Genomic DNA, 72089 nt, shown 5'->3' on the forward strand with positions numbered 1-72089 from the left:
ACACCAACATTAATATGCAAGGAAATGACATTTCCTATATACCAATTCCTTAAAAAGTATTGAGTTAGTCTTGAGACTTTCTAAATTCACAATGAATAATATAGGACATCATTAAGATATTACAATACATGTTATATTTCAATTATCATATTTCCTCAAATATATCTACATTAGTTGACTTATAGTAAACAACACCATGCTGAACAAACTTCATAAGTTGGCTCAAACAAAATATCTAATTTTTCTATCTAGAACATAGCATCTTTGATATGTCTATGACCATCCTCTAAGATTTCTTAACCAAATTCTAACTCAGTTAAATGATATACCTAACTTACTAGTACCTTCTTTCTAGAAACTGTCTTTGAAAGCTATCTACAGAAAACATCGCATTACTCTTTCATATCTCCATATTTCCTGCTATACTCTCAGATGAAGCCTCTATATACATCTTTGAATATATTCCCAAGTGCGCATAACCCAACTTGTTGACCATTGACAGCATCAAATGTACATCTTCCTTAGCAACTTTGGCAATTTTCACTAAATAATGTATATGTTGACATCAATGATAAACTATGTCATGGGTGCAACACATAAGCACTCAATCATGTCTCCAACAATGCTAACATACTCCCTTATAGGAATACCATCAATATTCATGCTAATAATCTTTTTATTCTAAAGGAACTCCAAGCCAAGCAACGTGGAAAAAAAAATCATTTACCAAACATCTAAGCCCCTTACATGTGGAAGTGAGAAAAATGTCTGGTATCATGCCCAAACATGGCTTGCATTCCTCCATTATCATCCTTCTTAAGTTATTTGGACTATCAATCTCCACATACATAACCCATAGAGCCAAACCTAAAAAACTTTAACAAGAACACTCTAGCCAAAAACATGTTTTAAACAATCAAAAGACTTAAAAAAACCTTAAACCAGATATAAAATATAGAATTATGACTAGGTACATCTCAAAAACTATGCATACATAAAGGAAAAGATAATTGAATTTGAAGAAGAAATAAGAAATATTGTTAATACATATCCATTTTACTTTATATCTCTAAGTATAATAAATTATTTCCATACTAGCATATAATGAATGTCACATTCACTAATCATTTATTTCGTATAAGTTACTACCAAGGCCAATTTTAAGGCAACATACATGTCTTTATTTTGAACAATTCTCCAAGTTTTGTGTTTCCTTCAAGAAATTCGGTCCTCTAAAAAAATTTAGTTGATAATATATGATTAATCAAAGGGCATATGCACTGAGTTGTGGTGCCAAAAAGGTGACAAGGAAATTTTTTTTTCCTATTTTAAAAAGTGTGTACGCGCTATAGCACGTACACACTATAGCGCGTACACGCTTTTTAAAAATAAAAAGTATATATGATGGGCTGCAAACCCGCATCCCATCATTTTCATCAATATTTTCTTCTACTCCTACAACGAGCAGCGCGTACACGAGTTGAAGACTCAACATTTGCACCACCACTTGCCAAAATGCCTCCTCGTCGACAAAATCCAAGACCACAAGCACACCCACGACGACGCCGTAAGTGATATAAACCTAACTTTGCATTGTTTGATATATTTTTCATATTGTTTTGTAAGTTTTTTATATTCTTTTGTAGGGTTTTTACAAATTTCATTTAGATTTTATTTATTTATTTGAATTTCAATTGATTTTTTATCAGGAAATGTTCATAATCAACCATAAAATCCACAAGAACATCAAAACCCTCAAGAACCCCAAAACCAAAACCCTCCTCAAGAAGAAGAACAAATTCCACAACCTGAACCAATTGCAAGACCTCCACTAGGCACACAAGAAAATATAAGAAATGAAATAGAGAGAGGCAAAACTGAATTAGAAGGAATCATTTCTCGGTTGAAAGAATCCAGACAAACCAATCCAATGAGGGCTCAATTGGCATCATCCTTCGAATCCATTAACACTCAGATAGCCTCAGTTAGTGGTCAGTTAGATATTTGGCGGGCTAAGAGGGATGAACAAAAAAATTTTATGCAAATAAATTGTCATATGAAGATGTTAGAAAAAAGGAAATACCAAAAGGTAGTATATGTGCATTATTTAGAAAAACCGGTGAGCAAAATACTATTAGAGAGGGTACTAAATGATTCCCCATCCATTGGTGCATACATGATGCTATTAGAAATAATTTTTGGGATAGATGGTGGATGGTTTTTGATGCCCCTCCTTGCAACAATCACGAGGTCCCCATGTATTTTTTGAAGAAATTATATTGTGAGTTTGTCCTTGGGGAGATCCCCAATTATTTTTATATGTTAGACTCCCAAGGTAGAGGTGGGGGGTCATCATTTGAGAGGCCAGGAGTACGTCGTGACCCTAATGTAGTTAGGGCAGCCGTGGTCCATCCACAATGCGAGCATGTGATTATTCCTTCAGTTGTGAAGGAACATGTAGAGTCCAGCACTCTAGGGACCATTACTGCTTTGACGCAAACCCTCATCCATTCTACGAGCCCATTAGTTGAGGGGGAGCCTTCTATATGTCGTGGTCACATGTGCACTTCATGCGGATCCCTATGCACATTTGGCACTCATGTCGGAGATGGTGCAGATGATGGGCTTGTCACCGATCAGTTCCAGAATGAGACATTTGGCATTGACACACAGGTAAATTACTAATTTGATCACATTTCATATGTATAGTGAATGATTAGTTAATTAGGATTTATTGACATTGTTCAAAATTTAGGGTCAAAGTGTTCCTCGGCCTAGCAGCGATCCTCTAGGCCCATTTTTTGTCCCTTCGACGAGTCCTAAGGTATGTATCAATTTAATCATTTTAATTAATACATATATTTATTACATAATCATATTAAGGATTGACCAAAAAAAATATGCATGTGCATCAGTTCTCTACAGGATCCTCAACCTTTACCACAGACGCAGAGTAAAGACATCATATGAGCTTCACACAGGTACAGTTGTTTCATGTTAATTTAATTCATTTGATTATATTTATTCCATGTTTCATGTTAGATATAACGTGTATTGTATGACATGCAACTCATGATGTCGGACACACCTCCTCATCTGCGACAGTCTGTTGATAGTGGAGTGGCCGCAGCTGTGGCTAGCTCACAGCCACTGACGGAGGTATGAAAGAATTTTCTTCATTTTAGTTGTTGTTTATAATAGTTAATCTCAAAATTTCTAATGTTATTTATAAGTGATTATATTTATTGAATTGTTGTAGGGTCTTGTCATGCCTGATCGTCCACGAGCATTTGAGGTGGACTTATAGAGTGACTATTTGTTGGCGGTAAGAAAATAATTAATTTTGTGAGTACATATATTTGATTTCAACGTATAATAAATATTGATTCATATCTAATTTCTTTGTATTAGTTGGACCTGGAGAAGAGCCTCAACAAGAGGTCAAGTGAGCGTGTCAGGAGGGCCCCATCATCTCCACTGTCTCCCTCCACACGACGATAGAGGACGTCGAGAGACTTGTTTCCTTCCCCTCGTGGGAAGGAAAAGATGTAGTTGAGATATTTGATACATATATATAGAGACTTGTTTCCTTCCCCATGTATATATATAGGCATTTGAGAGACATATTTGATACACATTTGATGTACATATGACATTCTATATTTGATGTATGACATGTTTGATGTATGAAATTATTGGTTAATATATGATATGTTTGTTCATATATGACATTATTGGTTATCATAATATATTATGTGTTTGTTAATGTATATGACATTATTGGTTATCATTTTATATTATATGTTTGTTCATGTATGACGTTAAATTAGATATGTTCGTGTATGACATTAAATTAGATATGTGCATGTATGAAATTAAATTCAATTGCTAGAGAGTTGCCATTATTTCTACCAACTAGTAGATGTTCTTTTTTGCTTTATTAGTATTTCTCAAAAACTGCAAAGAAGCTGTTTCTGGTGAATAGTTGTAAACAATTTTGATCATTGACTTCATGTACTCATGGCTTTGGCTGTGAACACTTGTAACTTTGGCTATAAGCATCCATGGCTTTGGCTATGTGCACTAGTGGCTTTGGCTGTGAGCATTTATGGCTTTGGTTGTAGGCACAATATAGCCTTGGCTGTAGGTTGTCTTTCTTGTTGCATGTCGAAGTTACCTGCAAGAATATCATTAGTCTAAGATCATTACAATTCAAATACTATGACATAATACCTTGGAAATAATAGTCTTTAACCCATTACTTTATTTGTTAAAACATCATGTAGTATCTTCTGTAGTCCTTCTACTCAAATATGTTTTCAAAAATACTTAGTATGGCAAAGAAATATCTATGGAAAGCTTGTCAAATAGGATATTTAAGAACTAAATGTGGATAGTCATTAGTACCCATCAATAAGAACACAAACATCTTTCTCAAGCAAGCCATATGACATTAGCAAGTAATTTATAAATTTCCTTTGCAAATAACTAGAAGATGCTATGAATCTTAATACAGAGTTAATCATGAACTCATTATTCCATCCAAGAAGCATATATCACCCTAAGCCAATTAACCAATAGGATAAAAATTAATTCAATTTCAACAAAATTTTGAGTATAACAAGCATCTTAGGGATTCTTACAAGAATTAACACGATGTTCACATATTGTAATTATATTCAGTTTTGAATGGCCATTTGTGTTACAAGCATAAATGTTCTTTAAGGTCTTTTAATTCTAGACATGAACTTTATTATGAAGCTTTTTTATGACAACCCACTCAATGTATATATTGTTGTTCCACATTATGCTAATTTGACTTTCATTGGTTGATTTGGGTCTAGACATGACGTTATTCACTACCTTTTTTATATATTATTTTTTTGTAGTGAGGTTCTGGCCTGAATGAATGTATTAATCATCGAAGTTGTGAACCTTGGTCGAGATCCTTACAAATATATTTTCAAATTGGACCTCAAATAGTTTTCTCAGTCACCCCCTGTACACAGATACTAAAATTGTAGTTAATTACAAAATTAATACTGAATTAACACAAGTTTAATTGAGAAGTATTATGTTCCTCAATAGGCTAGATTATTATTGACCAGGAAGCTTTATCTTAGAGTAGTTGGTTTCCTAAATCTTTAGCGCAATGACAGTCTTATGGAATGTGGAATTAGGTCATCTAGCTAAGGAACATTATTTAAAACGTAGAGGAAACTCAAGACTCACGTGTTTCCAATCAATATAAATGTTTAAATGACTTCTCTAATTTTTTCTAATTATGATCTTCTTAAAACTTAACTTTCTAAATGCATTGATGGAGAAATAAAGATCTTCTAGGAACTAAAGGCTAATCATGTTTAATACTTACAATTCTCTATTTTTATCTAATAATTTAAAAAAGATTGTATAAGTGTTTTCAAAGAGCAACACTTGTCACTAACATCATAAGAAGGAATATCCAAGGAGACTTACCACTGATCCCCCACCACCAAATTCAAGAGAAAACAAAATACCACTACTAAAGAGATAGTAACAATGATCATCCCTAGTCTCTCCCTTATCACAAAATGATTACCATCAAAATTTGTATTTCCAATTGCGTCATGTGCGTTGAAGCGATAGTAACATTTTCACTCTCTTACCTAATGTCTCCCATTTCTAAAACTCTTAGGGAAGGGCAAGGCCATCTTCTCAGTACTTCAAAATACAACGAGTTCCATTTTTTCACGTATTGATAATCGTTGACTTAAAGTATAGTTGAAGTATTGACAGCTCATAGATATGCCCCATCAAAGATTGCAGCCCTGTGGCATTTAATGAACCTTAGGGACATTCTAGTTCAGCATGCCTGAGAACGCTCGAGCACTGAAGGGGACAGGAAGAGGTTGCAGATCGGGTTTACCCGGCCACCCAGAGCTAATGGAGTAGACAGTTTGATCCCACGACGAAAGATGAGAGAGATTTGGTAGTTGGCAACTTTGTACTGGCCAACACTACAAGTTTTAGTATCACCCAAGATGGCATTATAGAATGAAAATAGAATGTAATCTCCAAAAAGAGAGAGAGGTTATTGTAGGTCTCTGCAACACAGTCCTGTAGGAATTGGAATCTCATCCATATCTTGCACGAGCTTCGAGATATGCCCCGTCAAAGATTGCAACCCTGTGGCATTTAGTGACCCTTAGGGACATTCTGGTTCGGCGTGTCTGAGAAAATTCAAGCACTGAAGGGGACAAGACAAGGTTGGGATAGGGTTTACTCAGCCACCCAGAGCTAATGGAGTAGGCAATTTGATCCCACGACGAAAGATGAAAGAGATTTGGCAGTTGGCAACTTTGTACTGGCCAACACTACAAGTTTCAGCATCACCCGAGATGGCATTGTAAAATGAAAAAAGAATGTGATCTCCAAAAAGTGAGAGAGGTTATTGTAGGTCTCTGCAACACAGTCCTGTAGGAAATAGAATTGCATCCATACCTCGCATGAGCTCCGAGATATGCCCCATCAAAGATCACAGCCCTATGGCATTTAGTGACCCTTAGGGACATTCTAGTTCAGCGTGCCTGAGAATGTTTGAGCACTGAAGGGGATAGGAAGAGGTTGGGGATAGGGTTTACCCAACCACCCGGAGCTAATGGAGCAGACAGTTTGATCCCACGATGAAAGATGAGAGAGATTTGGCAGTTGGCAACTTTGTACTGGCCAACACTACAAGTTTCAGCATCACCCGAGATGGCATTGTAGAATGAAAATGGAATGTGACCTCCAAAAAGTGAGATAGGTTATTGTAGGTCTCTACGACATAGTCCTATAGGAATTGGAATCTCATCCATATCTCACACGAGCTCCGAGATATGCCCCATCAAAGATTGCAGCCCTGTGGCATTTAGTGACCCTTAGGGACATTCAAGTTCGGCGTGCCTGAGAACGTTTGAGCACTGAAGGGGATAGGAAGAGGTTGGGGATAGGGTTTACCCAGCCACTTGGAGCTAATGGAGTAGACAGTTTGATCCCACGACGAAAGATGAGAGAGATTTGGCAGTTGGCAACTTTGTACTGGCCAACACTACAAGTTTCAGCATCACCCGAGATGGCATTGTAGAATGAAAAAGGAATGTGATCTCCAAAAAGTGAGAGAGGTTATTGTAGGTCTCTACAACACAGTCCTGTAGGAATTGGAATCTCATCCATATCTCGCACGAGCTCCGAGATATGCCCCATCAAAGATCACAACCCTGTTGCATTTAGTGACCCTTAGGGACATTCGGGTTCGGCGTGCCTGAGAACGTTTGAGCATTGGAGGGGATAGGAAGAGGTTGGGGATAGGGTTTAACCAGCCACCTGGAGCTAATGGAGTAGACAGTTTGATCCCATGACGAGAGAGATTTGGCAGTTGGCAACTTTGTACTAGCCAACACTACAAGTTTCAGCATCACCCGAGATGGCATTATAGAATGAAAACATAATGTGACCTCCAAAAAGCGAGAGAGGTTATTGTAGGTCTCTACAACATGGTCCTGTAGGAATTGGAATCTCATCCATATCTCGCACGAGATCCAAGATATGCCCCATCAAAGATCACAGCCCTGTGGCATTTAGTGACCCTTAGGGACATTCGGGTTCAGCGTGCCTGAGAATGTTCAAGCATTGAAAGGGACAAGACAAGGTTGGGGATAGGGTTTACCTGGCCACCGAGAGCTAATGGAGCAGACAGTTTGATCCCACGATGGAAGATGAGAGAGATTTGGTAGTTGGCAACTTTGTACTGGCCAACACTACAAGTTTCAACATCACCCGAGATGGCATTGTAAAATGAAAACATAACGTGATCTCCAAAAAGTGAGAGAGGTTATTGTAGGTCTCCGCAACACGGTCTTGTAGGAACTAGAATTGCATCCATACCTCACACAAGCTCCAAGATATGCCCCATCAAAGATCGCAGCCCTATGGCATTTAGTGACCCTTGGGGACATTCCGGATTGGCGTGCCTGAGAATGTTCGAGCACTGAAGGGGATAGGATGAGGTTGGGGATAGGGTTTACCCATCCACCCAAAGCTAACGGAGCAGACAGTTCGATCCCACAACGAAAGGTGAGAGAGATTTGGCAGTTGGCAACTTTGTACTGGCCCACACTGCAAGTTTCAACATCACCCGAGATGGCATTGTAAAACAAAAATGGAGTGTGATCTCCAAAAAGTGAGAGAGGTTATTGTAGGTCTCCGCAAAATGGTCCTGTAGGAACTAAAATCACATCCATACCTTGAACGAGCTCTGAGATATACCCTGTCAAAGATCACAACCCTATGGCATTTAGTGACCGTTGGGGACATTCTGGATTGGCGTGCCTGAGAACGTTCGAGCACTGAAGGGGATAGGATGAGGTTGGGGATAGGGTTTACCCAGCCACGTGGAGCTAACAGAGTAGACAATTTGATCCCACGAGGAAAGGTGAGAGAGATTTGGCAGTTGGCAACTTTGTACTAGCCGACATTGCAAGTTTCAGCATCACCCGAGATGGCGTCGTAAAATGAAAAGGGAGTTTGATCTCCAAAAAGTGAGAGAGGTTATTGTAGGTCTCCAAAAAGAGTGTTTAAAAATGCAAAAATAGCGGGGCGTCCTTTGTATGGTTTGGGAGTTTGACCGTTAAAACTAGAAATTGTCCTAGTAGTAAGTGCTGGTAACAGTTTTGAAATTTGATTGTTGAGAAACCACAAGTTTGGGATTTTTCTTGTTAGTTTGAGTCTATAATAACCATTTCCATCTAAAAAGTCAAGTGTTGAAACCATTTAAGAAGCATTTGCATAGTTTTCCCTAAAATTTGAGTGCATAAAAAGGGGTATGTGATTGCTCTCAAGGTGGATTTAGTGTTTTCTCCAAACAAGAGTTGCATTTTATGTTTGAAGTCATCTAATATAACCAAAGTGAAGGTTTTTGAACCATTTTGGGGTTCTAGAGACGTTGCAAAGTAAGAGTTCTAGAAAGCCCTAGGGTAAAGGGGCTAGAAAGGAGGGTTTTGTAAAAACCATTGTAAAGTTGATCATGAGACCAAAAAAATAGAAGAATCCTTGCATTTGAGTCATGTCTTAAGACTTTTTTGGGTCATGGGAGTTCCAAAAGATAAGGGATTGTGAGTTGCTTTGTAAATGGCCTTAAACTAGGCCTAGTTGGCAGACTGAAATAGCCAGTTTTGAGTGATATTTTACAAAACAAGTGTAGTTGGTTTTCGAGTATATTTTAGAGTGAGGAAAAGGGTATTTTAATCACCCAATAGTTTAGGAAGTTCTATGGAAAATTTTGGAGAAAACAACAAATTAGTGACTGGCAAGGGCTAGTTGGAACAAGCCTAGAAGAGGCAAAATTGAGAAAGTGTAAGAGATGAGTTGCTGAGAGTGTGCAAGGAGTTGGAACATGTTACATGAGATGTTTTGAGATGATCCAAGGTGTTGAGGCCATGATATGATGCCAAGGACGAGTTTTGGTACTTGCATAGGGTGTTCCAACCAAGCTACAAATGCATAGGATAGGACCTTGTAAGGTACTTGCAAATTATGGTTGTAATGCTAAAAAAATAGAACTCCCACCAAACTTGGAAATTTACCTTATCTTTAATGTCAAGGACTAAGTTCAATATAAAGGGCCTACATTCATAGAAGGACAAACAAAATCAAAGGTTGAAGAAGTCACTATCCCATTATAATCTCAGCCAAAAGCTGAAAAGGTTATGGATTCAAAAATCAAGAAGAAGACTTGTCATGGCACATGTATGGAGCATCTTATCAAATGGAAGGATCAACCAAAATCTGAAGTAACATGGATAGATGAGAGTGAATTTGGAAAGAAAGGTATTCCTACGAAATTCCTTCAGGTTTATCCACCATGAGTTCTTTGTCACATGGGGAGAATGGTGCAAGAGCACCCAGTGAGTTTGAAAATTTTGGCCTAATTGGGGCTTTAGACCTAGTAGGTCAAGTAAGAAAGAAAAGGACATCTATGATTTGGGTTGGTGAGTGGAGTCTTGTGATGATTAGGAGAGTTTGGAAATATCAAGTTGAGGACCATATAATAACCCTAGATATTGCATTGGGGTTTGTGCCTAAATTTTCCTAGTAGAGAGAAAATGCCTTCATTTGAATATTGTGGTGATTGAAGTTGACATAGTCAATTGGTGTGCATAGATCCTAGGGAAGGGGATAGTTGAGAGATATCCTCTTGGGAATAGGGTCAGGAAGAAACCCTATAGGATCAGAAGAAGTCATTGGTTAGTTTGGGCATAGTGGCCTAAACTAGTAGGGTGGGTCTCCTTACATTACTGTTGGTTAGAGAATTCCAATTTTTATTTGTTCAAGGCTAAGAGACATATAAAAGACTACATTTTCAATTATGATCTCAAGGCATGCATGGTAGTCTAAGTACATGGATGGATGATGAAATAATTATTCTTGAATTGGCTAGACCACTTTGTAAGAACAATTCCATGTGGGGTGTTTCTCTCAAAAAGGTGTCTTCTAGTATTTGATGATCATGGAATCCATATGACATGGAAAATAATTGATAAAACAAAGAAGTTGGGCATATATTGTGTGTCACTTGTAGCGTATACCATCTATAGGTGTCAATCATTGGATGTTAGTTTTTTCTCACCATTAAAATCTTACTTAAAACATATTTGGAATGTGTGGTTGGCTAGGAACCCTCAAATCAATATTGGTCGTGAGGAGTTAGGAATGTTATCCAGCAAAGCCTCCAATTTGGCACTTACACCCGATAATATAATGAGTGGTTTCCATAGGATAGGGATATGGTCTTTGAATAGGGAGGTTTTAGTGAATGGTATAGGCCCAAGAAAGTGCTTCATTGTTGATGAGGATGGAAAATAAGGATCTAAACCACAACCCACAAGTAGTGGATCGGAAGAAACAACTATTATAGATGATGCAAATATTGATGAGTTGTAAAGTGAGGGGGAGGAAATCACTATTGAATCCTTCCTAAAAATAAATGGCTTATTAGATGAACCAATTAACACTTTGTTGAGGAGTTATGGAAAAAATATGAAGGGACTAGGTACAATTGCACCTAAAATACCCAACCAGAAAACCTAAACCAGCCAGTGGACTATTATAGGAGATAAAACCTTGAGCATACAACAAACATTGATATTAGATTAAGCTTGCTAATGCAAGATTCACAACTAGATTGGTTGTAGGAGGTTGTCATAAACCTTGGGTAACCAAATATTTGTGGGGATGAAAATGTTTCCCTTTTAATTCCATCCCCACCACATGTTGACCCCAAGGACGTCATCTAATGCTTTGCAAATGGTGGCAACCATGATGAAATAAATAGTTAACAATTTTTTGATACCCAGGCCCAAAATGACTATGATGGAGATGTTGATTTTATACGTTACATGCCACTAAACAGAAAACAACATAGTGGTTTACCCAGTAGATTCCTATAGCTACCAAAGAAAAGGATACAAAATTCTAAGGAACAAGAGAGACTAAGAAGTTATTTGAGGCTAATGCACTTTACATGAAGGAAATATTCTGATATACCTCTTCTCCCATAGCATAAATCACAACATGATATGTTCAATGCTCTAATCCCTAGATTAGGAAATATTCTTACTTAATAAGTGTAACCCCAAGCATTGTCACCATAGTTGGCAACAAATGGTGAGGGTCCCAATCAACTAGTGAAAAAAATGACTAAGTTGATGGAGCTGAATCCTACATTACACACATCTCCTAGTAGTGGATAGGAGGATCTTGGGATTGGGAGCATAACACCTATTCCCTTTCCCATTTTTATGGACAATTGATGGGAACTCAAGTAGATGGGAGAAATTCCAAATTTTTTGAAGCGATAAAGTTTTGTGATGTATTTAGAATATCTAAGATAGACTTATTTTTTATGTGAACTAAACCATTCTTACATTACTATTTAAATGTATTTGTATTGTTATAATAGTTTGATTGTTGGTCATGGTGTACTACTAGCATACCTAAAATTTTAATTAATTTTTTTGGTAAATTAAGTCGAGAGATATCTAATTTAAAATATGTAAAGTTTAGAAATATAAATAGTTCATCATAGAGATATTATAGAATTAATCTATTTTTAAAAATAGAAATAATCATAACAAATAGATAGAAATAAAAAATAATAATTTTATACAAAAAGTTTTAATTTAGTGTAAATAATTAAATAATAGAAACATCATAGAATTAATAATTCAGTATAATCATAACAAATAGACACTAAACAATCCCAAATTCAAACATACGAAGGTCCAACTAGAATAATGACCTTAAATAACCAAATACCAAAGCCAAACAAAGGAAATGAGACTTTTACCTTAAATGAATAAATTACATGAAGAAGGGTGGCTGGCTGTTTGGAAATCTACTTATTTTTCTTCTCTCCCTCCTGTCATCTAAGAGAACATGCAATGAAAGAAAAATATCGTCACAATAAGAAAATATGAAAAATATTGTTCTAGCTTTAAAAAAATTGGAGACATCAAAACATAAAATCTAGATTCTAAACAAATCAAAACATAAAATCTATGATTTAAACTAAATGTCATCACTTACGCATCATAACAATACGGTCCACCTTAGTCATGTGGACAGTCTTGGGGAAGAGGTTGCAATAATGTATTTGGATCCAGTTGATCACTCTTTCTCTCTCTCCCTCTCTCTGTATTCAATCTAATGAGCCAACTGGATCTGCTCAACATTTTAATGTCTCAAGTATTGCCTCGTGGTCTGACTCGCGAACTTTCCAAAGATTCTTATTATGTGGTTTTCCACCATATTTTATCAAGTGGACATTTTATGCAACAAAAAGATTTGAATAATGAAGAATCTTCCTCTCTGTTTGCCAATCCTCGAATAACCACAAGTTAGGGTTCTTCATAGAATATCATCTAAGCCATGTGCCGGTTACAACCACCGCACTGACATGGTACTCTAAACCTTCACCATCTATAACCGAGTCATCCAATTTTTGTTTGGCTTGAACACAATGACACAAATAATAATCTGTCCCTTCTTCATTGTCTTTAGGTGCAATAACAGCAAAAACATTGCCTGCAGTGACAAATGTACAAAATGCGGTCATTAATTTAGAAAATACTTGCGTAAAAGTTATAAAGTTACATATTGAAATTACAAAGATATATAAATATATATATTACCAGGTTGCACTAGATCAGAGAAGCGATCAAAGTCAATAGACAATTCCATCTGTACCATTTCCAGTGCTTGTGGGGGACGATAGGTGTCAATTGGGTCCAAAACCCGTATATCCCATTTGTCCACCCATTTAGTCGACTCACAGTCATCCCAATTTTTCTCTGCACATGATGGACAATAGCATGCCATTTTTCGTGTGTGGATACTCCATGAACCTGCATCAGAGCTTCTAAAAGAGTGCAACTCACTAGATCCTGTTAGTGTGCAACAATCCTGATATGGTGCAATGTTAGTATTATCTATCAACCAAAAAAATCTATGAACCATAGACTCACCTTCCTTACCTGGACCCATTGTAGCGTTACACCACTGGATGATGGATTTTGCATCTGTCAATATTGCTCTACCTTTGTACTTTAGTTCTTCATGAGCTAAGGCTCTTTTGATGCATGCACCTGCACTATCGTGCTCTCCCTTTCCATGACCAACCTTTGTGAAATTCCACATGTATTGAATTCTACACAACTTGTGCATCCTGCTCAACCAATAGAACATCCGTGCATTCTTGAATTGAGATGAACAATTGTCTGACCAAATAATGTGCTGACGATATGTGATGCCCCTGTTAGCCAAATCTCCATAAAATAGTTGAAAACAACCATATATGAACTCTGTAGAATGTGATCAATCATCGCTGATATAAAAATGGCACTCCCTCAAAATCTTCCTATCATCCTCTGTACTTGTAGGTGAATACATGAATGTTATGTGAACAAATATGGAAACCTGTTGAGAATTATAATACTTTTTTTGCACCTCATTTTGTGGTTGTAGTGTGTAGTTCTCTGTGAAATCTACAACCGAAACAATGGTATCCAGTGGAAACTTATCCTTGCACAACTTGAATTGCAAATCCAACCATCGAGCTCTATGGGTATGCCTTGCATACTCGTAAATAATGTTTTCATGAAAAATCTTCATGAACTCATACGCTGGAATCTTTTCAATGACTAAATCACATCTTTTACCATGTTTCCCATCTTTTAGAGCATATGTCACTGTCTTAAATTTTTTGTAATCTACTATTTCATTTCCAATTGCATGTGTACTATCCATATGTTGACAAGTTGATAAAAGTTGCAAAGAACCACAAAATAAGCACATACCATCCAAGCATGATGTCTTGTAAAATTGTTGGCCATCCCTATTTCACATAAAATGTTGGATATGAATTCCCTTGAAGATCTTGGTGGCTCATATATGTCACAATCCTGCAAAACAAACTGAGAATGCAAAATTACGCATATATGCCTAAAAACATCAAAATGGTTAGAAAATTCAATATGTATCCTACAACAACAAGTTGTGTGTGTGTGTGTGATTTATCTTCACATAAAAAGGTTTACCCATCTCAAAAAATCTTTGACTTATTCGAATTTGAGGATACATACCAATAAATTTTGCAAAAAATTGTGTCTGAGTTGTGTCCAAAAAATGTTTCGCATGTGGCTCGCGATTTTGGCTACCAATCCTCCTTCTTACAACATCTCTTTGATTAGGGGAAACACGTGTGTTATTTTTCCAAAAATCTTCGATCAATGATTTCAAGGCTTCACTAATTTCTTTATCCTTTCGCGGTAGTCTACTGCTAAATGTCCATAACTCATTTTTTGTTGGATCTTCCAATCTCTCACGCCTTAGCATGGCTCTCCTTAGAGTACCTCTACCAATTTTTAATGTTTTGCTTGTCTTTCTCATGAGTTGAGCTTTCTTCATTTGGCTACTTACTATTGTCAATGTAAGTACTCGTCTTGCGATATTACTATCTTTGGTGTGTGATTTAGAACCCACTTTGTCATAAGCATTCATTAGATTCTTTACAATGGTTTTTTCATTTGAATCATCCATCGTTCTTAGCCCAAGAATCTTCATGATAGGCATAAATTTTAAATTCCTCATCATTTCAAAAAATAATTGGCATTGATGTGTAATATTTAATTCATCAAAAAATAATCTCCACATACGATTAACTTTTCTTTGATAAGTACGCTTGCTAATCTTGTCAGGCATTGATTTCAAAATGTTACTATCAATATCAATCAAATATTTTGGTCTTCTAAAACGAATTCTAGAAGGTGTTATAATCTCTTCAATTCTCTCAACATTTTGAACATCAACATAAGGTTGAGTGTATTGCGTACCTTGAACCGAAGATGATGTGCCTTGGCAATAAGATGCAAAAGATGGAATATCACCTACTTGATGTGTTGATGTTGTGCCTTCAACATGACATGATGGAGTGTGTATATCGTCGGATCTACAAATTAGTGTCTCTTCAACATGAGAGGATGATATGACTTCAACATTGGAAGATGGTGTAGTGGACGATATGACTACAACATTAGAAGATGGTGTAGCTTCACAATTCAATTGTCTTCTTGAGCGTAACAATCTCATTTGTTCTGTTTGTCTTTCCAATTCTTCCTCTTTGTTTCTTGGTACCGGTGGTTCTTGATCCTCTTCAAAAGTCAATTCTTCATTATTGCTTTGCAATTTTCTTTGCTCACGTAGTAATTTCATTTTATCTCTTTTAATTGCCAAATCTCTCTCCCTATCTTCATTTGTTTGATTTTTTGGTTTCTTCCTTGGCATGATGATGATTTATACATGTCAAATTATTCAAACATTTGAATTACTTAAAATGTGTAAATTACAAATTATTCAAATACATATAAAAATTATAATTATTTGAATGAATACACAATATATATATAACAACTTGTCAAATTTCTAACCATTTCGAAATAACATTTCATTGAAACATACAAATTTCAATGAATTCACTATATATTAAACAACATGTCAAATTATAATCAAATTTGTATCTATATATCAACAAACAATATTTAAAATAGATTGCACTAACATTTTCTATACAAGAAATATTCAAAAAGTCTTCAAATCGTGTTTGTTAGCTTGAAATAGTGTTTTCCACCTTGAAAGAGTGTTTTTTGTGTTGAAACCCGCAATTTCTGTCGGGATAATAGAGTGCAGAACAGAAAATAAGCAGAGAATGAATGAAACGGGCCCCAAAGTTGTTTTTTGACCATTTTTAGGTGATATCACATAGCGCGTACGCACTATGTGAAAACACATCACTCTCCACCCTCCCTACTCTCTCTCTCTCTCTTCCTACTCTCTCTCCCCTCTCCCATCTCCTACACACTCTCTCTCTCTCCCCTCTCCCATCCTTTACTCTCTCTCGCTCTCCCTCTCCCATCGCCTACTCTCTCTATCTCTCTCACCCTCTCTCCTCTCCCATCCCCTACTCTTTAGATCTCTCACACAAACTCCCATCCTCCCTCTCCCACTTCTTACTCTCTCTCTCTCTCTCTCTCTCTCTCTCTCTCTCCCCCATCTCCCTACTCTCTCTCACACTCTCACATATGCTACTCTCTCTCTCCCATCCCCTAAACTCTCTCTTTTATAGATACACACTCCCATCCCCCTCTCTCTCTCCTCTCCCATCCCCTACTATCTACTCTCTCTCTCCCATCCCCTACTCTCTCTCACACACTCTCTCCCATCCCCTACTCTCTCTCTCTCTCTCTCTCTCTCTCTCTCTCTCTCTCTCTCTCTCTCTCTCTCCTCTCTCTCTCTCCCATCCCATTCCCTCTCTCTTCCACCTCCTACTCTCTCTCACACTCTCTCCCATCCCCTACTCTCTCTTACACACACTCCCATCTGCCCCTCTCTCCTATCCTCTACTCTCTCTCTCTCTCTTGAGCTGCTCTCTCTCTCTCTCTCTCTCTCTCTCTCTCCCCTCTCCCACCACCTACTATCTCTCTCTCTCTCCCTCTCTACTCTCTCTCTCCCATCCCCTACTCTTACTCTCTCTCTCTCCAATCCCCAACTCTCTCTCACACTCTCTCCCATCCCCAATTCTCTCTCACACTCTCTCTCATCCTTTCACTCTGTCTCTCTCATCTTGTACTCTCTCTCTCTCTCTGTGCCACCTCCTACTCTCTCTCACACTCTTTCCCATCCTTTCACTCTGTCTCTCCCATCTCATACTCTCTCTTTGCCACCCCCTACTCTCTCTCACACTCTCTCACTCTCTCCCATCTCCCACTCTCTCTCTTTCATAGACACACACACACACACACACACACACACACACACACACACTCCCATCCCCCCTCTCTCTTCTCTCCCATCCCCTACTCTCTATATTTGTCACATGCACTCCTATCCCCCTCTCTCTATCTCCCTCTCCCTACTCTCTCACACTCTCTCCCATCCCCTACTCTCTCTCTCACACTCTCTCCCATCCCCTACTCTCACTCTCTCTCTCCCCCATCCCATTCTCTCTTCTCTCTCTCTGCCACCTCCTACTCTCTCTCACACTCTCTCCCATCCCCTACTCTCTCTTACACACACTCCCATCCACCCCTCTCTCCCATCCGCTACTCTCTCTCTCTCTCTCTTAGGCTACTGTCTCTCTCCCCTCTCCCATCCCCTAAACTCTCTCTTTTACAGATACATACTCCCATCCCCCTCTCTCTCTCCCCTCTCCCATCCCTTACTCTCTAGATCGCTCACACACACTCCCATCCCTCTCTCTCCTCCTCTCCCACTCCCTCTCCCACCACCTACTATCTCTCTCTCTCTCTCTCTCTCTCAAGTTCTCTCTCTCCCTCTCTACTCTCTCTCTCACCCATACCCTACTCTTACTCTCTCTCTCTCTCTCTCTCTCCAATCCCCAACTCTCTCTCACACTCTCTCCCATCCCCTACTCTCTCTAACACTCTCTCTCATCCTTTCAATCTGTCTCTCTCATCTCGTACTCTCTCTCTCTCTCTGCCACCTCCTACTCTCTCTCACACTCTTTCCCATCCTTTCACTCTGTCTCTCCCATCTCGTACTCTCTCTTTGCCACCCCCTACTCTCTCTCACACTCTCACACTCTCTCCTATCCCCTACTCTCTCTCTTTCACACACACACACACACACACACACACTCCCATCCCCCCTCTCTCTTCTCTCCCATCCCCTACTCTCTAGATTTGTCACACACACTCCCATCCCTCTCTCTCCTCCTCTCCCACTCCCTCTCCCAGGTCATCTACTATCTCTCTCTCTCAAGTTCTCTCTCTCCCTCTCTACTCTCTCTCTCTCCCATCCCCTACTCTTACTCTCTCTCTCTCTCCCATTCCCAACTCTCTCTCACACTCTCTCCCATCCCCTACTCTCCCTCACACTCTCCCCCATCCTTTCACTCTGTCTCTCCCATCTTGTAATATCTCTCTCTTCTGTCCCCTACTCTCTCTCTCACTCTCTCCCATCCTTTCACTCTATCTCTCCCATCCTTTCACTCTGTCTCTCCCATCTTGTGTCCTCTCTTTGCCACCCCTTACTCTCTCTCACACTCTCACACTCTCTCCCATCCCCTACTCTCTCTCTTTCACACACACACACACACACTCTTATCCCCCCACTCTCTTCTCTCCCATCCCCTACTCTCTACATCTCTCACGCACACTCCCATCCCCCCTATCTCTCTCCCTCTCCCTCTCCTACCGCATACTAGATCTCTCTCTCTCAAGTTCTCTCTCTCCCTCTCTACTCTCTCTCTCTCCCATCCCATCCCTTAATCTTACTCTCTCTCTCTCTCCCATCCCCTACTCTCTCTCACACTCCCATCCCCTAATCTCACTCTCTCTCTCTCCCATCCTGTATGAGCTCTCTCCGCCACCACCTACTCTCTCTCACACTCTCACACTCTCTCCCATCCCCTACTCTGTCTCTCTTACACACATTCCCATTCCCCCCCTCTCTCTCTCCCTCTCCCACTCCCTCTCCCACTGCCTACTTTCTCTCCCCCATCCCCTACTCTCTCTCTCCCCTCTCCCATCCCCTACTCTCTCTCTTTCATAGACACACAGTCCCATCCCCCCCCTCTCTCTCCTCTCCCATCCCCTACTCTCTAGATTTGTCACACACACTCCCATCCCCCCCTCTCTCTCCTCTCCCATCCCCTACTCTCTAGATTTGTCACACACACTCCCATCCCCCCTCTCTCTCCCTCTCCCACTCCCTCTTGCACCACCTACTATCTCTCTCTCTCTCTCAAGTACTCTCTTTCCCTCTTTACTTTCTCTCTCCCATCCCCTACTCTCACTCTCTCTCTTCCATCCCCTACTCTCTCTCACACTCTCTCCCATCCCCTACTCTCTCTCTCTCTCTCTCTCTCTCTCTCTCTCTCACCCCCATCCTGTACAAGCTCTCTCTACCACCCCCTACTCTCTCTCAAACTCTCACACTCTCTCCCATCCCCTACTCTATCTCTCTTATACACATTCCCATTCCCCCCTCTCTCTCTCTCACACTCCCTCTCCCATTGCCTACTCCTTCCCATCCTCAACTCTATCTCTCTTACACACTTCCATTCCCCCCCTCTCTCTCTCTCCCTCCCACTCCCTCTCCCATCACCTACTATCTCTCTCTCTCTCTCTCTCACTCTCTCCCTCTCTCTCCCATCCCCTACTCTCACTCTCTCTCTTTGCCACCCCTACTCTCTCTCACACTCTCACACTCTCTCCCATCCCCTACTTTTTCTCTTACACACACTTCCATCCCCCCTCTCTCTCCCTCTCCCACTCCCTTTGCCATTGCCTAATCTCTTTCTCTTCCATCCACCCTCTCTCTCCCTCTCCCACTCCCTCTGCCATTGCCTACTCTCTTTCTATCCCATCCCCTACTCTCTCTATCTCTCTCTCCCCTCTCTCATTCCCTACTCTCTCTCTTTCACACACACCCATCCCCCCTCTCTCCTCTCCCATCCTCTACTTTTTATCTCACTCGCTCTCCCTCTCCCACTGCCTACTCTCTCTCTCTCTCTCTCTCACACTCACTCACTCTCTCCCTCTCTACTCTCTCTCTGCTACCCCCTACCCTCTCTCACATTTTCACACTCTCTCTCTTTCTCTCTTACAAACATTTCCATTCCCCCTCTCTCTCTCCCTCTCCCACTCCCTCTCCCATCACCTACTCTCTCTTCCATCCCCTACTCTCTCTCAACCTACTCTATCTTCTCCCTCTCCCATTCCCTACTCTCTCTCTTTCACACACATGCACTCCCATCCTCCTCTCTCTCGCTCTTCCTCTCCCACTCTGTCTCCCACCACCTACTCTCTCTCTCCCCCATCCCCTACTCTCAATCTCTCTCTCCCAACTTGTACTCTCTCTCACACTTCCTCTCTCTTCAATCCCCTACTTTCAATCTCTCTCCCCCATCCCGTACTCTCTATTTTCGACCTCTACTCTCTCTCACACTTCCTCTCTCTTGCATCTTGTACTCTCTTTGCCACCCCTACTCTCTCACGTTTCCTCTATCTCCCATCCTATACTCTCTGTGCCACCCCTACTCTTTCTCACTTCCTCTCTCCCCTCTCCCATCCCCTACTTTCTCTCTATCTCTCTCACACACACAAATATCCATTCCCTCGCCCCACCCCCCTAGCTCTCTTTTGGTTTTGGTTTGCAATTTAGGTCTCAATAGTGCGTGCACACTATAGCACGTGCACACTATAGCGCGTGCGCACTATAGCGCATGCGCACTACCTCGAATTCAATAGCATTTTAATAGCGCGTGCGCGCTATAGGGCGTACGCCCTATTCAAAGATTTGCATTAAAACCAAGCCTAAGGCTTGGTTTTTCTATGGAGATCCAACCCAAAGGTTTGGAGTTTATAAATAGGTCTGAGACATGTTTTCCAGCAAACATACAAAAAATGATTGATTTTTCTTGTGTGCTCCCCTTCAAGATTCCTCGTGGTTGGGTATCGATAAGATCAGGTTACATAACATTATAGGTCTCTGTGTTAGCTATCTAACCATATAATTTATTTTTAATTTGAACTATTTTAAGTCTTTCATCTATAATTTCTTTTGAATGTATGTTCATTTTTTGTCAAAAACCACCATGTACTAATTGGGCTGTAGATTTTAGCTCATTCATTAAATTTTGTAACAACTTAGTTTTTTAGAAACTAGACTCCATTCTACACACTTTGAAAAAAAGAAGTTTTGATTTTAGATTAGTTTTCAATCATTTCTAGGGGGAGCACACAGATATTTCACGTTTTTGGGATGGGTCTAAGTAAAAAATTCATTAAAAAAAAAATACACATTATAAAATTACCCGAAAAATTTGGGATAAACTACAGTGTTAGGTAACTTTTGACCAGAGCGATTAAAGAATTTCAAAAAAAAAAGTTAAAATTTTAGGGGGGGCACACTTTGTACTATGTTATGTTTTTTTTGGAATAAACAGTACCACTTTCTATGGCCCCCTTTTTTGAGGACCTAAAACTAAACCATTTTGAAAAAAATTAGTAGTTTAGAAACTAGATTCAAAGGACTACGACTTTTGTTTTTGTCATATCTTAAAATTTTGAGCGTAACTATCTTCAAATTCTTGTTGAAGTCTAGAATTTGCTGATTTTAGGAAAAATGTGTCCACTTATACCCCCCTTTTGGCAACACAACTTTGTGCACTTACCCCAAAGAATCTTGACTAATCCATTTATGGTACATGCCTTCATGGTTGCACTTATCAATATGATCATGCAGTGATATAAGAGAACTTGCAGCTAAAAATGTGATATAAATGAGACAAGATATTTTCCTAATTGTATATTGGGTGGATTTCCATTTAACATTGACTTAACAAAATGTGATATTTTACATTATAATTAATATTTAAAAAAAAAATTTAGCCTCAAACATTTGCTAGTAAAACTAAATCTCCCCCCTTGTGACACTAAACATTTTCTAGAGAATTAATTGCTTCCTCCCTTGTAAAGAAAAGATTCACCACTCATATTTAATATATAAATTTCCTCCAAACCTAAACCATTGGCCACATTAAATATACATTTTGGCCCTACATAAATGTATATTTGGTACATTTTGAAACAAAAAAAATTGTTGACGATTAGAGAAAATTTCCCCCAAGATAAATGTTGGATTAGTCAAAATTTTATATTATTTCTATGGGAGGGGTTCCTTAAATTTATCATTGGTATCCATCATGAACAAGTAAGGTTAATGAACAATATAGGCAAGGTTTATAGAGTGTTTGATAATAGAGTTAGCACAAACTTTATACAATAAGTGGTTGTTAATGTTATTTTACTAGTATGCATAGGATCATGGTGTGCCAAAAAAAGGCAATATGAAAAATATTTAGTTTTGAAATGCCTCAAAGCATTTCAAAATCTATTCAAAGGTTTTTCCCACCCATCCTAATACTAAATGAAAAAATTAATACCTTTATATGGCATACTATATCTTTTGATACTAACCTATATGGTCAACTTTAAAGACATCCCAAAAATGTGTTTTTTACATGTTCTTGTGTGATTTTTACTTCAAACATGTATCTAACTGTAACTTGTTTTTCACTAAAATTTGATGAAATGAAAAGGGTTTCTTAAGAATGTTCTTAGCTTTCCAATAATGTAACATTTGTGAAATTATGACTTCAGTAAGTAACTATTAGTTCTTTTCTAATAAAGTTATGTGTAAAGTGTTGATTGACACAGTACTTGAAAAATAACTATAACTTTCAAATGGTACACAATTTTTGAAATCCAAAAGATGCATCACATTCTATGCTTCTTCTAATATAAGGAAAAAATATATATTAAATATAGCAGAGTTTTGAATTAGTTAAGGTGGTCAGACACGGGAGTTTTTTTATTCCAGAAATACTAAAGTAGAAAATTAATAAATAATCATTTATTTAGAATAAAAATACCCAAAAATATATATCACATCCAGGCATTAGTCTACTTCTTTTATCTAGAGTATTATTTAAATATTTCATCATTTGATTTTAACCAATCAATTTTTTTTTAAGATAAGATGTAGTAGTTTTGAAACTAAACTCAATTTCCTAGAGATTCTTCTCTCAACTTTTTAATATAAAGTTTAAAATAAGTAGAAAATTGCATGTCAAGTTGACATAACCTTGATTCGTTGATTTTTTATTGTCACTTAAGATCATAGTTTGGTTGACCTTGATCTTGCACATACCCTTATAACAAATTACAATTTAAGGGAGTGAACATTTAAATTGAAATACATCTTTCAATTAATTTTTTATGAGTGGGAGGGTTGTAATTAAAGGATAACTTGTATCTTGTTGAATGAAATGCACACCATCCTCATCAATTTTAAAAACACTTTTTATTACTTCATGAATTATAATAAATATGGAAATGAATAAAGATAACAAAAAAAAATTAACTTTATTCTCCTTGGAAGAAAATGTTCACATTTAAGGATGGTCAATTAGTTTTAAATTTTCGTAGGATTACTTTAGTTTAATCATGCTATAGGTGCTACAGTTTTCCAAAATCCACAATGCTAATGTTTTTTACTAGAGGTCAGTGTTTTTTGCTGAAGGTCTTTACTTGGGATATTCACCAATTTACACATTTCAAAATTTAAATCTTAGATTCCTATAATATTCATATCAAAAATTGAAAATTCATTCCTATTTCTAAGTAACGACATATCTCATTACTTGCAAGAAATCTTGAAGAAAAATATTATTATTGCTTAATTTGTTTCAATTTGTGTTAATTGTCACATGTTAGTTTAGCTTAATATTTAATTAGCATATTGAAGAATTCTTATATCAATTATAGAATCACTTCAAAAAAGTAGATTTACCAAATTTGCAAGTTCATATTTTCTCCATTTTGTATATTATCTCATAGATATAGCTAGGATACACAAATATTTTCATCTATATTCATAGGTAGTCAACTACAAAATTTTGAATAAATGTCTACCCATATAACATGTGTCATTGATTAAACATATTTAGATGTCATTAAATATATAATTGCATTGGAAAAATATATTTAAATAAGATATTCATGTGTGGTCTCTTCTCATGAGGTGGATCATGCTTGATTTTCCACAAGTGATGAGTAATGGTACCTAGGGCCAAGGAAAAGAGTTTGATATTTTTTTACTAACGGTTTTGTTAAGAATGTGGTTAAGCATGTTGGTGGATTAACAATGACATTTCTTCTTCTTCCCTCATTTTCTCTCTTGTTATGTATGGAAATATGGATTTATCTATGGTAGCTTTGATGAAGAATGAGTTTCCTTAGAATTATTACTCAAGGATGCATTTATATGTTTCATCTCTAGCATTGTGACATTATTTTGGTTGTGTGAATTATGACTACAAATCTTCTCCCGTATTGTAGGCTTCGATATCATACATGGGTATAAGAACTATGTACAATTGATAGCTTTGGAATTTTTTATTGTGCAGGTGTACATGTTCATTCTAGTCTTTCAAAGGAGATGAATGTTTTGGTTGTGTGGATGATTTATATGTGTTCACTTCTAAGCACATCGAGGTTTAGAGTCAAATAAATTTTTTACTGTAACTCTGATATTAGTAAAACAAGGAATTGGGTTATGTATTGATGAAGAGATTCAATGATGGATGTAGCTATCCTCCCTACAAATTGTACAATTGACCAATTTTCAAAAAATAGAAAATAGCTTTCATGAATCTAGGGAAAAAGAAAATTGACTTTGTTTTGTCTTTGGATTAGTGTGCCCCTTCAATGATAGTCATTCTATACAAAGATAGTTTCTGACTATACATGAATGTCCTTTATTTATAGGACAAGATGATAATTGTCATAAAAACAACTCATTAATTTTTTATCTATTCAATTACTTGATTTAAAAATGCTCACTACCTCTAGATTATGTGTGCTTATGGAGAAGGAGATCTCTAAGATTATTAATTTATGTTTCAAACCTATTAATTGGGAACACTGTATTTATTTTGAAGACTCTTTAGTAGTTTGTCTTCATTAATGCAAAGCTAACTATTTTGTTGCTAGATTCTCAACTAGTAAGAATTGTGGTTTGTCTAGTGGATGAAATGTCTCTTGTTTTTAGTGATTCCATAATTGATGAAGCATAAAATGAAAAATTTGAAATGAAGCTCTTGTTGAAAGTATGATAATAAATAACCTTTTCAAAAAACCCTAAAACCCTAATTTTCCCTAAAAACATCAAAAAACCTAATTTTATGACCCTTATATGCAAAAAAAGGGCACACCTCGTGCACCTATCTCTACCATCAAAAAGTGTGGGGTGCGCAACAACGCACCTCATGGGGTACACTGATGCACACCCTCTGAATGTTAGGCATAAAGTGTTGAGAACTTATTAGGGTGCATAGTAGCGCACCTAATTAGGTGCACTACTACACACCTTAATAAGAGGTTTTGCTTTGTTTTTAAGGTTTTGCATAGAAAAAGGGTGCCCAGTTATGTACCTAGATAGGTGCACAACTACACAGCTTTTGGTGTTTAAAATGCCTCCCACTTTACTATTTTTAGCGCACTAGCGCACCTAAGGAGGTGTACTACATGCGCATTTTTCTGTGCAAAAGATGAATTAGCCTCCCAGATGATGATTTCTAGAATCTGGGTTTTCAAACTGGGACTTGGATTTGACCAAAAACACTAGACAAAATCCTAAAAAAGTCTCAGACCCTGGACTAGGAATTCAGAATGCCAAAAAATAAAGTAGGGGGCCCCCGTTTCTAGCTGAAATGGGGCATGCGTTGTGAAACCACAACACTTAATTGTCATGTCCAAAACCTTCTCAAACATCTATTTAATCATTTTGTGATTGTTGTTATGACCTACATGCATATAAATGAATGAAATTAGAAAATGTTATTTAGAAAAATGATAATTGAAAATATACACATGAATTTTGGTGTACATACCTTCTCCCTTTTGGGAATAATTTTAAATTATTTTTTCAAGATTTCTATATTTCACACTATGCGATCTCTTTCTTGCATATTTACTTTGTGGGTAAGTGCAAGAAGTTGGGTCTCACTTTTGGACAAAAAGTGGAAGTGTTTTTCCTATTTTTAAAATTTCTTGTCAATAGATGTCAAAATTTGACGCATTTAGAGATCAAATATAAAAAATTCAAAAGTAAAAAATTGTAGTGTTCGGAATCTACTTTTTGAATATGTAATTTATTTGTATACCCATATGATAGATTATTTTTTGGTATGGATCTTTAAAAACCACTTTTTCAAAATTTATGTTTTAGGACCGTACCACACTTGTGTACAAACACCATAATTTGATAGAAATAAATGAATTTTTGTAAATCCTTTTAAACAAAGTTACCTAACACACCAAAGATTGATTATAATATTTTTCCTTTATTTTTTATTGAATAATATTTTTATAATTATTTTTTAATTGTTTATAAAGGTAATTTTAAAAATCTCCCATGTACGGATACCATAATCTAATAAAAAAATCACCTTTTTTTTCAAAAAATTGTTTTTTTAAAACTTTAAAAGAATTGAACATAGGTTGATGACATATAAATTAATTTAAGACAAATTATGAAATAAAAATTTATTAAAGTTTTAGTGAATATCTCTATTTTACATTTAGGTACCACCATTGATTAAAAAAATATAAAATCATACCAGTATAAAATTTATATTTCTAAAATTAGGACAGTGTGAGCTCTAACGAGTTTTTGTTTCATAAAAAAAATTGAATTGGGAAGACCCTCCAAAAATTATGGCAAGGCATGAATTTGTCAATTGAATACCTTAGCCAAATCTTTAGAGGTCAAGGCATATGCTTGGTCTCACCAAGCCTATCCCAAACCAAAATCTGAGGTAGGAAAAAAAAATCCTACCCCATGTTGTAAGAAATAGGCACCTATTATTTGAAATTCAAAAAATGGTACCAATTTTGAAATATTAAAAGCAACATTTAAAACCACCCCCCAAAAAAAAAAATTGAAATTTTTAGAAATGGGTACCTATTTTTTAAAACTAAATAATGGGTACCCATTTTTACTTTTAAAAAATAGGTACCAGTTTTTAAAAGTTCAATTGTTTTATTTTTTATAAAATGTGTACTCAATTGCTAAAAAAATGGGTGCCCATTATTTAAATTTAGGATCAGGTACCTAAGCCAAATATGGGTGCCCATTTTTAAAAATTGGATACTCATTTCTAAAGAGGTCTCATTCCACAGTATTGAGTTCCATGGAATTGCAACCCAACATTGTGCATTCACCCTTGTCTTGAATTCTTTCATCCCATTTCCAGTCTTCCGAAAACTATCAAAACATGTCAAAATATGTTTGAAACAAAAACAAAAAGTTCTATTACTTATAGGTCTTCTTTCTAAATCTTCAAAGACAATGAACTTATTGTCATGTTTTTTTGAATTCATTTAAAAATAGAATAAAATGGATATTTATATTAATCAAATAAATTTAATAAAATTTGTTGGCTGATACGCTTCAAACAAGAAATCATCATGAGGTGGCCTAGGGGTTTCAAACAAACCCCCCTACATTGGCCAAATGTGGGCCCAGGGGTTTCATGTGAAGCATCTTCATGTAAAGCCTACAAAAATAGATTTTTCAACAAAGTGTCTTGATTTTCTATCAATTTTTTTTTCCTTTTGAGTCCTCGGTCAAGAGCTAAATAGGTCCATATTATGAAGCTAAATAAAGAAGATGGTTGTACTCAGAATAAGCTTTCCAATGACTATATTTCTATCATATATTGTATTTTTCGTGATGTTTCATTTTTAGTTTTATTTTAAAATCTATTTGAAGCTTTAGAAAAAATAGAAAAGGAGAGAATAAAATTTGTCAAAATTATGTGTATAGAGGTATGTGTGTTAGCATTCTAGAAAATCAAGAAAAAAATCATTTCTATTTAATCAAATTGTATTGGTAAATAATAAACTGTATCTAAATTATCATTACCATAACTTTTCCACTGAATAGAATCTTATATTTTAATGAAATTGAATGGAACCAACTATAGTTGCTAGGTATCAATGTTACTATTCTATCCTTCAAAGGATTTTTCCATTATAATATTTTAAAAAAAAACTATGTTGATCAAATAATCCATCACTTTTTGAAAGTAACGATTTTCATATAAACCACTTTGAAAACGAGAAGGGGAAAAAGGCTTTAAATGATTTTTCAAAATTAAAACTATTAGAAACTAGAAAGAAAATGCTAAAAGTCACTAGTATACATTATCTTCAAATTCTTTATGATATTTTAGTAATATGCATCTAAAAGTCAAGTTTACAAAAACAAAATTTATTTCATTGTTAAAACTAGCCAAAAAGTTCTCTAGTATTTATTAACTTATATGGTTATCTTGGTTTAATGTATAAAGTTTTTGATTAAGTAAAACAAGTTTTTAAATGGGTGCATGAAACCCACCAATTCACAACAAAATACTACTTAAAGTCCAGTTTTAGTTTAATCTATAAAGTTTATGGTAGGGTATGTGCCTTATTTATGCGATAAATTTGGTGAAAATAGTTTTTGGTCCGAATTTGGCATAAAATATACCTTAGGTCATTGATCTATGCTCATCCAATGACCAATAACATCTATTGTGAGCTTCCTTAGGCCAAGTCATCTAATAAATCATCATCTAGTCAGCAGTGGTTCCAAAATAAGAGCTTAAGTTTGTCTATAGTTAATTCATTTAAAGTTATAAAAATATTGGACATGTACCTTATTTTCTAAGCTCATTAATTACCAAAGTTGTTTATTACTTCAATGGGAGATCCATTCTTTTCTACAAATTTGTTAAGTCTAATTAATAGAATATATTTCCAATGCCTAGTCACCTAACAATCCACTATCCAATCATCTCATTTAATGCTTTAAAATTAATCTTATAGGTTTATACGGGTTACTTAAGTGTGGTTAAAATCACAATGGACTTGTGTCTTATTTAGAGAGCAATTTTACAAAAAGTGGATTTCACTTCCCAGTTGACATGAAATCCACCTCATGTGACACCTCATTAACTAAGTCTATAACTACAAAACCACTTAATTTGATGAAAATAATACATGTCATTTTTTTGAAGGATGTAGGAGAAAAAAAATTGTCATTCCCAACTTTTTTTGTGAGTACTACTTGAGCCATTGATCTTTTATTATTCAACAGACAAAGGTATCTTTGGTGTTATATCATTTATTATAATCTTTGATGTTTTTATGATATTTAATTTTCAAAATTAATTATACATAATTTTATTAGATGTTCAGTAAACTTACCTATAATGTATCTAACTAAATTTACATAATTTTTTTTATATACAATGCAAATTAATCATATATTACACTACACTTAATTACAATCATTGTATGATTCATTACATAATTCCAATTACACTAATTTTATTAAATGATAGATCTAAATGTCTATCTCATGATTATTTCTAAGATTACAATTATGATAGTTATTTTTTGTTTCATTCATTTTTTGATTGAAAATTTGATCTACAACTATTTGATTCATTTTTTGTTGACACATTTCTAGCTTGTATGATGTATAATTCAAGAAAATTAATTGTTGAAAATGGGAAGAAATGAAATGAATTTAAAATATATATATATTTATAAGGAAAATGAAACATTTTGACTAGCCTAAAGTAACAAAATTTTGATTAATAATTTTAAATATTTGCAGATACATGTATAGATTATAGATATCATTAGACCCCTCTAACATATTTAAGCTAAAATGAGTGGTACAATAGGAAGTAGCCTAAAAAACAAAATTTATCTCCATTAGGTCACTAGTCATATAAAAAATTTAAAACAAAAACATGACATGCATGCCATAGGAAACTGTCGAGTTCAAAAATAAGTTGAAGACTTGAAATGAACATGGTAATGAGTGATGAGGAGTCTGGACCACTAAGGCTCTCCTAATTCATCGAAGATGAATTTTCTTGAGCAGATGACTACAAAGAATTCATTTAGCCATATGTAGTATGCGTCTACAAAATCTTCCAAGAGGAAACATTTTCACAGGAAATCCCTCCACATAGTTGTCCACCTAAAATAACATGTCATCTACTCTATATTCATATTGAGCACAATGGTTTCTTTTTCCATGTTTATGTTTTTCTAGAGAAGATTGTATATTTCACTAGCCTAAGGAATCCACACCTAACTCTATGAAAATAGTGACATGCGTGTCATCCACTAGTTATTCTTCATTGGAAACCCTCCTAAGAAACATGAGCATGTCCACCTTGTCCCCTTCAATGTCAATAAGGGATGCCATGAATTGAGACATTATGTTTGTCATCAAATGGTAACTATTTTTTATAATATAAAATTCACCAAGATAAATGGTGCAGGGGGGGGGGGGGGGTTTCGGGGGGTAGTTATATTAGATATACATTTAAAATAACTCTTAATATGTTAATTAATGTTAAAACATTTAAATAATAGATGAAAGACAAATAGAAATATAACCATGCATAATAACACTAGATATGCTAATTAAAGAAACCCTTGATCTAAGGAAAAACCTTGGTGGGAATGATGCCTACAAGATGATATACTAATATTAAACATCTTTGTTAAAGGATGGACTCTTTTAGGATCCAATGAAATATAATCAATACATATGAGTCCTTGTTAGGAGACTTTGAATCCTTGTTAGAAGATTCCAACCATGTTAGGAGTTGTGCCAACCCTATTAGGAGTTGAAAGGAGAAATATTGAGCCCACTATTTGAATATCGTCAGACTATCTTCACCAAATTGTTACAATCTAGAGTTGTTGGACCAAAAGATTGATCTGTCAATGCCCAATAAAACCACTATACTTATAGAACATAGGAGGTAATTAAGCCATATTATGAATCTCAAAGGGGAACATTGGTGGTTAGTCCAACAATCCCCCCTTAATGTTACTCAAGGATATTTGAACCTATGACCAGGATCTGATAAAACTTGTTACAAGCTAGAGTTGTCATTGCACCAAAAGATCAACCTATCAATGCTTGATACAACTACTTGATTTATAGAACACATGAGGTGGTTAAGTCTTGTCATGAATCTTGAAGGGGAACATTGGCAATTAGTCCAACAAAGACAACCTTAAATATAATCTATCCAAGTTATGAACTAACTAAAAATCAACTTGTTTTTCAATACCACTCCTTTGAAGCTCATAGTAAATCTTTAACATCGTTCTTTAATATGATCTTAGCCAAATTTATAGCCACATTCATATAAAAAATAATGATCCACACTAGATCACACCAACACTAATACACAAGGAAATGACATAATTTCCTATATACCAATTCCTAAAAAAAGTATTGAGTTGGTCTTGAGGATTTCTAAATTCATAATGAATAATATAGGACATAATAAGATATTACAATATTCATTATATTACAATTATCATTTTTCCTCAAATATATTTACATTAGTTGACTCACAGGAAACAACACCATGTTGAAAACAATTCAGAAGTCAACTCAAACAACATATGTGAATTTTTTGTCTAGAACATAACATCTTTGACATGTCTCTAACCATCCCCTAAGCTCGCTTAACCAAATTTTGACTTAGTTAAATGATATAGCTAATTTACCAGTACCTTCTTTCTAGAAATTCTCTCTAAAAGCTACCTATAGAAAACATCGTATTACTCTTTCACATCTCCATATTTCCTTCTATACTCTCAAATGAAGCCTCTATATACATCGTTGATTATATTCACAAGTGCACATAAGCCAACTTGTTGACCATTGCCCACATCAAATACACCTTCCTCAACAACTTTGGTAATCTTCACTAAATAATGTATATGTTGGCATCAATGATAAACTATGTCATGGATGCAACACATAAGCTCTCAATCATGTCTCCAATAATGCTAACATACTCCCTTATAGGAATACCATCAACATTCATGCTAATACTCTTTTTATTCTGAAGGAACTCTAAGCCAAGCAATGTGGAAAAAAAATCATTTACAAAACATCTATGCCCCTTATTACATGTGGAAGTGAGAAATTTTTTTGGTATCATGCCCAAAAATGGCTTGCATTCCTCCATTATCATGCTTCTTAGCTTATTTGGACTATCAATCTCCTCATACATAACCCATAGAGCCAAACCTAAAAACCTTTAACAAGAACACTTTAGCCAAAAGCACATTTTGAACAATCAAAAGACTTAAAAAATCCTTAAACCAGATATAAAATATACAATTATGACTAGGTACATCTCAAAAACTATGCATACAGAAAGAAAAAGATTATTGAAGTTGAAGAAGAAATAAGAAAGAATGCCAATAAATATCCATTTTCCTTTATATCTCTAAGTATAATAAATTATTTCCATACTACCACATAATGAATGTAACATTCACTAATCATTTATTTCATATAAGTTACGGCCAAAGCCCATTTAAAGGCTGCATACATGTCTTTATTTTGAACAATTCTCCAAGTTTTGTGTTTCCTTCAAGAAATTTGGTCCACTAAAAAACTTCATATGATAATCTACGATTAATCAAACAATCTTGACTAATCCATTTATGGTACATGCCTACATGGTTGCACTTATCAATATGATCATGCAGTGATAGAAGAGAACTTGACAACTAAAAATGTGATATAAATGAGACAAGATATTTCCCTAATTGTATATTGGATGGATTTCCATTTAACATCGACTTGACAAAATGAGATATTTTTAATAGTAATTAATTTAAAAAAAAAATTTAACCTCAAACATTTGCCAGTAAAACTAAATCTCCCCCCTTGTGACACTAAACATTTTCTAGAAAATTAATTATTTTCCCCCTTGTAAAGAAAAGATTCACCTCACATATTAAATATATTTTCCTCCAAACCTAATCCATTGGCCACATTAAATATACATATTGGCCCTACATAAATGTATATTTGAGACATTTTCAAACACAAAAAATTGTTGAGGATTAGAGAAACTTTCCCCTAAGATAAATTTTGGATTCGTCAAAACTTTATATTAAGGGGTTCCTTAAGTTTATCATTGGTATCCTCCATGAATAAGTAAGATTAATGAATAATATAGGTGAGAGTTGTAGAGTGTTTGATAATAGAGTTAGCACAAACTTTATACAATAAGTGGTTGTCAATGCTTTTTTATTAGTATGCACAGGATCATGGTGTAACAAAAAGAGGCAATCTGAAAAATATGTAGTTTTGAAATGCCTCAAAGCATTTCTAAATCTATTCCAAGTTTTTTCCCACCCATCCTAATACTAAACGGAAAAAAGTAATACCTTTATAAGGCATATTATATTTTTTGATACTAACCTATAAGGTAAACTTTAAAAACATCCCAAAAATGTGTTTTTGGCATCTTCTTGTGTAATTTTTACTTCAAACATATAGCTGACAACTTTTTTTTAAAACCAAAATTTGATGAAATGAAAAGAGTTTCTTGACAATGCTCTTAGCTTTACAATAATGTAACCTTTGTCAAATTACAAATTCAGTAAGTAATTATTAGTTATTTTCTAATGGAGTTATGTATAAAGTGTTGATTGACACACTACTTGAAAAATATCTATAACTTTCAAATGGTACACCATTTTTGAAATCCAAAAGATGCATCACATTCTATGCTTCTTCTTTTTTTTTTTTAAAGAGGGGTAAACGCTTTGACCTGGAGCTATGAACCAGTGAGGCCACAAATAGGGGACCTCATCCCCATGAGATTTGAACCTTGATGACAAGGATAACAACACAACAACTTAACCATCACAACATGCCACTATTGGGAAAAAATTAATTAAATTTAACAGAGTTTTGAATTAGCTAAGGTGGTCAAACACGAGAGTTTTTAAATTCCAAAAATATTAAAGTAGAGAATTAATAAATAATTATTTATTTAGAATAAAAATACCCAAAAATATATGTCATATCTAGGCATGAGTCTACTTATTTTATATGTTATATTATTTAAATATTTTATCTTTTGATTTTAACTAGTCAATGTTTTTTTAAGATAAGACCTAGTAGTTTCGAAACTAAATTCAATTTCCTAAAGATTCTTTTCTCTCAACTTTTTGATATAAAGTTTATAACAAGTAGATGTTGATTTTTTATTGCCACTTAAGAACATAGTTTGGTCAACCATTATCCTGCACATATCCTTATAATAGATTACAATTTAATGAGGGAGTGAACATCTAAATTGAAATAAATCTTTCAATTAATTTTTTTATGAGTGGGAGGGTTATAATTAAAAGATAACTTGTATCTTGATGAATGAAATGCACACCATCCTCATCAATTTTTAAAATACTTTTTATTACTTCATGAATTATAATAAATATGGAAATGAATAAAGATAACAAAAAAAAAACTTTATTCTCCTTCGAAGAAAATGTTCACATTTAAGGATGGTGAATTAGTTTTAAATTTTTGTAGGATTACTTTAGTTTAATCATGCTATAGTTGCTACAGTTTTCCAAAATCCACAATGTTGATTTTTTTTTCTAGAGGTCAATTATTTTTGCTCAAGGTCTTTACTTGGGATATTCACCAATTTACACATTTGAAAATTTAAATCTTAGATTCCTATAATATTCATATCAAAAATTGAAAATTCATTCCTATCTCTAAGTAACCACATATCTCATTACTTGCAAGAAATTTTGAAGAAAAATATTATTATAGCTTAATTTGTTTCAATTTGTGTTAATTGTCACATGCTATTTTATCTTAATGTTTAATTAGCATATTGAAGAATTCTTATATCAATTATAGAATCACTTCAAAAAAGTAGATTTACCAAATCTGCAGTGTCATATTTTCTCATTTTTGTATATTATCTCATAGATATAACTAGGATAGACAAATATTTTCGTCTATATTTAGATGAAAATATAACAGGTCTCATTGATTAAATATATTTAGATGTCATTAAATATATAATTGCATTGGAAAAACATATTTAAATAAGATATTCATGTGTGATCTCTTCTCATGATGTGGATCATGCTTGATTTTCCACAAGTGATGAGTAATAGTACCCAAGGCCAAGGAAAAGAGTTTGATATTTTTTAACTAACGGTTTTGTTAAGAATGTGGTTAAGTATGTTGGTGTATTAACAGTGACATTTCTTCTTCTCCCCTCATTTTCTCTCTTGTTATCTATGGTAGCTTTAACGAAGAATGAGTTTCCCTAGAATTATTACTCAAGGATGCATTTATATGTTTCATCTCTAGCGTTGTGACATTATTTTGGTTGTTTGAATTATGACTACAAATCCTCTCCCGTATTTTAGGCTTCTATATCGTACGTTGGTAGGAGAACTATGTACAACTGATAGCTTTGGAATTGTCTATTGTGCAGGTGTACATGTTCATTCTAGTCTTTCAAAGGAGATCAATGTTTCGGTTGTGTGGATGATTTATATGTTTTCACTTCTAAGCACGTCGAGGTTCAGAGTCAATTAATTTTTTTTCTGTAACTTTGATATTACTCAAACAAGGAATTGGGTTATGTATTGATCAAGAGATTCAATGATGGATGTAGCTATCTTTTCTACAAATTGTACAACTGACCAATTTTCAAAAAATCGAATAAAATAAAATAAATTGACTTTGTTTTGTCTTTGGATTAGCCTGTCCCTTCAATGATAATCATTCTATCGAAAGATGGTTTCTAACTATAGAAGAATGTCCTTGGTTTATAGGACAAGATGATATTTGTTTTAAAAACAACTCTTTAGTTTTTTATCTATTCAATCACTAGATTTAGAAATGCTCACTACCTCTAGATTATGTGTGCTTATGGAGAACAAAGAGGAGATCTCTAAGATTATTAATTTTATGTTTCAAACCTATTAATTGGTAACAATGTATTTATTTTGAAGATTCTTTAATAGTTTGTCTCCATTATTGCAAAGTTGACTATTTTAGTGCTAGTTTCTCAATTAGTAAGAATTGTGTTTTGTACAGTGGATGAAATGCCTCTTGTTGTTGAAGATTCCATAATTGATGAAGCATAAAATGAAAAGTTTGAAATGAAGCTCTTGTTGAAAGTATGATAATGAATAACCCTTTCAAGAATTAAAGTTTGACTAATTGAGTCTTCTAATAGTCTTAGATATTATTAGAAAAAAAGGAAAATTAACTCATAACAAATAGATCCTTGTTCAATAATAATAAAAATATTGTGAAACAATTTTGACTTCAAATTTACAGTTATCTTTATAAAAACCAAACAATATTTCTTTCATATAGAAATCACTTCAATCACTTTTATCATTCCAAAACATTGCTTATTCCCCATTACTTAATTCATTGCCTGACATATCTGGTATACATTTCTTTATAATGAGGTTGGCCTCTTACAAGATTAATATAGACTCCAAATATGACAATCGAACTCAGAACACGTCAACAAATAGTGCATATGAAGGAAAGCAAACTGTTTCAACAATTTCTATACTGTAGTTTCATAACAAAATTGACCTTCATATGGTGTGTCAATCAACATTGTCACTATTCCCCAAAGAGACAAAAATCATCCCCTGTATCTGATTTAACTAACGAAACCCCAAATTCCCAATGTAAAACTTGGATCCTTACATGTCACCGTACTGTTTTCATTACTGTATTTGGAAAGCATCTGAGAAACCTCCATCATGATGTCCTCTTTCGCTTTTCTTTTCCCTCTGCACGGACTACTGTTTACTCCTTTATGCTGTGGGGAACAACTAACGTACCCTTAGACGTAGTGAGTTGTTTACATTCCGTTTCACCATCCTACCACCTTGGAATAGGTGGTTGCTTGGCACTCATATTTATCCAATTACTTTTGGACACCCAATATTTTCGGCAGAGAGACAAAACTGTACAGGGACCTAAACAGGTATCAGTTTAAGACGGGCGCAACAACAATGAGATATAACTTGGAAAATACTTGTAACCTAAATCTGACAGCTTTTCATTTCTGTCCTTTTAACCTTGGGGCTTAATTGGGAAAAGGTCATGTTATGGCTATTGTCCCTACGTCTGACTGGTTTTCTCTTCAGTCGTCTTAACGTTTAGGGTTTAATTAGAAAAATACCATCTTAGAGCAGTTATATTATCTTCTTATGAGTTTAGTTGTATAATAGTTATTATTATAATATTTAGAATTACTCTTTTTTGATCTATTATTAAGATGCTAGAGAAATTTAAAGAGAATAAGAGAAAGTCTAGACACATTTACTATGGAGAAAAGAGAAAAAAATGAATAATCAATTGTATTATGAACATTGATCAACCTTGTATATAATTGTACATTGAAAACATTAAAATGCATTCTTATTATATATAAAATATTATGTCTTCAAATTTCTTAATAAATTCATAATGCTAATATAACTATAAAGAATAGGGAGATTTTTGAAGATTAGAGATTTCTAAAGAGTAGAGATGGATAAAAAGGTTTCAAATGAATTCCTTTAGAAGTTGGTGTAAGTGATAACCATTCAAAAACAAATAGCACCATTCAAATATATAAAAGAAGTAAATTGGATAATTCTTATGGTTTGTTGGGTGTAGATACTAGTACCATTGTGGTGGAGAGTAGAACACTATTATGATTTTATTGCTTTTTAGGTGCTCAAGATATTACTAGAAGTGTAAAGAATGTTTGAAAAATTGGAGTAGATAAGATGAGTCTTTTGTGATATTATCAATTGCATTAATTGTTCCTCTAAATGTATCCAAAAATGTTGTAGCCATGAACACTAAAATACATGTTATCTTGACATTGGCAATATTATGTTTGTAGGTGATAAAAAAACTCATTTCCAAAAAGAAACAAAAAGAAAAAGTGATTTTTTAATATGTTGTTGAACATATTCACACAACGCATGTCATTAGCATTTGTGGCATGCAAGAATTATTTTTCATTATTTCTATAGAAAAATACTGTGACATGTGTTATGTATGTCCTTACAATTATGAGGATTATGTAGAAGCAATATATAGACATATTGAAAGGACTATGAATACTGATACGTGACTATATATATCAATGAATTAACATTGTAAACAAAGGCCTCGACTTAATAAATTCAACCTCTATAGAAAAAGTAGTAAGGTCCATGGGGTGATATTGAGTACATTTAGGGAACATTAATTTATTGAATTAAATATTAATAATTAAAGACATTAAAAAAGTATTCAAATTTGGCATTAACTCAAACACTTAGACTCATCATGTGTATGTGTACAATCATGGGGTGTCAAAGTAGGTCTTTAGTGACAATGTAATTCAAAAAATTAGAGTTAGACAACTTGACATAAAATATTCAATCGGTAACCAACCTTATATAAGAACATGGAAGAATAGAGTTTGTAATAAATTAAAACATTTTCTAAGGTACTACTACTATTTATAAAATATAATTAACCTATTTGGTGGAACTTAGAAATTTGAATACTTGATTTTACATAAATTTTAGAAAAAGGATAAGTAATAAATGTATATTTGATCACCCAACTATAAATTTTTATTTTTGATATTGAAAACAACTAAAATGAGGGCTAGCACAAACATAAAACTTAGTTGAACATCAACTATAACTCATTACCATGAGATTAACCTATCCCCTTCTTTACTATTCAAAACTCCCAAAGTAAATTATTTCTATATCTAACACTAGTAAAGTTTCTAGTAATCAAAATAGCATAATTATAGATAAACCTAGCCCAATTAAACCATCTAGGCATAAACCAAGTCCAACAAGTATTAACATTAAAAATTTCATGGGCTATATATAGTAATTTCTTAACATAAATACACAAAAAAAAAAACAAAAAAAAAGGAACTAGGAGCTAAGTTTCCTTCTTATCTTTATCTAGAATCTCCACTAAAAGTTGCAACTAGTCATCAAGAAGAAGCCAAGAGTGAATGAGTAGTCTCCATGTTTTTAGAATTGTTGGTCTCCTCCTTGCCAACCTAAAGAAGGTGGAGGGTTAGTTTTTGTTTATTGTGTTTATATTTTTGGAACCCATTTGGGTCAAATAGAGATTGCAACCCTCATATCACCATTATTACTTTTCTAGGTTAGTTTTTTTTATAATCTCGGGCTATGTGCTAGTGTAGAAAATGTGTAATTTTGCAATAGAGCCATCATTATGATGAGTTAGAGGGTTTAAGTTGGAGGGATGGTTGTAACTTTAATTTCAAGTAATCCACAAAAAGATTTAGGTAGGTTTCATAGTTTGAAATTTATTTTAGTTTTAAGTTGTCTCTAAGAGAGGCCTCCTAAAAATGCTTGAAAGTCAAATTTGAGGCAATAAATGGTGTCTACAAGCCCAAAAAGTGAGGGTCCAGACAATCCTATCAAAAACCATAAAGAGGGGTTAGAAAGTGTCATGTCCCCTTTTCAAATAATTAAAAATAATAATCTTTGCTAAGATAGGCAGGCCCAAAAAGGTGAAGTTTCAGCAAAAGGGGATAATCTTTGGAAGCGAATGGACTAATAAATAAAAATTATTATTAAAATATGTTTTATTAACCCCTCTTGGACGTGAGTTAGGGTTATGCCCTCTTTTAAGGGGTTTGGAGGCATTTTGGGCTCATTCTAGAACTTGATTTTTGCTCATTTCTTTGTTATTCTTCAGAGGCTGCCAAACCTATGGAGAAGGAGACCCAAGAACGAGAGTTTGCAGGTTTTCAGGGAGACCCAAGAATGGGAGTTTGTAGGTTTCTAGGAAGGCTAAGGACGGGAGTTTGAAGCCATTCCATGTGCATGCTCATGCAGAGTTTGCCTTTGTGCTGAACAGTGCAGATTTGTGAATTTTTGGGTGTATTTTTTGTAAGAGTTTGGTGTTTCCGGTTGAGTATTTCATATCAGTTTGGGTTGCTGCTGTATATCAGACTTAAAAATGTTAAAATAGAGCTGAAAATATGTATTTGGATATGATTATACTTCTGTGATAGATTATTAAGTTTTTGTGGTGATTCTGGGCTATTTTGTGCTATTTTCAGGAGCCCAATGAGCATTGTTTTTGTCCTCCGTTTGGGAGCTATTGTGTGCATGTTATATATATCTAGAAATGTCATTTTATAGGCTGTTATGCTGCTCAAATTTCTATAAAAATTTCCACTTTCAGATTTATTAATAATAGGTGAAGTTGTGAAGCTTTTGGCACTATTTTCAGCATACCCGATTTGGGGTTTCTTGAGAAATTTGGTGGATCTTTGAGATATTAGTTGTTTGATTTTGAAAATATGATTAGAGGCATGAAATATCATACAAAATCAGAAAAGGGACATTTCAGAAAGATTTCAGGAAATGTAAATAGTTTGTTAATCAATGTCGTGGATCAAAAGTTATGCCTCATAGAAGTTGAACTTGTTGGACTAACCACCACCATTCCCATTCGAGATTCCTAAAATGGATTAACTACCTCCTATGTTCTATAAGTCTAGTGGTTGTATTAGGTATTAATAGGTCAATCTTTTGGTGCAACAACAACCCTAGCTTGTAACAAGTAGTGTCAAAGCTTGGTCATAGGTTTGAATATCCCTAGGTAATGCTGAGGGGGGGATTGTTGGACTAACCACCATTATTCCCCTTTTAGATTTGTGACATGGATTAATTGACTTATGTGTTCTATAATTCTAGTGGTTGTATCAGACACTAATAGGTCAATCTTTTGGTGCAACGATAACCCTAGCTTGTAACATGACTACTATTTTTGGAGTCTTCTAATTTTGCACTTACTTCTAATGTAAATTTTCTAGAACCTTTTGTTTTGTTGGTGGCCTCTAGATGGCATAATGTAAGATATATTCCTAACTGTAAAACTAATTGGGGTTACTTAAGGCCAATTTTAGTGATGTAAAATCCTCTTTTTGTGGAGTTTGGGAGAAGGTACTATGAGAAGGGTTTCTCTCTAGAAATTGATACTATTGAAAAATTACCTATTTTAGAGCATCTACACATGAAGGTCCTTGTGTGTAACTTTAGACTAAGTATTCTCTACCCATCATAATAATTTTCCAAATGAATTTTACTATTCCCAACCTGGTAGGTACATACTTTGGCAATATGTGTTAGGGCTGAGGATAAGCAAAAACTATCATAACTATTTTTTTTGAAATAAAAAAAATCCTCCCAATTACAATCTAGTTTGTAATCATCATGGCATAAGGAAGGCCTCAACAGTTTTCTCAAAGTCTCTAGAACACTAACTTGTGGGTCCCCTAATATCCTCGTAAAAATATAGCTGAAATTATTGAAAAAAGACACAAAAAAGGAAAAAGAGTAATGTCTATCCAATAGTCGGGTCCAAAGCTAAAATTCCAAAGCACCATCAAGGTGTTTAGTGTCATCAATGACATCTTGTCTAATATAGCCAATCTTCTTATATAAAATTTGATGCATTAACAATGAGTAATGGTCAAACTTGAAGTTCCCCAATTTATCTCTCAGAGTAGCCTCTATCTCTTCTTACATCTTCTCAATAATATATCCCACATAATCATAGTCAATACTTTTATACTAGTCCTAAATTTTGATAGCCATAAGATTGCCTCCTCCATACATGACATCTAAACCATTTGTTCAAAGCATCTTATGCAAGCCATAAATTGTAAATTTTGAAAATAACTATGGAAGCAATTCACTAGGATAATCTTATCCTCCCTCTTTAGTATCTCTACCACTGATTTGAACACATAAGGAATATGTGTTAGAAATAGGAATTACTAAGAGGGGGGTTGAATCAATAATCTACAAACTTTAGTTGCCAACAAGATATTGTTTATTACTTTAAACCATACATAACAAAGTAAAAAAGTTATGTTGAATGGTAATAGTAACTATGCACAAAGATAACTCATAACACAATATTTTGTTAACTAGGGAAACCTTGGCTAAGGGAAAATCCCAATGGGGATGATACCCACTAGATAATATACTTATATATAAGTTCCTTGTTAGAGGATGGACCCTGTTAGGAGTCAATGAGAAAATTTAGTATAAAGAGTCCCTATTAGGAGACTTTGAATCCCTGTTAGGAGATTCCAACCCTATTAGGAGTTGTAGTACAGTAGATGCAAGATGAGCCCACTGCCCAAACATGCACTTCCAATTACAAGAAGAGCTCAGTACCTAAACAAGTAGACTTATGGAATATAGGTTCTATAAATTCTTCCTAAGTATGATCTTAGATTACAAAATCAACTTCACATATATTGCTTTCACAAAATTTTGCATACAATTGCTCAACACAACATATCACAACTACTACTTCATTTGAATTCAAAAGATGTCCTTTGCATAAGTACCATGCATTTACACAAATTTCTGCTAGGTTGGCTAAGACCATAATATACTTTTCCAGCTTAGAGTAACCATCTAGGATGTTGGCCCTAATTGGTCAAGTACAATTATTTTCTAAACACAATAATTCCTTTTGTTTAATTATGTTGTCTTATTTCACTAGTAAAATATGAATATCTCTTTTCTATACAGTCCATATTGACTTCCGAGGTTATACATGTCATCATCACCATTTATACTATGTTGGAATACTTTAGAATAACTAGGGGTTGGGAGGGGAGGGGGATGAATTAGTTATCCAAGGTCTACATGTATAAATAAAACTTGTCATAGCTTACTGAACCCATAAAACATTTATACTCATGCATGCATCTATAAGATTATGCAATCACTAAAAATTTGTAGGTTACCATCAAATCAACTTGTAGAAATGTAAAGCATGAAACATAATAGATTCATCAACACACTTGACACAATGATTTATAAAGAAACTCAATTTGAGAAAAACCACCAGTAACATGCTACTCTTTTCACTCTTCTGAAGTGATGCCCTATGAAAGGCCAACCCTATTAATAGTTACAATACACACTGTTAAATGTGTCCCTATTAAAGGATTTCAATCACCCTATTAGGAGTGAGCCTTGTTAGAGGACTTTAGACAATTCACTTGGAATGTCACCCAGTTAAAGGATTTACAACTGATTGTTATGTCAACCTTAATCCAAACGATTTACCCTAGACTAATACAATTGTTAGAGAGTAATAGTAAGGCTTTGGTCTGATGCAACTTACAACTTCACTTGTAGATTATGGATCTTTGTCCAGTCCTCAATTATGCTTGGCCTTTATACTTTGCAGCTCTTATAGCTTGTTCAACCTTCAAGCATTCATCTCCTTGTGCCTTCTTCTTAACATGCCATTGTAGACTCTTCTCTCAGGTCACTTGATGAAGCAAAACCCTTGACTTCTTGTCTCCCTTAGGTTCTTGCACATGACAACCTTGCTTCATGACTAGCTATTCATATAAATAGGAAATTAATATATTTTTCTGCTCATTCTCCATCAACCAATTTAGGGTTTGAATGGATTAGGTAGGGTACAATTTATCTACCCCATATTCATATCTCTTTTAGAATATTCGCCTAGAATCCACTTTGAATTTACCTAAAAATTGTTTACCTTGAATTCTATGCCACTAGCTCATCTCCCACCTAGTTCACACAATCCAAGAAAACAAACTTGTTAGCTTAGATTCATCAAATTCATGATCTTTTAAATAATGCAGCAAATCAACATTATCAACCTTCTGATGCTTGGCACATATTGCATTGCTCAGCATCCACTGTGAAATTACTCAGCATGAACTAAAGTCTACTAGTGCTCAGCATCAACTAAACTTTACTCGGCATCCACTATTCTACTTGGCATACACTAGAATGAACTTTTACTTGAATCCAACTAATTTTCTACTCGACTTTCTCTGTCTTGGTTCGGCACCTACTATTCACTCGGTCAAGCTTGGTAGACAAAATTTGTGTAACTTGTTCTTCTATACTTTCTTAGTGTAACCAACCTTTGCAACCTTAAGTAGATTATCAATACATCATGTCATCACTTCCGTAATTGATTCTTGTACTTCATAACATAATCATGACATTAGTGACAAAACAATGATTGAAACAAACAATCTTCTTCAACAATCTCTCTAAACAATGATCTTTTCAATCTATTTTCAACAATCTCCCTCTTTGGCGATGATGGCAAGTCAAAATGATCAACCAAATCAACCAAATGGTAAACACCTTTGTTCAACCAAACTGACTAGGTTAAAGTAGTAAGAGAATACCAAAAGGAAAACTTGTATTGAAATATCTCATTCTCTCAACAACTTCTATCTTTTGATTAGGTTACCAAATTCTTTCTTATAACTCCTTACTATATCTCCCTCTAACTAGGTAGATTAGAATTTCTCCCTCTTTCTTATATTCTTCTCTATCTTTAATCAACAATACCATCAATTATCTTTTTCTAAGATCAATAACACTCTCCATCTCTTTGACAACAATCTCTTGATATTCCCTCTTGATTCTCCTCTCATCAATAATTGTACTATTGATTAGCAATATCATCTCCCTTAGTAATTATACATACTAGCTTGATCTCTCTCTCTCTTGATAAATAAATCTCTCCCTCTTGACAACAATACCAAAGACATATGCTAAAAACTTGTCATCTTAACATGTAGATATAAACTTTGTCAAGTTCTTTTAGTTTCTCCCTCTGTCACCTTGCTTGTGACTGATTTGAAGTGTTAGTTGTATGATTACTTTAGGAAGCTCCTAAAGTAAGATCCTCTACATCAATGTGTAATATATGAACATCAACTTGTTTGATGCAAGGCTATCCTCTTGTTATTTTGATAGCCTTTGATACGGGGTATCACCCTAGTTTACCTCTTAGATACTCATGAGCATCCTTAGGTAATGCTTTTATGAAGATATCAACAATTTGTTCCTTTTTGTTGAAATATTCCATCTTCACCTCTTTATCTTGAACTAACTCTCTCAAGTAGTGATATTTGATTGCAATGTGCTTAATCTTTGTGGGCATCACTAGATTCTTTGATATATTGATTGCACTAGTATTATCACAATAAAGTATCACTAGTTCTGTGATCTCTTCCTTCATTCCTTTGAGTAGCTATTTGATCCATATAATGTTTATGCAATTTACAATAGCAACAACATATTCAGCTTTGGTAGTAGATTGTGAGGTACAATTTTTTTTCTTGCTACTCCATGTAACTAGTCTCTTTCCTAAGAAAAATGCTCCTCCACTAGTGCTCTTTTTTTCATCAATGTTTCTAGCCCAATCAACATTAGTGTAGGCTCTTAATTCAAATTTTCATTCTTCATGTAGTATAGACCAAACTCTTATGTTCCTTTTAGATATCTCATTATTCTCTTCACAACCATCAAATGATTCTCCCTAGGATTAGTAGAGAATCTTGCAACTATCCCTATAGATAATAGATAATGCAAGATCAGGTCTACTATGTACTACATATTATAATTTGCTAATCATAGACCTATACAATGTTTGATTTACCTCACTTGAATCATCATTCTTTGACAACTTGTGTCCTATCACCATAGGTGTACTTACTGATTTCGAATCCTCGAACCCAAAAGTTCTCAATATTTCCTTGACATACTTTTATTGAGTGATGTATATACCATATTTTATTTGGTATACTTGCAAACCCACAAAAAATTTGATCTCTCCAAACATAGACATCTCAAATTCTTGCTTCATCTAATTTGCAAAATCCTTACATAAAGCATCTTGACCTCCAAATATGATATCATCAACAAATATTTTAGATAACAAAATACATTTTTATTTCTCTATCTTCATGTACATATTGTTGTTATCATTAGTCCTTTCAAATCTAATTTTCACAAGATAATTATGAAGTCTCTCATACCATGCTCTTGGTGCTTGTTTCAAGCTATATAGAGCTTTTTGTAGTCTACATACCATGTTCATATTGTTAACATCAACAAAACATTCTAACTATTCTATGTAAACTTCTTCCTCTAATATACCATTCAAAAATCTATAGATTTAACATCCATCTAATAAACTTTGAAACCTTTGTATGTAAAATAAGAAAGTAGAGTTCTTAGTCCTTCCAATCTAGCAATAGGGTAAAATGTCTCCCCATAGTCAATTCCCTCTTCTTGTGCATATCGCTTACAAACTAATCTTGCTTTGTTCCTTGTGACTTCACCATTTTCATCTAGCTTGTTTTCAAATATCCACTTGGTACTAATCACATTTTTTTCTTCTGGTCTAGGAACTAGACTCCATGTTTTGTTCTTCTCTATCTATTCAATCTCTTCTTTCATGGCTTTACTCTAGTCAACATCTTCTAATGCATCTCTCACTGATTTGGGTTCCTTCATGCTCAACAAACATGTATCACTTCTCAATATGTTTCTTGTCATTGGTCTAGCATCTTTATCTCCAATGATTTGAGTAGCAAGATGATGTCTTTTGACATATATAGACAATATTGGTTCAACACTTGTTTCTTCATTTTGTCTTTCAACTTCAAAATCATTGTGTTCACCTCTATTAGGTAGTGAAACTTCTCTTTCATGTACACAAATATTGAAATCAAAATTTACTCCCACTTCATTCTATAATTTGACATTTGAATATAGCTCGATTCTTGAATGCAACTTGGCATTTACAGGGTGTGACTCGACAATCACTAAAACTTTCTATTGAATTGTAACTTGATTTCCAACATCTTCTTCAGGAACGATACCTTCATAAAAGTATACAAATGATTTTTTTTCTTTTGGTTATTTCATAGATTCAACCTCAAAAACTTCTGTATATTCATCAAAATTCATATTTGCACTTCCCACAATTTTGTTAGTGTTAGTATTTAAACACTTATAAGCTTTACTTCTTATGGAGTATCCTAGGAATATACCTTCTTCACTTTTTGCATCAAGTTTACCATTCCTCAAATCTTTAAGAATGTAACACTTACTTCCAAATACTTTAAAATATTTTACATTGGGTGAGTATCCATACCATAGTTCAAAAGGTGTTGAATAAGTACCTTTTTTGATTTGCACGTGGTTCAAGGTATAAATAGCTATACTTACAGCTCCTCTCCAGTATTTCAAAGCAACATTCTTCTCCATCTTGAGTGTTCTAGCATAGTCCATTATAGATCTATTCCTCTTTTCATCTATTCCATTTTATGGAGGTGGTCTAGGGGTAGATGTCTATCTTCAAGATTCCTCTATCATTACAGAACATATCAAATGCTTTTGATGTGAATTCTCCTCCTTTGTTAGATCTCAAAAACTTTAGACTTTAACCTATTTCCTTTTCAAATTTTACTAAGTACCACTTAAACGTTTGGAAAGCATCATATTTTTATTTTAGAAACATAACTGTCATCATCCTAGAATAGTCATCAAAAAATAGCATTATGTACTTATCTCCCTTGTATCTTTTCACATTAATTGGTAAACACAAGTTAGTATGAACAATCTCTAGTATTCCTTTAGAGGTATAAGTTTTACTCTTAAAACTTGACTTTGTCATTTTGCCTAACTAACATTGTTTTCACATTACATTATTAGGCCTCTTCAACTTAGGCAAACCTCTAACTTTATTCATGTTATTGATACTAACCAAGTCATCAAAATTAACATGACATAACCTCTTGTGCCATAGCCATACATCATCAAATTTTACAATAAGACAAGTAGCATCCTCTATGTCAAGATAGAATCTAGATTACTTCTAGTTTGATTACCCTTTCCAATCAGTTTCCCATTTGTGTCATATATCTTATCAACCTTTTTTTCAAATTTAACCTTACATCCCAAATTATTCAGTTGTGACACACTCAACAAATTATAGTTAAGTCCTTCAACATAGTAAGCATTGTCACATAAAATCTTATCTATGAGTTTAATAGAACCTTTTCCTTTTATCAAACATGGTGCATCATTATCAAATCTTGCACTATTTCCATCATAACAATTTAGGGTAATGAACTTATTTTTTTCTCCAGTCATGTGATGTGAACATCCACTAACAATGATCCATCTATCATTCTTGTTCACACAAGTCACAAGTGTAGTTGCCTCCTCTTCATTAGATTCGTCCTTCATTGCAACATACACTAATTCATCATCATGTTCATCGGGATCATCCTTTGCTTTCTCTTCAGCAATGTAGCAAAACTTCTTGCCTTTGTCTTTGTAATCTTTGTTGTTTTCATCTCTTCTAGTCTTGTACTTGTCACCACCTCTGTAGTTCTTCTTCTCTGGACATCTAGCAGCAATATGACCAACCTCATTACAATTGAAACAAATGATAGGTAACTTACCTTTGAACTTTCCTTTACCTTTATGGAATCTTCTTGCCAGTAGTGCTTCAAGTTGTTTGACATCCTGCTCATCTATATCACTATCACTAGACACATACTTCTTTTTCTTCTTCTTCTCATCAAGTTCCTTTAATGACACTTTATCTTTGAAAGTAGATTCAATCTTTTTAGGATTGTAATTATCAAGGTTAGATAGCTCAAAAGCAATGAGTCTGCTTACCAAACCTTCAAGTGATAGCTTATTCCCTGGAATACATCTTAGTTCTTGAATTGCAAAAGCTCTAATAGCATAAATAGGTAACAATGTTCTCAAAACTTTGCTTAAAATACTATCATCATCTAGTTTTCCATTTGCTCTTCTTATTGCATTAATTACTTCTTTTATCCTTTCAACATATTGAACAATATTCTCACCTTCTTTCATTCTCATTTCATCAAAGATGTCTTTAAGGCTTTCAGCTTTGGCTTTGAGAATGTTGGTGTCTCATCCATAGATGGTAGCTAGGGCATCCCACATTTTATTTACACTATCAAGACCTTTGATATAATCAAATTTGGCATAACTTAGGGCAAAGGCAATCTCCAAAATTGCATGGTTGTGTTCTTTCTTCTTTTTCATATCCTCAGTAGTTGGGGCACTAGTAGAATCAACATGTTCCACATAAATGGTAGATTGTACATGATCTCCAAGTCCTCCAAGGTGTAGCTTTATAATAAATTTCCATGCAGGAAAGTTATCTCTACTAAGCTTGGGTACTTCTCTTTTAGACATCTTGATCTTTGTGCTTTTGGTTCCTTTAAACTAGTTCTCTCAAGCATGAATCTATAACTTTTCATAGCTTAGTGAACCCATTAAACATTTATACTCATGCATGAATCTATAAGATTATGCAATCACTAAAAAATTGTAGGTTATTGTCAAATCAACTTGCAGAAATGTAAAGCATTAAACATAACAAATTCATCAACACACTTGACACAATGATTTACATGAAAACCCAATTTGGGAAAAGCCACCAGTAACATGCTACTGTTTTCACTCTTCTAAAGTGATGCCCTATGAAAGGCCAACATTGTTAAAGGTTACAATACACATTGTTAAATTTGACACTATTAAAGGATTTCAATCACCCTGTTAAGAGTGAGCCTTGTTAGAGGACTTTAGACCATTCACTTGGAATGTCACCTAGTTAAAGGATTTACAAATAACTATTAGGTCAACCTTAATCCAAAGGATTTACCCTAGACTGATACAAATTCTAGAGAGTAACAATAAGGCTTTGATTTGATACAACTTACAACTTCACTTTCAGATTACAGATCTCTATTCAGTCGTCAATTCTGCTTGGCCTTCATACTTTGTAGCTCTGATAGCTTGTTCACCCTTCAAGCATTCATCTCCTTAAGCCTTCTTTCTTAACATGTCATTGCAGACTCTTCTCTTAGGTCACTTGATGAAGAAAAACCCTTGACTTCTTATCTCCCTTAGGTCTTGCACATGACAACCTTGCTTCATGACTAGCCATTCCTATAAATAGGAAATTAAGATATTTTGCCACTCATTCTCCATCGTCCAATTTAGGGTTTAGATGGATTAGGTAGGATACAATGTATCTACCCCATATCTCATATCTCTTCTAGAAACTTCAACTAGAATCCAATTTTAATTCACCTAAAAACAATTTACCTTGAATTTTGTACCACCAACTCATCAATCTTATCTCCCGCCTAGTTCACACAATCCAAGAAAAAAAGTTTTCAGCTCAAATTCATCAAATTCATGATCTTTTAAATAATGTAGCATCTCAAAATTATCAACCTTCTGATGCTTGGCACATACTATGTTGCTCGACATCCACTATGAAATTACTTAGCACAAACTAAAGTTTATTGGTGTTCGACGTCAACTAAACTTTACTCCACATCCATTGTTCTACTTGGCATACACTAGAATGAACTTTTACTTGACTCCAACTAATTTTTTGCTTAGATTGTTCTATCTTTGCTTGGCACCTACTATCCACTCAGTCAAGCTTGGCAATCAAACTTTGTGTAAGCTATTTTTCTAAACTTTCTTAGTGTAACCAACCTTTGTAACCTTAAGTAGATTATCAATACATCGTGTCATCAGTTTCTTAACTAATTCTTGTACTTCATTACATAATCATAACTCAACATTTCCTCTAGGTGCTATTGTTAAATCTTTTGATCAAATCCTCATCATCAATCAACTAACTGATAGTACTTGAACCTTATAAGCTATTGTCTTACTAGCAAATAGCAAGTTTGACACTAGTGACAAAATAATGATTGAAACAAACAATCATATTCAACAATCTCTCTCAACAATGATCTTTTCAATCTAATTTCAAGAAGTATACTATCTCCATCTAACTTTGCTAGTCATAATATGATGTCAGTAACGAGTTACATACATAACAATACATTGGTGTGAACCAAATTCATACTTAGATAGTTTTCTAAGTACCAAAAGCTAAGTATCCTTATTTCTCAGGTTTCTTGCAAGAATTTATATTATGTGTTGCCATAAATCACAATATTTACATATCTTCATTAGCCAATTGTCAACAATCTCCCCCTTTGGCATTGATGGTAACAAAATAGGGAAAATTGGCTATGTATCAAAAACTTGTTAAAAACAATATAGTAACATTACATTAATCATCTATTAGAACTTGTCCATCTTACATATGCTCCCCTTTACAATTTTATCTTCTCCCCTTTACCTAATTTTCAAATCTTTTATGCATCTTCTCCCTCTGTGAGAATAATGATAAATGTATGTCAAAAAATGTTAAAATAATGCTATCAAAATTTCTATTCTTCCATGTTAAACTCATAGTATCTTCATGCAATCATCAAAACTTGCCTTAAGATTGGTTAAAATTTTCATCCATGTATCCTTGGCTGATTTAGTAGAGGTGATAATTTCACATAAGGCATATGATGCAATCTCAACTGCACTAAGATCAGAGTATAAAAAGTTTGAGTAGGTGTCCTTGGCTTTGACACACTCCTGCAACTCTCTCTCAACAATAGATATTTTTAGAGTAATAGACTCTTTGAAATCCAATACTCTTTTCAAAATTTGTTCCTTTTGAAGTTCCATTTTCCTAATATCATAATGAATATCATCAATTTTACTAGAAGGTTGTTGCATATGGCTTAATAGAGCCTCAAGCTCACTCAACTTACCTTTAATCTTACTATCAACATCCTTGGTCAACTTATGAGGTAGGGTACAATTGATGTACAATACCTTTCCATCCTATTGACATTTCTGAAGTTCCTTGATAAAAGTATCAAGATTTAGCAAATCATTCTTGATGTTTTGACAAATAGTGCTAAATAAATTAGCATCATGTGAAATTTGTGCCTTTGACTCTACAACATTTAACAAATTTTTAAATTCCTTGTCAAATTTTTTTAGCATTGCTTGTGCTCTCTATTCAAGATTTTTCTCTGTATGATGGACTCCTAGAGTACTATGAAATCTATCAGTAACCTCCATCAAGGTTCTTTGTAGGCTCTTCATTGTTTTTTTCTTTTCAATAAGTTTTGATAAAGATGAGATCAAGTTAGTTTGATCATCATCATCAATTGTCAAGCTAGAAAGTGAAAGTAGAGTAGATGAACTAGAAGGTTTAGATTCATCTTCCCTTTGCTTCTTTTTAGCTACCTCTTTGATTCTTGTTTCTTATTTCTTTCTTTTTCTCTCTTTTCCTCCTCCTCTATTCTTTTCTTTTTATCTTCCTCTATTTTCCTCTTCTTTTATTTTTCAACTATTCTTTTCTTTTCACCATCAAGCAATTTCTACTTGGCTTCTTCTATATTCCTCTTTTCTTCCTCTAATAGCCTTTTCTCCTCTTCAATTTGTTTCAATTGATCTTCAATATCCTTGGCATGAGATTCATTCCGTTCAGAACTCTCAAAAGTGTTAGTATCATCAATGTCAATAGTAACATTGGTCTGATCCATTTTCATTCTGTCACCACTTATTGACACTTTTGAGGTTCTAGGTGTTGGTGAAGGTGTTGCCTTAGATTTTGTCAACATCTAAATTATGGCCATAGATGTTTCACTTCTTATTTTGTTCTTCTCACCCACAATAAATAGAAATGGTCTCACCTTGTTTCTCACGTAAGGTGCCAGATCTTCATCATCAATCTAGCATATTTTTCTTATCATAGACTTCTAAAGTTCTATGTCCTCTTCTTGAGTTGGTACCTTCTTCTCAATAAGTTTTTCGTAGAATATTTGATTTATCATGCCTTAAATATCCTTAAGTTTTAGATTTTTTGATATTATGTATCTCAGAATAGAGATATCAATCTAATCTTTCTCAATATTATTGTACAAGTCATAAAATTTGTTCATATGAACAAAGGTCCCCTCATTAGGAATAGCTAAATTAATCTTCTCTATCTTTGGCTTCTAGGGTTTTCAAGCTTTTCCTGGTAACTATTTAAAAGTAGTTACTTTCTCTTCTTGTTCTTGTTCTTCTTCTTCATCACTAGATTCAAAAATTGTCAACAATTGTCATCTTGAAGATGTCTCTACAATAGACACTAACAAAGGTTGCACATATGTTATACCTTGTTTCATGGTCTGTCTGACTACCTATGACTCACTTTCTATATATCGACCTTTGTTAAAGATTTCTTTATTATTGTCTCTATCTTCGTGTGAGATTCCTTCTGTAAGGATGCCTAATGATCTGATTGGATAATTTCTTCATAAGTCCCAAATCTATACTTAGCTTGGTCCTCAGATTTCAACAATAAATCAATGTATCCAACTGCTACTTCATTACTTAATTGGTAACCAAAGGGATCAAAGCATGTTTCATGAGGTTCTACTACTTGAATACAAGTAAAATCTACATCAACCATAACACATATAACTTCTATAAATCTTTCTAAAATTGCAAGTGCAATTCTAAATCTTTTTCTCATCTCATTCTAAAATGTTTTCATTATCAAATTCCCACTATCCAAGATTTTATCTGCTAGATGTCTTCTACATACATCTGTGATTTTCTCCATTATACATTTTTCACTACTCATAATTTCTATGATTGACAAATATAGAAATATGTTAAGTACATGAAAGAATATATGATTGATCAGTGACTAAAATCTAAACAAACCATTCTTGGTCCTCTTGATTTTCTCCAAGTTTTCAAGAAGTTGCATTCTTAGAATTTCACTAAGGTTAACTTGTTCCTTCTTAACACATATCTTATAGGTTGCATAGATAAATCCGGCTAACAATTCATCAATCGTAGATCTCACACATAGATATTAGATGATGATTCTACTCAAGAATCTTACATCATCTTTTTTAATGATGTTGATCACCACGACCTTCCCATTATTAACTGCCTTTGTGTAGCTCTCAATCTTCTTCTTAACAATTTTATCACCTATAGGTACACTACCTTGTTCGCTAAGACCAATTACCTCATGAATAAGGTTAGCTGAAATATCAACTACATTATCTTCCACCCATAGTCTTCCATCATGAATTCTACTTTGTATTATCTATGTCCACTCATCGGTGTCCAATTCTTGGTAGAAATGATATTTGAAAAGATCTAGTTCTTTCAAATGGTCAAATCTAGGCTTCACACTCATATCAAGGTTAAAGACTAATTCTATATCTTTGTTCATATTCTTGCTTCCAATAGATTTAAACTTCTTGTTAAGATAACTTCCTATATCTTCCAAAGACCCTACATTGTTCAAAGTAATGGATAATGTTGAATTAGGGTTTCCTTCTATAGGTTTGATGGAAACAACCTTCAATTTTGGTCTCTCCTAATTGTCAACATTATGTACTACTGACATATCCATGATTCTATCAAATGTAAACTTTATTGAATAAATTCTGCAAATAAATGATAAAATGTACCTCTTTCCAAAAATAGGGTTTGCTTCAAAATTGCCTTGCCAAATCACTTCTGAGTGTCCTATGCTTCTAATGTACACACAATGAAGTGATAATCAACTATGTTCTCCAATTTATTCCTTCAACTTGAACTTGCATTAATTGCATACTTTGCAAACACAAAAAGCTATCAATTACATTGTGAAATCAAATATCTGATCTTTAGATGTTATCCAAAGTTTACCATAGCTTCCTTCCATCATGACAATGATGCAAGAATCTTTGCTTCACGAAATTCTCTATAAACACATTTTTTCATCTTCGACAACAAAATTAACTTTCTCTATAATTACAATAACTCTTAATTCCTTCGTAACAAGTTCTGATAAGCTTCATGTTACAAGAAAGCTTAGATACATTCTAAACTCATCTTGATACACCTTTTCCCAACTTCACTACCTCTATTTCAATCTCTAAATGAAGATTCAAATTTTGGTGCTATGAACAAGGTTAATTCAACTTAATAGAATCAAACTTGATTATCGACTTCAATTCTCATATCCCATCATCTTCTAACTTTTCTTTTGAGAGGTCTAATCCTTTTACAAATGCCTCATTAAGTTCTTCTCGAAGTTCACTGACTACATATCTTTGTTCCACATTTTGTTTCTTGGTTTTGGAGTTTCTTTCATGGTTCCTTCTATCATTTCTTATATTTCTTCCATAATTCATTCCATTTCCAAAGTTTCTTCCATTGTTACTTCTATCTCCAAAATTTCTATCCATTCTAAAATAAATTTTTTTTATGTCCAAAGTTGTTTCATAATTGAGATACTAGATTTCTACTTCTAGGATTCTATTGATCATTAGGTGGATGACAATTCTGACCTATGTGTCCAAAGTTGTTACACTTATAACACATGATCCATCATCTTTCTTCATAAGGTCTTCCTGTTCTCAATGTCTTTTCATTAGATCTTTTATCTCTAGGGTAAGTATTTCTAGACATTCTACTATTCCTTATATCATTATCATATTTAAGTTTCCTACAATCATTTTCTCTGTGAACCATACCATGACAATTGTGACAATAAAAAACCTGGACATGATTAAATGATGTATTTGTACAATCTCTTTTCATATGATCTATTTCGTTACATGAAAAAAAATTACCTCTAAATTCATACCTAGTTTCTTTAGTAGATTCCACTTGCCTTGGTTCATCCAATATCTCAACTTCCTTTTCTTGTCCAACTTCTTTAGGTTTATCAGAAGATTGACTAGATTTAGTCTTATTATTAGATTTAGGATCTGATCTAATATCAGGTTTCTTTGCAAACATGTTAAATAGAATACCAAGACTAGCCTTATCATAAGTAGGTCTCTGTATTTACATTGAATCATCAAAATTTTCTCTACTAGAATAAAGATTCTCAAGTTGTTTCTTGCACTAAGTTAATTCACCTTTCACAATAGTGTTGTACTTATGAAGTTCTTCATGGTCTTCTTTCAATATTTCAAATTCAGATATATTCTTTGCTAGACTTTCTCTAAGATTTTTATTCTTAGTCTTCAAATAGGATTCAACTTTTCTTGGATCATTCTATAAAGTCAACTTTAGATTTGTAATCTTCAATTAATGCTTCAAGATCTTGTACTCTATCTTTAGCTTTGAATAATCATCATTACTAGTTTTAGAGTCAATAGATTTAGGCTTGGATTTGGGATGTTCAATCTTATTCTTCAATTCTCCAATATATACTTTGGAGTCTTCATAGCTATCCTTCATCTTATCTCTTTCTTTAGTAAGGAGATCAATTTGTTCAAGTATCTCTTCAAGGATCTTCATCAATTGTTCCATATCCATAGGGATCTTACTCAAGTTGTTAAGCCTCTTCTGAGTAACTGTGCTCTTATAATACCAATTGTTAGAATTTGGAATTATGGAGGTGGGGCGTGGGGGTGGAGGGGGGTGAATCAATAATATACAAAATTTAGTCACAAAATGGATATTGTTTATTACTTTAAACCATACATAACAAAGTAAACAAGTAATGTTGAACAGTAATAGTAACCATGCCCAAAGATAACTCATAACACCATATTTTGTTAACTAGGGAAACCCTAGCCAAGGGATAAACCTAGTGGGGATGACACCTACTAGATAATATCCTAATATATAAGTTCCTTGTTAGAGGATGGACCCTATTAGGAGTCAATGAGAAAATACAACATAAAGAATCCTTGTTAGGAGATTCTAACCCTATTAGGAGTTGTAGTATAGTAGATGCAAGATGAGCCCACTGCCCAAACATGCACCTCAAGTTGTTTCTTGCACTAAGTTAATTCACCTTTCACAATAGTGTTTTACTTATGAAGTTCTTCATGATCTTCGTTCAATGTTTCAAATTTAGATATCTTCTTTGCTAGAATTTCTCTAGGATTTGTATTCTTAGTCTTCAAATAGGATTCAACTTTTCTTGGATCATTCTTCAAAGTCAACATTAGATTTTTAATCTTCAATTAATGCTTCAAGATCTTGTTCTCTATCTTTAGCTTTGAATAATCATCATTACTAGTTTTAAAGTCTATAGATTTAGGCTTGGATTTGAGATGTTCAATCTTATTCTTCAATTCTCCAATATATACTTTGGAGTCTTCATATCTATCCTTTAGGTTATCTCTTTCTTTAGTAAGTAGATCAATTTGTTCAATTACCTCTTCAAGGTTCTTCATCAACTATTCCATATCCATAGGGATCTTACTCAAGTTGTTAAGCCTCTTTTGAGTAACAATGCTCATATACCAATTGTTAGAAATAGGAATTATGGGGGGGGGGGGGGGGGGGGGGGGGGTGGGAATTAGTAATATACAAAATTTAGTCATAAACTAGATATTGTTTATTACTTTAAACCATACATAACAAAGTAAACAAGTAATGTTGAATAGTAACAATAACCATGCACAAAGATAACTCATAACACCATATTTTGTTAACTATGAAAACCCTAGCCAAGGGAAAAACCCAATGGGGATGATACCTACTAGATAATATACTAATATATAAGTTCCTTGTTAGGGGATGGACATTATTAGGAGTCAATGAGAAAATTCAATATAAAGAGTCCTTGTTAGGAGACGTTGAATCCTTGTTAGGAGATTCTAACCCTATTAGGAGTTCTAGTACAGTAGATGCAAGATGAGCCCACTACCCAAACATGCACTTCCAATTACTAGAAAAGCTCACTGCCCAAACAAGTAATTAGACTTTTGGAATATAGGTTTTGTAACTTCTTCCTTAGTTTGATCTCATATCACAAAATCAACTTCACATATATCACTTTCACAGAAGTTGAAATACAACTATTCAACACAACATATCACAACTACTACTACTAGTATTCTTCTCTATCAAAAAGAATGTCTTTATGTAGGTGCTTACTTCATAAAAATCATTCATCTCATTTATGATTTTATGAATGAATATTTACTACTTGTAGTATGAGTGTCACTTCAAAATTTTGTGGCATTAACAATCAATAGAGAAACCCTTTATTTCATATTCAAACTTTCTGATTGGTTGGAGACCTCTGGTCACCTCTTCTCTTTAGTGAAATCCTCCTATATAGTTTATCCTTGTAGGGCTTTGATCATATATTTAGTCAAATATTAGTCTCTTTATAACCCCATGAATTTGAAAGAAACCAAATGTGGAAACCCTTTGATCTTATACTTTGCAGTCTATAATAAGGTTGGAGTCTTTAACTAAAATATCTTCTCCCTAGCCATGAACTTATGCTAGCAGTTAACACCAACCTATCATAGTGTCAAGAAACTTAATGTTACCTTCATAATAGACTTTATGATATTATTATTTACCTTAATTAAAACAATAGAATATGTAATGCTTCATTGACATTATACCCTACAATGTTACGCTTAATACCTAATCATAACATTGGAGCTCACATTTAAACTTAGGAATCATAACTTATGATCCTATCCCAAATACTTGAAAATAAAGTTAGGTGACACCTTTATGCCTACAAAAATAAACTTATAGATTTATGTCTAATAACTAAGTGTAAGTTTTGGAAACTTGATTAACATTATATAATTGACATTTACAACTTCACGCTCAACATTATATTGGGAGATCGAGAGACTATATGGGATATATGATTAGAAACTTATCAAATCCTTATTGTGAATAAGACCAAGGAAAATATGAAGGCACTGATTATAGCATGAAATTTGTTTTACTAGGAAAATAACGTATGGTCATCTTTCTTTAACATTCAACCCATAACTTTTAGTTATAAAATATAACTTAAAATTAAGAAAACATAGGGACATAGTTCATTGACTTAGGTTTTTTCTTCTAAAATATTCACAAGAAAATACATAAAACCCCACTTAAAACATATTTATCTATATTTTCATAATAGCTTGCATAAACAAATTCCATGGTGAAAACATAGGTCATCAATGACTTTGTCTAGGGATAATGGATAGCTTGCATCCATACAAGAATTCAATATTCCTAGGAGAGAAGGCCACATACTTGAAAAAATAACAAATAATTAGAGAGAAACTCCTACCATGGAATGGGAAAACCACAACATATCTATAGAAACATGCAAAATTTACAAATATGCAGAGGCCTAAAACTATTATTCATGGAATAGAAGGTACCTTCTATAGAAGTCCTTCTTTAGGAATTGTCCATGAAATGGGAGTTCAAGAATATCACCTAATAATTCCTTAATAAAATACGAGTCTTCACTCCATTTCTCATTAATTAAACAAGGGTCAAGCCAAATGGTATCATATTTTCCATGTTTACCCTTATTCTCCAAACTAGTATTCCTAAGTAATACTAAATCTTCTAGTTCAAATTTTCTTGGTGATGTTCTTCTATCATAGAAATGATTTATCTATAGTTGCAACTTAGCATTTCTAGTAGAGCCTTCTCTCCTAGTTTCATCTAATTGTTAAATATAATCCAATCTTATATGCATCTCATTTGTTACATCTTCATCATACTACTAGATGAATTTTTACATTCCAATTAAATTGTTTTATGCTAACCTAGCTTGTATTCCATAAACCAACCCTAAATGTGCACAACCTATTACCTTTTTCGTTGTTACCCTATCATCCCATACTACTAAGGGTAATTTGGAATTCCAAGCCCTTTTATTTTCATTTAGAATCCTCTTTATGATTTTTAGAAAAATCTTGTTACTAGATTCGGCCTACTCATTTCCTTGGGGATGATATGGAGATAATTTATACCTGGTAATGGCATATTTATCACAAAATTGTTCATCCTGTCTAGATCTGAAACACATGGAATTATTTATGCCAATCTTATCCAAACAACCAAATCTAACAATAATGTTATTAAGGATGAAATCCATTACCATCTTACTAGTTTCCCTCTTGGTAGGAATTGCTTCAAGCCATTTTGTAAAATAATCTATTGCTACCAAGATCTATGAATGTCCACCAATTTTTTTTTTTGTGATATCTCCTATGAAATCAATTCATCATTATTGAAATGTTGAACTACTATAGAATTTCAATTTACTTATGAACCTCTGGCAAGCCTCACACTTCATTAAAAGTTCACGTGGATTTCTAAATAATCTAGGCCACCAAAATCCAGATATTATTACGCAATGCGATATTGTTTCAACCATATACTAGCCTCTATATACTCCACTATACATTTCATTGAGAATCTTTACTAGTTGTTGTTAATAAACACATCTTAGCAATACACCTTCCATGTTTCTCCACCATATCTCTCCTTTCACAATTATATATTTGATTGCTTGAAACTTTAATTCCCTCAAGTTTGATTATCATTCATCTTTGGTGGAGCCTTCATATATTACAAATAGTAAATTACATCTTTTTACTATTCACAAGAATCCATATCACATGAGTTACATTGGCAATTATCATGTAATTGATTTATATGGTTTTCCTTCAAGTTGGTTTCTGTCATTATCTTTTCAAGTCCTTGTCCCCCTACCAACTTGGTAATTTGAATGTATATATTAAACTCTTGGACCCTATTGATCCATCTACACCTCCTTCTTGACTTCTATTGTTGAGAGAAAATATCTTTCACTACAACACTTCGAGAAAAATAAATCACAATATCTCCCATGAGATAACTATTGACAATTGGCTAATGGAGATATGTAACTGTTGTCATTTATGGCAACACATGATGTACATGCTCACAAGAAACCTTGGAAATAAGGATTCTTACCTTTTGGTACTTAGAAAATTTTCTATGGAATTTGGTATAGAGTAGTGTATTATTTTATTTATAACTTGTTGTTAATGTCATATTATGAGTAGTGAAGTTATATAGAGATAGTATACATGTTGATGATGACGTGTATAACCTTGAAGTTAGTGTAGACTGTAGAAAAAAGTTATATTCATGTTTTAATGAAATAGGACATCATAATTAAAGGAAAGGAATTATTTTGTTTGCAAAATAATTACTTGTCTAATTAGGGCCTACATCCTAGATGTTTACTCTAGGTTGGAAAAGTGTATTGTGGTCTTATCCAACCTAGCAACAATTTGTGTAAAGGCATGATATTTATGCAAAGGACATCTTGTGAATTTAGGAGTGTTATCTTGAAGAAATTGCATTGACCAATTATATGCAAACTTTTGTGAAAGTGATATATGCAAAGTTGGTGAAGTTATTTGTGAACCAAGATCAAATTGAGGAAGAATCTATATTCTAGAAGCCTAATTACTTGTTTAGGCAGTGAGCTCTTCTCGTAAGTGGAAGTGAATGTCTAGTTAATGGTCTCATCTTGCATCTACTATACTAAAACTCCTAACTTGGTTGGCACAACTCCTAATAGGGTTGGAATCTCCTAACAAGGACTCTCTATATTGAATTTTCTCATTGACTCCTAACGAGGTCCATCCTCTAACAAGGAACTTATATATCAGTATATTATCTAGTGGGTATCATCCCCATTAGGGTTTTTCCTCTGATCAAGGGTTTCCCTAGTTAAAAAAATCTGGTGTTATGAGTTATCTTTGTTTATGGTTATTATTACTGTTCAACATTACTTTATTACTTTGTTATGTATGGCTTAAAGTAAGAAATAATATCCAGTTGGCATCTAAAGTTTGTAGATTACTGATTCACCCCCCTTACCCTAGTAATTCCTATTTCTAACAATTGGTATCAAAGCACAGTTACTCTAAAGAGGCTTAACAACTTGAGTAAGATCCCTATGGATATGAATAGTTGATGAAGAATCTTGAACATGCACTTGAACAAATTGATCTCCTTTTTGAAGAAAGAGATAAGTTGAAGGATAGATATGAAGACTCTAAAGTATACATTGGACAATTGAAAGAAAAGAGTGAACATCTCAAATCCAAGCTTGAATCTACTAAATCTAAAACTAGTAATGATGATTATTCAAAGGTGATGATAGAATACAAGATCTTGAAGCATGAATTGAAAATTATGAATCTGAAGTTGACTTTGTGAAATGACCCTAGAAAAGTTGAATTTGATTTGAAGACTAAAAAAACATATCTAAGAGCAAGTCTAGCAAGGAAGACATCTGAATTTGAAACATTTAAAGATGATCATGAAGAACTTCATAAATACAATACTATTGTGAAACATGAATTAACTCAGTGCAATCAACAACTTGAGAAGCTTTATTCTAGTACAGAAAATATTGATGATTCAATGTCAATATAGAGACTTACCTATGGTAAGACTGGTCTTGGCTATCTATTTAATATGTCTACAAAGAAACATGAGATATGATTAGATTCTAAAGAAAAAAGGTAAATCTAATGATAAGATTGAATCTAATCAACCTTCTAATAAACCTAAAGAGTTGGACAAGACACAGAAGTTGAAATTTTGGGTGATCCAAAGCAAGTGGAATCTCCCAAGGAAACCAAGTATTAATTTAGAAGTAAGTTTTTTTCATGTAATGAAATAGGTCATATGAAAAGAGATTGTACAAATATGTCATTTAATCATGTTAAGGATTTTTATTGTCATAATTTTCATGGTATGGGTCATAAAGAAATTGATTGTAGGAAACCTAAATATGATAATGATAGAAGAAATAGTAGAATGTCTAGAAATACTAACTCTATAGATAGAAGAACATCTAATGAAGTAACATCAAGAGAATGAATACCTTATGAAGACAGAGGATAGATTGTGTGATATAGGTGTAACAACTTTGGACACATAGCCTAGAATTGTCATGTACCTGATGATCAATAGAATCCTAGAAGTAGAACACCAGTATGTTAGTTATGTAACAACTTTAGACATACAACAAAGTATTACAGAATGGACATAAACTTCAAAGGTAGAAGGAACAATTGAAGAAACTTCAGAAATAGAAGGAATGATGGAAGAAACATTAGAAAGGATAAAAGGAACCATAAAAGGAACTTTGAAACTAACAAAGAAAATGAGGAACAATAAAATGTAGTTAGTGAAATTTGAGAAGAACTCAATGAGGCATTTGTAAAAGGATTAGGCATCTCAAAAGAAAACTAGAAGATGATGAGACAGAAAGATTGAAGTTTGTTATTGATTTTGATTCATTTAAGTTGAATTAAGCTTGGTCGCAATACTGGAATTGGAAAACTTCATTTAGAGATTGAATCAGAGGTAGAAATTTTGGGAAAAGGTGTATCAAGATAAGTTTATATGGTACCAAAGCTCGCTTGTAATTTGTAGCTTATCTAAATAAGTTATAAAGGAATTTAGAGTTACTAGTATTACAAAAAAATTTAATAGTATCGTAGAAGATGAAAACTATGTTTTTATAGAGAATTTTGTAAAGTGAAGTTTTGTGGAACATTGCCATGATGAAAGAAGGCTATAGGAAACCTCGAGTGGCATCTAAAGATTAGATAGATGATCTTGAGCATATTTGATTAAAGAATGTAATTGATACTTTTTTGTGTTTGCAAAGTATAAAATTAATGAAAGTTCAAGTTAATAGAATAAATGGAATACAAACTTAATTTTCACTTCATTGGAAATACATCTCAAGAAAAAAGCACTCAGAAGTGACTTGTCAAGGTGATTTCAAAGAAAGCCCTATTTCTAGAAAGAGGTATTTTATCAAAATTCCCACATAAATTATTTGATAAAAGCTCATATTTGATAGAATCATGGATATATTAGTAGTGCACAATGTTGAGAATTAGGAAAGACCTAAGTTGAAATTTTCTTTTGTGAAACTAGTAGAAGCAAACCCTAACTCACCATTATCTATTACTTCAAACAATGTAGTGTATTTGGTAGATGTAGGGAGTTATCTTAACAGTAAATTTGAATCTACTGGGAGTGAATACATGAAAAAGGATATGGAATTAGTTTTCAATCATGATATGACTATGAAACTTGGATTTGGACACTTGAAAGAACTAGACCTATTCAAATATCATTTCTACTATGAATTGGACATAGATGAGGGGACACAAATCATATTAAGAAGAATACATGATGGGAAACTATGGATGCAAGATAGTGTACTTGATATTTTTGCTGACCTTATTCATGAGGTAACTAGTCTTTGTAAATAAGGAAATGTACCTATAGGTTAAAAAATGGTTAAGAAGAAAGTTGAGAGTTATACCAAAGTCATATATAATGGAAAGGCCATGGTGATCAACACCATCAAGAAAGATGATGTAAGATTTTTGAGTAGAATTATTGCCTACACTATATGTACAAGTTCAAAGATTGATGAATTGTCAACCAAATTCACCTATGTAGCATACCAAATATGTGTAGAGAAGGAACAAGTAAATCTTAGTGAAATTTTGAGAATGCAACTACTTGAGAGCCTAGAAAGATCAAGAGGACTGAGAATGGTGTGTTTAGATTTTAGTCACTGATAAATCACATATTCTTTCATGTTCTTGAAAGATTTCCACATTTATCAATCATAGAGATAATGAGTAGTGATACGTGTACAATGGAAAATATTACACAAGTATGGAGAAGATATTTAGAAAGTAAGATATTGGATAGTGAAATCTTGATTATGAGAACATTTTAGAATGAGATTAGATAAAGATTCAAAATTGCACCTACAATTGTAGATAGATTTAAGGATGACATTTGTGTTATGGTTGATATAGATTTTTTTTATATACAAGAAGTAGAACCTCATGAAACATTTCTTGATCTCTTAGGTTATGAATTGAATGATGAAATAGTAGTTGAATACATTGATTTACTGTTGAAATTAGAAAAGGAGAAAGCTGAATAAAGACTTGGAACATATGATAAGATTACCCAGTCAACTCATTAGGCATCCTTGAAGAAGGCTTCTCACAATAAAATAGAAACTATTATGAAGAAATCTTTATCGGAGGCTAGTATGGCTGAGAGTGAGTCCAAGGCAGTTGGGAAAATCATGAAGTAAGGTATACTAAATATAAAACCTTTGTTAGTATTTGTTGCAGAGACATCTTTGCAATAGAGAATTCCATATTCAACAATATTAGATGTGCAACCTAGTGAACCAAAGAGAAAATCTAAGAGATTAGTGGAAGTTGTGACCACAAATACTAAAAGGGTCAAGCAATAAGTCATTGGACTAGGCAAGAGACAAAATACATAGCTGACAATTATTGAGTCTAATGGTGAAGAAGAAGAAGAACAAGAAGTCAAATATGTAGAGAAGGTAACCACTTCTAAGAAATTGGTAGGAAAAGATTAGAAACCCTAGAAGCTGAAGATAGAAAAGATAAACTTAGCTATTTCTATTGAGGGAAACTTTATTTAGATGAACAAATTCTATGATTTGTATAATAATTTTGAGAAAGTTCAGATTAATATCACTACTATGAGATGCATTAAATCTAATAATCTAAAGCTCAAGGATATTGAAGGCATGGTGAACTAGAAAGTCTATGACAAACTTATTGAGAAGAAGGCCCCAGGTAGAGAAGAAGATTTAGAACTTCAAAATTCCATGCTAAGGACTATTTGTAAGACTAATGACAAAGAATAAATTAAGAGATTATTGAATAATCTTGCACCTTATCTGAGAAATAAAGTGGGACCTTGTTTTATGGTGGGTGAAAAAGATAAGTTAAGAAGTGAGACTACAACAACAATAAGTCAAATATTGATAGAGTCTAAGGTGACATTTCCATCAGCACCTAGAACCTTAGAAGTGTTAGTGAGTGGTGAAACTATGTAGATAGATTAGACAAATGTTATTATTAACATTGATGATACAAATCCATTTGAAGGTTCCAAATAGAACGAACCTCATACCAAGGATATTAAAGATAAATTAAGACAAATTGAAGAGAAGAAGAGGTTACTAGAAGAAGAGAAAATGAAAGTAGAAGAGGCCAAGTAGAAATTGCTTGAGGATGAAATGAAAAGAAAAGAAGAGGAGAAAAAGAAAAGAGTAGCACAAGAAGAAATAAGAAGGAAAATAAAAGAAGAAATAAGAGTCAAAGAGGCAAATAAGAAGAAGAAAAGGGAGGATGACAATACACCTTCTAGTTCATCTACTCTGCTTTCACTTGCTAGCCTAGAAACTGATGATGATGATCAAATTGACTTGATCTCATCCTTATCAAAACTCATTTAGAAAAACAAAATAATGAAGAGCCTTTAGAAAATCTTGATGGAGGTTACTAATAGACTACATAGTACTCTGGTAGTGCAGCACATAGAGGTAGATCTAGAATAGAGGGGATAGGTAGTGCTAAAGTCATTTGATGAGGAATTTATTAATTTGTTTAGTGTTGTAGAAACAAAGGCACAAATTTCACATGATGCTAACTTGTTTAGCACCATTTGTCAAAATATTAAGAATGATTTGATAAGTTTGATAGTTGTATGAAGGAACTTTAGAAGTGTCAAGAAGGTGGTAAGATAGTATACACTAAGTCTACTCTATCTCATCAATTGACTAAGGATGCTGATAGTCAGATTGAAGTAAAGATGAGTGAGCTAGAAGCTCTATCTAGCTAGATACAACATCTAGCTAGTAAGATTGATGATTTTGAAGGACAAGTGATCAATATTCACAATGATATCAGGAAACTAGAACTTTAGAAGGAACAAATATTGAAGAGAATATTAGATTTTAGAGAGTCTATTGCACTAAAAGTATCTATTGTTGAGAAACAGTTGGAGGAATGTGTCAAGGCCAAGGACACTTATTCTAACATTTTATATTTAGAGCTTAATGTAGTTACGATTGCATCATATGCCTAATGTGCAATTCTCACTTCTGTTGAATCTACTAAGGAGACATGGACTAAAGGTATGGGTAATCTTAAGGAAAATTTTGATGATTGCATGAAGATTCTATCAGCTTAAGGCAAAAAGACAACATTTTTTTATAGCAAATGGACAATTTTTTTGAACAAATTTTGACATTTTGACCTTTTTCATTGATGTCAAAGGGGGGGAGATACAATAAGAAAATTGTAAATTAGGTAAAGAAGAGAAAATTATATTTTAAAGTATATTGTAAGTGGGAGCTTATGTAAGATGAAAAAACTGTAATAGATGTAATGTGAATGTGTTGTTTATTTTAAGTTTTTCATACTTAGCCAATTTTCCTTATTTTGTTGCCATCAATGCCAAAGGGAAAGATTGTTGACAATTGGCTAATGGAGATATGTAATTATTTTCATTTATGGAAATACATGATGTTCATGCTCATAGAAAACCTCGGAAATAAAAATACTTAGCTTTTGGTACTCAAAAAATTGTCTAAGCATGGAATTTGGCATACAACAGTGTATTATTTTGTTTATAACTTGTTGTTGATGTCATATTATGACTAGTGAAGTTATATGGAGATAGTATACACATTCATGATGATGTGTATAACCTCAAAAGTTAGTATAGACTGTACAAAAAAGATATTTTCATGTTTTAATGAAAAAGGACAAAAGAATTAAAGGAAAGGAATTATTTTGTTTGAAAAATAATTACTTTCCCAATTAAGACTGACATCCTAGATGTTTACTCAAAGTTGGAAAAGTGTATTGTGGTCTTAGCTGACCTAGCAAAAATTTGTATAAAGGCATGGTATTTATACAAAGGACATCTTGTGTACTCAAGAGTGCCTTCTTGAAGAAATTGTGTTGAGCAATTGTATGTGAACTTTTCTAAAAGTGATATATGCAAAGCTTGTGAAGCTATTTTGTGATCCAAGATCAAATTGAGAAAGAATATATATTCCAAAAGTTCAATTACTTGTTTGGGCAATTAGCTCTTCTTGTAATTGGAAATGCATGTTTGGGTAGTGTGCTCATCTTGCATCTACTATACTACAACTCCTAATAGGTTTGGAATCTCCTAACAGGGATTCAAAGTCTCCTACCAGGGACTCTCTATACTAAATTTTCTCATTGACTCCTAACAGGGTCCATCCTCTAACAAGTAACTTAAATATTAGTATATTATCTATTAGGTATCATCCCCACCACAATTTCCCTCTGATTAGGGTTTCCCTAGTTAACAAAATATGGTGTTATGAGTTATCTTTGTGGATGATTATAGTTACTATTCAACAAATTACTTTATTACTTTTTTATATATCGTTTAAAGTAAGAAATAATATCCAGTTGGCAACTAAAGTTTGTAGATTACTGATTCACCCCTCCTCCTCTTAGTAATCCCTATTTCTAACAATAACACCTGAATTCCTTCACAACCTTCACTAATGCATAAGATTCCTTCTCATTTATTTCACATTTTAACTTTGTAGCTTGAAGATATTTTTCTTAAAAATTAAATTGGATGATCAAATCATTCTTCCTTTTTCTGTAAAAAAATTGACACAATATTTTGGAATGAAGAAAGTGAAAATATGTGTATGGGATTTGAGTAATCAGGGGTTATTTAAATAGGGGCATCCTTGATTTATTTTTTTATTCTTTCAAAAGCCAAAAATGATTTACCATCACATTTGATCTCATAACCTTTCTTGAGAATCTTAGGGATAAATTTACTTATTTGAACAAAATTTGTAAGCAATCTTTCCAAAAAATTGATTTTCTAAAAGAAAGAGTGGATTCCTTTTACATTCTTTGGCTTTTGGATCTTGTCAATGACCTATACTCTTTTAGGATCTATCCTTACTCCTTCCTTTCCAGTTATATGTCCTAAGATTTTACCTTTAAAAACCCCAAAATAATACTTTCATGCATTCAAGGAAATATCATATTTAGAAACCCTAATAAATATCTTCTCAAGATGCATGTAGTGATCAAGTTCCCTCTTTGAATAGTTTTTCAAGTCATCCTGATACACCACTAAAAATTTATCTATAATCTCCAAAGAAAACATCCATGGCTCTTTGGAAAGTATTGCCAACATTTGTTAAACCAAATGGAATTCTACTATAATCATATGTTCCCCAAGGTGTGATAAAGAAAGTTAAATATTGTTACGATTCCTTCACAACTACATGGTTATATCCCAAGAAATCATCCATCATTAACATCAACTTTGACTCGATAACCCTATGTAGCATGGCTTCCATACTTGGAAAACCATAATTATCCTTTAATGAGGAAATATCCCAGTTTCCAAAGTCAACACACAGTCTTATATCACCATTCCTTTTCCTAATAGGGATGGGATTAGATACCCAAGAAGAATTACTTATTGGTTTGATAATTCAAGCATCCCTTATCTTCATTAACTCTTCTTGCATTTTAGGTGTCAAAATTAGATTAATATGCCTCTACTTCTGTCTAAAACGTGTGGTACCTGCAGACACCTAAATTCTTTAGAAAATAAAATATTTTTATTTTCTGAAAAAAGTCCTTGATGACATCATCATTAATTAATTAATTAATTATTTAATTAATTTATTTATTTTTGTGCCATTAAATCCCTTTATCTTAATTAAAAATATTTAATTAAGGAATCCCTCCCAAAAATGTTTAAATCTTATTTAAACATTATTTCCTTATTTATTAGTTATTTAATTAATAAATTGACCAAAAAATCCAAAATAAATAAAAAATTATTTTTTGCCCAAAACTTGGCCAATTTCCTTAAGACCACTAACCTCTCCCTAAATCTTCTAATCCTTCTTTAATTTCAATTAAAGGCTAATCCCATCACTTCTTACCCCTAATCCCAACTCAAAATATTTAATTAAGATTAAATATTAATCCTCATGTTTATTAAAAAAGTTTTAATAAATATCTCCTCAACCCAAACCCTTGAAATAAATAAAACTTTATTTATTTCCTACAAATCTAATTTATCCTCATCCTAAGAAGTTCTAGACTCTTCTAGAAAGTCTTCCTCCTCATCCTAGGAAGTTCTAGACTGTTCTAGAAAGTCTTTATCCTCATCCAAAGTCTAGACTCTTCTGGAAGATGTCTTTAAACCTAATCCTAATCCCCTCCTAACCTTGTCACATTCCCTAAACATGGGTTAAGACTTGCTAACCCAAGACAAAGCCAACAAATATCTCCTCTTTCACCCACCCTCATTAAATGCCATCCACTTGCCTATCCCTAAGCTAATCCTAAACCATCCTAATCCTTCCTCTAATAATTTGCACAATCCTAAGCAAGCTTAAAACCTTCCTAATCAAGCCTAAGTTGAAACTCCTCTCATCTCCCTCAAAATATCCCAACCATAAAATTTTATGAAGCTCACTAGGCCATAAATGACTCTTCCAAGCCCTTTCATTTCTCTTACAAGCCATTATGAGGGTCTTTATGAAGATTTTATCCCTTGAGCCTCCTTTGTTGACTCATCCTTCCCCTTTTCTCCATCCTCTCACCCTGTGACATGTGTCACTCCCTGATTGGCCGTAAGGAAGCACAATCCATGTGCTCTCCTCTCATGTAATCTAAGCCCTCCATGAGCTTTTCCCCATCCTTGCATCTTAGCCCTCAATCCCTCAAGCCTCTTGCCTATAAATTGGATCCTTCCCCTTTGCAAAATAACATAATCCATGAAGTAAATTCATAATGCCATTTTAAGAAGCCATTTTACCTCAAAACCATACACTCACACCCAAATTCCAACTCCATTTGAAGCCCTTTTTGAAGCATAAGCTTGAGCATACATCCTATCTATTTAGACAAGGCCACTCAACAAGAGAGCTTCTCATTGAGAGAGCCCATTAATAGCTCATATTCTCAATTCAGAGCTCATCTTAGTCTATCTTGAAGTTTATGAATTTTGCTTAGTTTATAGAAGCTTTATTTAAATTTTGTGTTTATTAGCATACTAACATTGCTCGTATACATTTTGGCATGCCCAGTGGGACCCTGCATGGGTCATCTTTATTAGCCTTTTTAGTCAAGTTTTGTATGTCATTTGCTAATTTTGGCTAATTTTGCTTGTTTTTGTGATTGGTAGGATTTTATAAATTGGTTTTGTAGGTCCACATGAGCATGAAGAAGACAAAGGAACTCATAGTCTATCTTATAGTGTTTGCAGATTTTTTAAGCTTATAGGTGGACAAAGCACTTGGAATTCTTCTTCCTCTTCTTGTCTATATTCTTCTTATTCCATCTACTTCTTCTTCTTCTTCTTCTTGTGGGAGATCTTGGCCATTTTTTTTTTAAGGAAGCAAAATCATACACACTTCTTTTTAGTGCTTAAAATGAACCCCCAAATCATACATAAATCCATTAAAAACTAAAAATTTGCAAAAAAAATAAATCTTTTAACAAGTGAAACTAAACCAATCCAATCATTTGAATCCTTGCAACATCAAGGTTTTAGATGCATTCATGCAAATTTAGGAACACTTCATTTTGGGAATTTAACAAGAACTTCAAGTTTCCATTTCAAAAGGTTCAAAATCAACACTAAGTGCACACTAAAATCTAAATCAAACTCAAAGCATCAATCAAGGATAAAATGAACCTCATTTGCAAATATTTTAAAGTTCTTTTAAAAATCTCATGAAAACTAAGAGTCCTAAATGGTTGTCAAAATTTTCCTAAAAGCTTTTTTATTTGTTCCAAACAAATGTCTTGTTGCAAAATCTTGAATGTTTCTTAGGTTTTTCATGCATCAAAACAATCTAGAAATATCATTTTTGGGCTTAAAACATGGAAACTAGAACACAAAATCTTGAATGAAAAGCAAAGTCCAAAGAGTCATTTTCACTTTTGAGTCCAAAACAATCTTGAATGATCTAAGGTTAAAACAAAGCACGTCAAAGTTCTTAAAACAACACACAAAATCTCAATCTTGAATGCTCAAAGGAAAAAACTTGAATGTTTAATCACTTGTTTTTGAATGCATGTTGCTAAAATCTCTCTTAAGTGCCATGGATTAAAATCAAGTTTTTAAAATTTTTTTTATGAATGCATGATTAAAACAACAAATCCAATCTTGAATGCAAAATGTCAATTAATCATTACAATATCTCACACTTCATCTTTTGGAGCATAAAAAGAATCTACATTTTAGAAACTTTCTAAGTTATAAAAACAAACAAAGACACTTTGAGTGAATTTGTTGTTGGACTCACCCTCTTTAATCACCCATCATTCTAACCATTGGTTGCAATATTAGTGCCATATATGGGGATGGGTCTACCTAAGAAGGTGTTAAGTGCTCCACAAAAATCAAATTCCACTCACTCGAGTTTTTATTAGTTTTTCTAAGATAATTTTTTTTTTAAATGCACATTAGTCTCGCTAACACCTCATTTGGCCATAAAAATTGAACAAATCTTGATGTGGAGGGCCTTAGGGTGCGTGCTTGAAA

This window comes from Cupressus sempervirens, chromosome 4, assembly GCF_028749045.1.
Source record: "Cupressus sempervirens isolate cs-2001-9-10 chromosome 4, ASM2874904v1, whole genome shotgun sequence".
NCBI classification, from domain to species: Eukaryota; Viridiplantae; Streptophyta; class Pinopsida; order Cupressales; family Cupressaceae; genus Cupressus; species Cupressus sempervirens.